The 72089-nt window shown below is 39.0% G+C and overlaps 2 protein-coding genes and 1 non-coding gene across 5 annotated transcripts; 1 reads left to right on the top strand and 2 right to left on the bottom strand.

The window, feature by feature from the left end:
* Nucleotides 1-14586: 14586 nt before the first annotated feature.
* MED16 (mediator complex subunit 16) lies at nt 14587-30854 on the bottom strand. 2 transcript variants are annotated; one of them, XM_075205996.1, is made up of 15 exons: nt 30757-30854; nt 30362-30541; nt 25184-25291; nt 24885-25054; nt 24281-24712; nt 23256-23361; nt 22970-23125; nt 22566-22774; nt 21422-21628; nt 21102-21312; nt 20863-20996; nt 20535-20727; nt 19578-19791; nt 19374-19457; nt 14587-15530 (listed from the first exon to the last, which is right to left on the bottom strand). In XM_075205996.1, the coding sequence occupies exons 2-15, from the start codon at nt 30495-30497 to the stop codon at nt 15404-15406; spliced, it is 2487 nt and encodes an 828-aa protein (XP_075062097.1). In that variant the 5' UTR covers nt 30498-30541; nt 30757-30854; the 3' UTR covers nt 14587-15403. The 2 variants fall into 2 exon arrangements, with proteins under 2 accessions (XP_075062097.1, XP_075062101.1); XM_075206000.1 differs by lacking the exon at nt 30757-30854 and having other exon boundaries at nt 30362-30732.
* A 207-nt stretch (nt 30855-31061) lies between these two features.
* On the top strand, nt 31062-31164 carry LOC142137208 (U6 spliceosomal RNA). The gene has a single exon (XR_012687852.1). It is a non-coding gene; the product is annotated as a U6 spliceosomal RNA (small nuclear RNA).
* A 13435-nt stretch (nt 31165-44599) lies between these two features.
* On the bottom strand, nt 44600-71597 carry R3HDM4 (R3H domain containing 4). Of its 2 annotated transcripts, XM_075205985.1 has the most exons (8): nt 71420-71597; nt 61249-61403; nt 60679-60797; nt 55660-55777; nt 53526-53611; nt 49360-49445; nt 48607-48662; nt 44600-47495 (listed from the first exon to the last, which is right to left on the bottom strand). In XM_075205985.1, the coding sequence occupies exons 1-8, from the start codon at nt 71473-71475 to the stop codon at nt 47392-47394; spliced, it is 780 nt and encodes a 259-aa protein (XP_075062086.1). In that variant the 5' UTR covers nt 71476-71597; the 3' UTR covers nt 44600-47391. The 2 variants fall into 2 exon arrangements, with proteins under 2 accessions (XP_075062086.1, XP_075062093.1); XM_075205992.1 differs by lacking the exon at nt 48607-48662.
* Nucleotides 71598-72089: the final 492 nt, after the last annotated feature.

Here is a 72089-nt window from a genome sequence, read left to right as displayed (position 1 = left end):
TACAGAGGATTAAAGGGCATACAAAAAGGAGGATGAGCACAATGTCATGGATAGACAGTCATGGCCAAAAGTTTTGAGAATGACACAAGTATTGGTTTTCACAAAGTTTGCTGCTTCAGTGTTTTTAGACCTTTTTGTCAGAAATTGCTTTGGTATACTGAAGTAAAATTACAATCATTTCATAAATGTCAAAGGTTTTTATTGATAATTACATTAAGTTTATGCAAAGAGTTAATATTTGCAGTGGAACAACATGCCTAAATAGTAGAGCAGAACAACATGCCTAAGTAACAGCTTAACCTCTGCATTGCTACACACTGATTGTTTGTAGCTGAACATGGTTATTGGCAATCATTTCTGACTGTGAAGTAACGGTCTCCTAGTATAGCTTTTTGAAGACATCTGCAATTCACCCCTAGCATGTTGTCAATCAATTTCTGGGCCACATACTGACTGATGGCTGCCCATTCTTGCCTAATCAATGCTTGGAGTTTGTCACAATTTGTGGTTTTTTGTTTGTCCATCCGCCTCTTGAGGATTGACCACAAGTTCTCAATGGGATTAAGGTCTGGGGAGTTTCCTGGCCATGGACGCAAAATTTCGATGTTTTAATCTTCAAGCCACTTAGTTATCACTTTTGCCTTATGGCAAGGTGCTCCATCATGCTGGAACCGTCCAAACTGTTCTTGGATGGTTGGGAGAAGTTGCTCTTGGAGGATGTTTTGGTACCATTATTTATTCATGGTTAATGCAAAACTGTGAGTGAGCCCATGTTCTCAGGATGCTTTACTGTTGGCATGACACAGGACTGATGGCAGAGCTCACCTTTCCTTCTCTGGACAAGTGTTTTTCTAGATGCCCTAAAAAATCTGAAAGGAGACTCATCTAAGAAAATGACTTTACCCCAGTCCTCAGAAGTCCAATCCCTGTACCTTTTGCAGAATATCAGTCTGTCCCTGATGTTTTTCCTAGAATGAAGTGTCTTCTTTGCTGGCTTTCAGGCCATCCTCCAAAGTCTTCACCTCACTGTGCGTGCAGCTGCACTCACACCTGCCTACTGCCATTCCCAAGCTAGCTCTGCACTGGTGGTGCCCTGATCCCACAGCTGAATCGACTTTAGGAGACGTCCTGGCACTTGCTGTATGTTCTTGGGTGCCCTGAAGCCTTCTTCACAACTATTAAACCTCTCTTCTTGAAGTTCTTGAAGATCCGATAAATGGTTGATTTAGGTGCAATCTTACTAGCAGCAATATCCTTGCCTGTGAAGCCCTTTTTGTGCAAAGCAATGTTGACTGCACGTTTCCTTGCAGATAAATATGGTGAACCGAGGAAGAACACTCATTTCAAGCACCACCCTTCTTTTAAAGCTTCCAGTCTATTATTCTAACTCAATCAGAGTGATCTCCAGCCTTGTGCTCATTAACACCCTCACCTGCAGTGGAAATGTTGTTTTTGAGATAAAAGTTCAGTGTCATGGCAAAGAGGGACTTTAATAAAATTAATTGTAACTCATCTGATCACTCTTCATGACATTCTGGAGTATATGCAAATTGCCATCATAAAAACTGGCAGCAGACTTTGTGAAAAATAATATTTGTGTCACTCAAAACTTTTGCCCATGACTGTATACTGCATCTAAGGGATCAAATTTATATCTCTACTTCTACTGAAGAACTGATGGTGATAACTTTCAGGCGTCATTGCCAGTAAGAGAGCAGTCTGTGAAGAATAGTAAGACAGCCACAAGTATAGCATATTAATACTTTCAAGTGTTATTGAAATAGTTGAACAAAACAAGTCAATATAAAAGGACCAGTGAATAAAACCAGAAATAATTATGTGCATAGTATCGAATTCATATGCCATTCCTCCTACAACTCAAGACCAGTTATAAGAAGGGATGGATACAGCAACTTTTAATGTGGGCCACATTAACCCTCAATATTCATACAAAACATTTTACCGATCCTAATAGGAAGTATATTTTTGGCATGGAGCAGAGTTGGAGGGGATGGGGTCTCTTAAAATGTTCCACTTGTGCCCAGAAATGTCTAGTTAAGCCCTTTATTTTATCAATGTTAAAGTCTGTATTTACTCGAGAAACAGGCCACACCATCATAATTCTCAATAGACAACACAAACATTGGAGAGAATACATAATTATTAGTGTGATTTGGAGCTGCATTGTAATAAATACTGCTATAAAAATGTAGTAACTGAGCAGTGGTACATATTACATCAATCTTTCAAAACAATCCTTTTTTTTTCCCAAGCTCACTGAGCCAGTTATTTTTATTTAGGCCTACCAATTGTTCCACATAAGCACAGAGCTGCATACATTTTTTTTTAAAATAAAGATATTCTTTCTGCACATAATTATTCATGTTGCAAGATGTCCTATTTATAAGTCTCTAGCGATGCACAGGCTGCCATCAAGTGAACAATTTGTGCTACTACATTATTTTTTTTAAGAATTTCCATTTCATTTTAAAAAAAAAGCTGAATGCTAAATCAGACAAGTGCACGTGATCAGGACAGCTTGTATTTACTGCTACTGAATCATTAGCCATCTCTGCTGTGCTTCCATCTGAGATCAATACTTGGAAAATAAAAGAGTAAACAAACGTCTAGTCATGGCTTAATTTTGAGATGTAATGCCCTCCCAGTATATGTCTTAAGGTCTTGAGTTCTACTTCTTTTTTTATTTAAAAAGCACTGCTTCTAGTAGGTGGAAAGTACCTGCGTCAAACAAAGCAAAACACATAGGTTGGTAAAAAATGTTATTCGTGGTTGTCATTCTTTTGTAAAAATATATAAGATACTAGCCCACTGACTTTATATGTGCTCTGATATACACCTTAAAATATGCACTTAGGTAATCATTAAGTGTAAGGTTTACAACTACCCTCTCACCTAAATGTACAATAGCAGGTATAATAGACTACATGTCATCAGTCTACAGAAGATAGTTTGTCAGCTGCAAACTTGTGAAGTATAGGACCATTTAATCATTTAATTTTATTATCTACCTAGAAAAAAAAAATAAAAAAAATAATAATATATATATATATATATATATATATATATATATATATATATATATAATTACACAGGTTGATTCAAAAGTCGCAGTAAACCCTTGTATTTCAAAAACTCTACAGGAAATTGGGAAACCTGAATACTCCAGTAAGGTATGGGTGACGTGGTCCATCTTTTACGGTATGTACCAAACATGGGCGCCATCTTGAAATCGGCCCAATTCCTGTATAGTTTTTGAAATAAAAGGGTGTACTGCGACTTTTGAATCACTATATATATATATATATATATATATATATATATATATATATATATATATTATATATTTATACACACACACACACACACATAAAAGTCTACTTTTCAGTTTCTGGAAGTGTGCTGGAGACAATAGGTCACAAGGTTTGTAACTCAATTGGCCTTATTGTCTGTGAGCCTGTGGTAGGCAATAGCACCACTGGGGCAGGGATGGATGTGGTGTAGTATGTGACCTGTCTTTTAATGTCATTTATCAAGATCAATGCAGAATAGAATCCCCCTGACTATGGATTTCAGTCCCTGTCACAGTGCTGGACTCTGTACATGGGCATCTTGTGCTGTAATCCCCACCTCATATTTAAGGACTCAACACAATGTCCCTGCCTAACTGGTTTCCTTGGTTAACTCTCCAGAGAATGGTTTCTCAACCACTGTCCTCATGGAGGCAAATGGTTAGGGAAATCCTCAAAACATGACCAGTTGGGGATTCTTGAGAAACCTTGTTCTAGTGTATCTAGCAGTAGTAGAATAAAGGAGTGGCAAGAAAGCAGTCCTTTGCATAAGCCGCTTTCCCCTATTACTGCAAACCCTGCGTTTGACCACATGATTTCTTCCTCTGAAGATAGAAAGTGATTATGCTATAGAGTGTATTTAATAAACTAAACAAGTCAGCTAGGAGTTTATAGTTAACAGACCAATGGGTAAATTTTGCAAACAGCAATCTACATCTTGTGCTGGGCTCTTCATGCAGCAAAATCACAATGAGCCCAATGGCCAGGCTATAAAAAGCAAAAAAAAAAAAAAAAACGCAGAATCCTCAATCAAATGTGGTGTCACTCACCGGACCGTGAGTGCCTCTTCCCGGACATTTAGGAACCGTGGCCGTCCACCATCCTGAGGGTCTGCGCATGCGCAGCCCTTTTCTATACTTCAGTGTATACCCCTTTAACTTAATTGGCAGATCAGGCAACCTCCCTATATTAAGCACCTGTGGTCACTACCACGGGGCCTGATCTTGGAGTCTCATTCCTCATGAGTCTCTGAAGGTGTTCCTGTATTACTTGTGTATTCAGTGCTGCTGATTCCTGTGGTTTCCAAACCACTTCTACTACTGTGGTTCCATACCACTTCTACCATCAACTGTATCATCATGACTGTTTGCTGATTCCTATCCGCTGCCTCCGTGCACTACAGTCTTCTACACCACTTCAACGTTATTTTATATCAAAGTGACTGTTTGCTCATTGCTATCCGCTGCCTCCGTGCACTCCAGCTTTTACCTCACTCACCTGCTTCTCATCAAGTCTGTTTGCTGATTTCTATCCGCTGCTTCCGTGCACTACAGTCTCCTGCTTGCTACTCGCCTGTGTTCAACATCGTGACTGCCAGCTGACTACTATCCGCTGCCTCTGTGCACTACAGTCTCCTGCTTGCAACTCGCCTGTGTTCAACATCGTGACTGCCAGCTGATTACTATCCGCTGCCTCCGTGCACTACACTCTCATCTCATCTTTGCTGTGACTTCCTCGAGACTGCCGCTTTTCATTACCATCTGCTACACTTCGTGATCTACAGCTCCTGCCCTGCGCTGCACTCCTGTTTCTCATCGCTGTTGGTTCCTGTGGTTGCTACTGGTTACCTCCGTGTGCCGCTGAGTCCTGCCGCTGTGGTCAGCGCTATCGTCCATCTCCTGCTGATCCACTCTCCACGCCTTCACGTGTTCCACTGGCCTCTACCCTCCTGTCAGCATTGGATTTGTATCTCTTCTACTACCCTCTGCTGGATCATCTCCATTCTCCTGGGTTTCCTATGAGTCCGGTTCCACGTGTTGCTGACTCCTGTGGATTCGTGTCCCTGTCGGTCTACTCACCTGTGCGCTGCACCTGCTAGACCGCTGTTTCTCCTATCCAGGGACTTCCTATCCAGTCGGCCTCCAGCCGCTCAGGTACCGCTGCAATCCCATCTGACTGCTACTGCTGAACCACGGTATGCATACTTTTCATTGACTGTGCTGTGTATTGCATATCTTGCTGGACTGTGTTTGGTTCTCTCTGGAGTCTGCTACCCGCTGAGTCTCTTGCCATCATTGACTGTGTTATCATTGTGCTGGACTACTTCAAGAGACTTTCTAGATTGCAGACCTGATCAGTCATTTACATATATATATACCTATATTGTGCATATTACTGTGGATCGTGTATAAGGTGCCTGTGTATATCCTGTGTTGCAGTCTTCCCCCGTGCACCTCCTCTCATATATATGCAGTGGTACAACTTGCTGATGTCAGACCACTGATCCCTGTTTCCGGTATCACCTGTTCCATTATCCTCTCACATAGCAGTGGTACAACTTGCTACCGCAGACCACTGACTACCTGGATACCTCCACTTGGATTCCATTCCTTCACTCAGACAGCGGTACAACTTGCTACCCGCAGACCGCTGACTCTCATCACCTCCTTGTTCCTGTTGGACATTCCTCCTCACTATAGCAGTGGTACAACTTGCTATCGCAGACCACTGACTACCTTCACGTGTCCTTGTCCATACAGTTCCTTGTGTATCATTACCTCATTATTACCAGTGTTGCTAGTCATAGACTTTCCTGAGCATCTCATCGGCCATCATTTCATGTTCCGTGATCACCCAGCTACCAGAGTACCCTATTACCATCTACATTGCTCTGGTAAGCCTACCATCTGGTGATTCCTGGGTAAAGACTCCTAGTGCCCGTGACAGTAAGATCAGGCGATGACAGACCCAGATTCGGAACCAACAGCTATAGAGATGCTGCGGTATCTGGTTACCCGCATGGAACAACAAGATGTTCGTCAACAACAGTTGCTGCAATGTTATCAGACTTTAGTCGCCCAAGTAACTTCTGTGCCAAATGTAGCAGCCACTGGTGATCCTTCCGTGTCGTCATCTTCTTCCCCTGTGCCATCCCGGGTGTCTACTGCTTCCACGCTACACCTGCCTACTCCGTCAAAATATGATGGAGACCCCAAAACCTGTAGGGGTTTTCTTACTCAATGCTCAGTTCATTTTGAGCTCCAACCTCAAAATTTTTCTACCCATCGTTCCAGAGTGGCCTATCTTATTTCATTGTTTTCAGGACAAGCCCTGGCTTGGGCTTCCCCTCTGTGGGAAAGAAACGATCCATTGTTACAGGATAGTGCCGAGTTTATTTCCACGTTCCGAAGTGTGTTCGATGAACCAGGTCGTGTGACCTCCGCTGCATCTAGCATTCTCCGTCTTCGCCAAGGATCTCGCACTGTGGCTCAGTACGTCATTCGATTTAGGATCTTAGCCTCTGAACTTCAGTGGAACACTGAAGCACTAGTTGCCGCCTTCTGGCAGGGGCTTTCCGATAAAATTAAAAACGCACTGACTTCACAAGAACTACCCTCCTCTTTAGAAGATTTGATCTCTCTTTGCCATCGGGTAGACCTGAGGTTTCGTGAAAGAGAACCTGAGAAAATAACTTTGGTTAAAACACCTCTTCTCTCAAATCCTCAATTTCACCCAGCTTCATCTCCGGGGATACCCATGGAGATAGGTCGCTCCAAATTAACTTTAGAGGAGAGGGACCGAAGAATAAAGAATAGACTTTGTATCTATTGTGCCGATTCTACGCATATGCTCAATTCTTGTCCCAGGAGATGCCGGGCTCTAACCAATACTGGGGAGATAAGGTTAGGGTTCCTGGAGTCCTCTCCATCTTCCATGAAATCTAAAGTCTGCGCCTTTGACGTTACGATTTCCTGTGCTACCAAAACCTTTGAGTCACAGGCATTGATTGATTCCGGAGCAGCAGGAAATTTTATTTCCAAATCATTAGTAAATCAATGGTCTCTACCAGTGATTACCTTAAAAACACCCATTACTGTGACGGCTATAGATGGATCACGTCTCATCAACGGTCTCATCACCCAGAGTACGTCTCCAGTAACCCTTCAGATTGGTGCCCTGCATCATGAAGAAATATCGTTTTTGATCCTTCCTGTTACGACAAGTCCGATTGTCTTAGGCCTTCCATGGCTTCAGTGTCACTCTCCCCAGATTGACTGGCGCACTCCTCGAGTTACATCTTGGGGAACTGAATGTCATCATCGTTGTCTCTCCCAAGTGGTTTCATTCAAAAGACAGCATTCGTCTATTCCACCAGGTCCTCCTCCACAAGATCCTTCATCTACGGATCTGTGTGATAAAGTTCAGTCTGAACGCCTTCCTCCTCATCGGGCGTTCATGACGTCATCGGACGTTGAAGATGGATCTCAGGAGTCATCTTCAAAAAGTCAAGTGCTGGTGGTTCACGGTCACCATCCGTCTTTTCCAGAATTTCCTGCCCTCCCTCCCACCCAAGTTCCTGCTGTGGAGACTGCTTGTCAGACCTTCAAAAATATCTGGTCTCAGGTCAAAACCTGTTTAAAGAAGACATCTAACAAATATAAGTCTTTCGCAGATAAGAAGAGGCGGGCTATTCCACCACTAAAAATTGGAGATCGTGTCTGGTTATCTACTAAAAACATTCGTTTGAAGGTTCCATCTATGAAATTCGCCCCTCGTTTTATTGGTCCATATAGGATCATTCAAGTTATCAATCCAGTATGTGTGAAACTCCTTCTTCCTAAGAGTCTTCGGATTTCTAATGCCTTTCATGTATCTTTGCTCAAACCTCTTATTATCAACCGTTTTTCAACTCCTCCCTCAGCTCCGCAGCCAGTTCAAGTCCATCAGGAGGAGGATTTTGAGATTACCGAGGTACTAGATGCAAAAATTTCGCGAGGAGTCCTCCACTTCCTCGTTCATTGGAAGGGCTTTGGTCCTGAGGAGCGCTCTTGGATCAAAGCTGAAGATCTTAATGCTCCTGCCCTTTTGAAGAAGTTTTACTCCAAAAATCCGGACAAGCCCGGTTCCAGGCGTTCTGTGCCCACCTTTAAAAGGGGGGGTACTGTCACTCACCGGACCGTGAGTGCCTCTTCCCGGACATTTAGGAACCGTGGCCGTCCACCATCCTGAGGGTCTGCGCATGCGCAGCCCTTTTCTATACTTCAGTGTATACCCCTTTAACTTAATTGGCAGATCAGGCAACCTCCCTATATTAAGCACCTGTGGTCACTACCACGGGGCCTGATCTTGGAGTCTCATTCCTCATGAGTCTCTGAAGGTGTTCCTGTATTACTTGTGTATTCAGTGCTGCTGATTCCTGTGGTTTCCAAACCACTTCTACTACTGTGGTTCCATACCACTTCTACCATCAACTGTATCATCATGACTGTTTGCTGATTCCTATCCGCTGCCTCCGTGCACTACAGTCTTCTACACCACTTCAACGTTATTTTATATCAAAGTGACTGTTTGCTCATTGCTATCCGCTGCCTCCGTGCACTCCAGCTTTTACCTCACTCACCTGCTTCTCATCAAGTCTGTTTGCTGATTTCTATCCGCTGCTTCCGTGCACTACAGTCTCCTGCTTGCTACTCGCCTGTGTTCAACATCGTGACTGCCAGCTGACTACTATCCGCTGCCTCTGTGCACTACAGTCTCCTGCTTGCAACTCGCCTGTGTTCAACATCGTGACTGCCAGCTGATTACTATCCGCTGCCTCCGTGCACTACACTCTCATCTCATCTTTGCTGTGACTTCCTCGAGACTGCCGCTTTTCATTACCATCTGCTACACTTCGTGATCTACAGCTCCTGCCCTGCGCTGCACTCCTGTTTCTCATCGCTGTTGGTTCCTGTGGTTGCTACTGGTTACCTCCGTGTGCCGCTGAGTCCTGCCGCTGTGGTCAGCGCTATCGTCCATCTCCTGCTGATCCACTCTCCACGCCTTCACGTGTTCCACTGGCCTCTACCCTCCTGTCAGCATTGGATTTGTATCTCTTCTACTACCCTCTGCTGGATCATCTCCATTCTCCTGGGTTTCCTATGAGTCCGGTTCCACGTGTTGCTGACTCCTGTGGATTCGTGTCCCTGTCGGTCTACTCACCTGTGCGCTGCACCTGCTAGACCGCTGTTTCTCCTATCCAGGGACTTCCTATCCAGTCGGCCTCCAGCCGCTCAGGTACCGCTGCAATCCCATCTGACTGCTACTGCTGAACCACGGTATGCATACTTTTCATTGACTGTGCTGTGTATTGCATATCTTGCTGGACTGTGTTTGGTTCTCTCTGGAGTCTGCTACCCGCTGAGTCTCTTGCCATCATTGACTGTGTTATCATTGTGCTGGACTACTTCAAGAGACTTTCTAGATTGCAGACCTGATCAGTCATTTACATATATATATACCTATATTGTGCATATTACTGTGGATCGTGTATAAGGTGCCTGTGTATATCCTGTGTTGCAGTCTTCCCCCGTGCACCTCCTCTCATATATATGCAGTGGTACAACTTGCTGATGTCAGACCACTGATCCCTGTTTCCGGTATCACCTGTTCCATTATCCTCTCACATAGCAGTGGTACAACTTGCTACCGCAGACCACTGACTACCTGGATACCTCCACTTGGATTCCATTCCTTCACTCAGACAGCGGTACAACTTGCTACCCGCAGACCGCTGACTCTCATCACCTCCTTGTTCCTGTTGGACATTCCTCCTCACTATAGCAGTGGTACAACTTGCTATCGCAGACCACTGACTACCTTCACGTGTCCTTGTCCATACAGTTCCTTGTGTATCATTACCTCATTATTACCAGTGTTGCTAGTCATAGACTTTCCTGAGCATCTCATCGGCCATCATTTCATGTTCCGTGATCACCCAGCTACCAGAGTACCCTATTACCATCTACATTGCTCTGGTAAGCCTACCATCTGGTGATTCCTGGGTAAAGACTCCTAGTGCCCGTGACATGTGGTCTTATTACCGCATTTATGCCCTTTATCGAAGAGTTGAACAATTCTTTCATGGTTGAGTACAAGAATGGTAACACTTAATGACATTGTTCTAGTTCAATCTGCGAGTTTAACCCAGGCCATCAAGTGCCCAGCAGACACCACATTAAACAAAGACACGTTTGTCTACATTTCAACCACACAGCCACCTTTGGCAGACTGCTGACCACAGGGAACATACCAAGTGATGAATTCTACAGCAGTAACAAATAGGTACAAAGACATTTTGATACAATAACATTTGAAAGAGAATAATGGGGACCACTGTGGGGCTAATATATATATATTTATTATGTCATTTACATAATTTGCATCTTAGCTACAACGTAATCTATTGTCTCAGTTCTGCTATCATTGATAAGCTGCATTCTCTATTTACATACTAAGCAGGAATTTGACGCTACTCGCACCGAAGTACTGCAAGAAATGTTTGAACAGCATAACACCAAGCTAACAATTGGTAGATGTAATTTATGAACAGGTGTCTCAACACTTATTAGCACATCTAATTGTGCATGGATTTGTGTTTGTACTCAAACGAACAGAGCCCCAAGCCATACCTAGACAAATATTTACTTAGAAATGAAATAGAAGGTAAAATATTGTGCAATCACTCAAGCATCCTTACACGTAAATACCTGCTAGTCAAACAGATCTGTAGTGAAATCATGGTGTAACACTAAATACAGTTAATAGGAAAATATTTCCAAACTCCTTTCCTCTTCCTTCACTTCCTTAAGTAATTCAGCTGACGTTGTATACAAGTGTGGGTTTAAGCAAGGGTTGTAACTCTTCAAGATAGTTCATTAAAAACTCAGTTTGCTTACTCTCTTTGTCTACTAATAACCTTCCAACCATGATAACAGAATACATTTGTTTGGAAATCCATAAATTAGTTAATAAATGACTTCTGGTAAGCTTTTCAGCATTATAAAATCACAGAATTACAGACCTGCACTTGGCCAAATGCAGAACTGAAAATCGAGCAACAGGATCCCTTTCCAAGATAGTCATGCAACTTGGGTAGAAAATTCTAGGCATGCTCATTGCAATATAGAACACATAAAGGTTTTTTTTTCCCTATGGGAGACTAACTAGTCACTTAAAAATGTGCAAAACCTTAACTGTGCATTCTTATTAGGTCTCTTCCAACCATTTTTATTATAATGAATTACACCCTAGTTAATACACTTGCACACCTTGATATGAGCATACTCAGCACACTTGTGTGTGCACTAGACATGTAGGCTGACCCCATGTTTTGGATGTGGTTTTGGTTCTAAATATTCTGTGTTTTAGCTACAGGTTTTGCCCCAATATCATGAAAGGTTTTGGATCTTGATGTAATTAAAAATTGTGAAAAATAAGGTAGATTATGTGATTTGTATCTGGTTTTTACTCCTATATTACTATTTATAGCATTAATAGTCATTTACAGTCTATTTTCCAATGATCTCTTCACAACCGTCCAAATTTTCACCAATTTTGGCCAAAGTATTGCTGCTGACTCTCTTCAATGTGCACACATGCTGCCTAACAGTTACCTATGTGGTGTATCATCTTTTTTTCTTTAAAAGTGAAAATGCAAATGATGTGAACGTCTTTTATAAGGATGATGACAACATTGTCATTTGTCACCATTGAGGAAGATGACCAGTGACCACTGTTATCCAAATGCCCATGATTCATTTTTTTTATTCAAAAATCCCTCACACACACTTAATATAGATGTGAATTTGTTAAGGATCACTCAGTGACATTATAACCCCTCCAAAAAACTACTATATTCTAACCTTTTTTGTATTCTTCAATACTTGCGACGTTGTTAAGGATCACTCAGTAACAAGTATTGAAAAATACAAAAACATTTACAATAGAGTAGTTTTTGGAGAGGTTCTGTAGCTGACCCTCACCCAGTTTTCTTCCCATTTAAAACAGATATCACTGAACCAGACAAGATTACTTTCAGTAGAAAAAAAAAAATTAATTTGAAAAGAAATTAATCTAATTGTCATAGAGAAAAAGCACACTGTTTTTCTCCACTAAATATACTAGTTAGTTCAGAATGATGTCTAACTCAGTATATATACTAGTACTATATATAATATGCATTAATAACAACCACTAGCCACTACCCCGTCTAAAGTCTATGACCGATTGACATTAAAACCAATTGATCAGCAAACTGCTTTACAATTATCACAACTATTCTATTGTTTTCTGTCCCTCTTTCACCCTAACACTGAATACTGTAGTTTAACTTTAAAAAGCTATTTTCAGAACAGAGCACTGCAGCTAACATCCTCCCCCTATGCGCTGTCTATTCTAAAATAACATGAGAAAATATTTTCCTTGAAACTATGTTTTGAGATCCCAAATCGGCGCGCGAAACCGAGCTAAATCTCGGATGTGCCAGATTATTCTGTTCATCCTCTAGTTTACACTTCTGTATTTTGAATTGCTTGTTTCTTAAAATACAGCATATGCGACCGTAAATCTAGTGTATAGATTATTCTGGAGCAAAGATGTGACAATTATCACTATCTACAAAACGTACACCCTGTTATTTAGATGCAAAATGTATGTTTTGTAGCTTACATATTTCAAAATCTGTGTAATTCAAAAGAAGTCTCATCTCATTAAAGCCCCAGATCCACTTCTCAGAGCACAAGGAGCTGCAAGATACCTGCAACTTTAAATACAGATTCAAGTTTTGCAGACAAGCCAATGCATCTATTGTACACCAAGATGCATCTTTATGTCGAGCAAATGCACTTATGTGCAACTCTTAACTAGGCACTAAATCATTTCTGTAGTGTATGTCAACATTGATGCCTACAGACTGCTGCTGTTTGATGGTGAACTCTATACATATGATTTTATTCACATGTTCATACACAAACTTGAGTTTCCTATATCCTGGAATGTAATCAAAATTTTCATCAGTATGAAGCAATGAAATAAGGTGCCCAAGACTACTGATAATTTTGATAAGATTACAGTTGGTGGCAGGGAAATATAGCAAGACCCAGTCATAGCACAAACAGAGCAAGGACAATGGACAATTTGAAAGCTTGGGATTGGATTCAAAGATGGTTGAATGGATAAGATCTTGGTTGCAGGACAGAAAACAGAGAGTTGTAGTAAATGGAATGCATTCACAGGAGGGAAAGGTTACCAGTGGAGTACCCCAAGGATCTTACTTGGATCAGTGGTTTTTAATATCATTATTGGAGACATTGCAAATGGTATTGAGGGGACAGTATGCCTTTCTGCTGACACAAAGATATGCAACTGGGTAGACACACCAGGAGGGGTTACACAAATGATTGATGATCTAGGTAGACTAGAGGAATGGTCAACTACAGTTTAATACCAAAAAATGTAAAATCATGCACTTGGGTCTCAAAAACCCAAAGGCTAAATTTAGTATTAAGGGCACGATAAGGGAAACTACAGAGGAGGAAAAGGATCTACGAGTCACTATTTTAGGTGACTTAAAAGGCAGGGAAGCAATGTAACATAGCAATGAGGAAGGCAAGTCAGATGCTTGGTTGAATAGGGAGCGTAATCAGTAGCAGAAAGTAATAATGCCATTGTATATGTCATTGGTACGACCTCATCTAGCATACTGTGTTCAGATCCGGAGGCCATATCTCCAGAAGGATATAAACACATTAGAGACTGTACAAAGAAGGGCAACTAAAATGGTGCATGGCCTACAACACAAAACTTACCTGGAAAAACTAAAAGATCATAATATGTATAATTTGTAGCAGAGAAGGAAAAGAGGGGACAGGATAGAAACTTTCAAATATATCAAAAGTTTGAACAAGGTACAGGAGGGAAACATTCTTCAAAGGAAGAGAAGTTTTAGAACACAAGGACATGTACTGAAACTGGAGGGAAGTAGGTTCAGAGGATATTTGAGGAAAAAGTACTTCACAAAAAGGGTAGTAGATAAGTGGAATAGCCTGTCATCAGAGGTGATAGAGGCTAATACAGTAGAGCAGTTTAAACTTGCTTTGGATAGCCATAAGAATATCCTTATAAAGGATCAAATAAGGTTTGAGGTTACCATAGGTTAATAAAACAATGGGCAGACTAGATGGGCCAAGCGTTTTTTATCTGACTTCAAATTCTATATTTCTATGGCTAAAAGATAACTCCCATCTATTAATACAGAAGTCTTTGTTGTACATATTCAGAGAAGTACAATACTTGCAATTTCAGAGCTTTCACAGCCTATACCATATATACACCAAGGTCAATTTAGAGTGTTTATGCCATCTAATCTCTCTCCCCAGAGCAGTGAAACTGAATAGAAAGGCTATAAAATGACAAGTTTGCAAAAAGAGGCCTTTGTTTACATAACATTGCAACTCTCGTCTGTTAAAATATTTAATTTAGGTTTGTTTAGTTACATATTAATACAAGCAGGTTCTAGACATTTAACATTATTTTCAGGACACAGCAAAATCAGAAGATAGCACCAGGAGTTGACCAAACCAACTATTAGAATTATAGTAAAAGCACACTGGTGTATTTGTAAATATAGGAATACTTCATTCCTATTGTGGCCATCACATAGACCATTGTAACTCTGTGTCATACCGGAGAGATTAGTAATGCATTTAAATGAGAACCGCCCAGTGCCATAGAAATTATTCCGTCTGCGCAGGTGCTGAACACATTTCTTCCAATTTGTCGCTCTAGGTAAAAAGCAAAGAGCAGCTCTGAGGCAGCAGAAATGATCTGTGACCTTGTCCATTTAACAATAAAGAGTTTATAGTACGTTTTCAACACAAGTGGAAACAGCTTCTACATTTGTTTCCTAATCTACTCTTGTCTTGCGTGTTTTTCCAACATACTTCTATGATTAAACTTGCCTGTCTTCCTCCTTTCTAGCATTGTCTTTTACTTCCAATGGTCACCCATAATTAATAGAGTAGAATTTTATTCTTGGTAAGAAGAGCATATTTACAACTGGTGCTTTATACAAGGATATCGCATTCTTGGGTGTATAGTGTGACACAAGGATGGACAGAGATGAAGTTTTTGAATAAACAGTTATTCAAATTTCCATTAATTGTTCAGGTCATTGACAGTAAAAAGGATGGGAGTAGGCACAGGCTCATACTCAGGTTCTTTAAACCTTCCAGCCAGCACAGATGTTCACATGTGAGGAAACAGCAGGAGAATGGTCAGGAGTAGGTATGGGGCATCTTTCTCCACAGTCCCCCACACAGACAGGTTTTGATCCACCTCTGTTCCCACTGTTTCACTGCAGTTGCCTTATTTGGGGACTTCAGCATTGTTACACAGCCACACCTGGGGAACAGAAATAAATGATGTTTTAAAATATTGAGTATTCAATCATAAGAATATCATATACAGACCTGTACAGGTCCTTCTAGAGTGAAAGCTGTTTTTGAACTACTGGCTTATGAATTCACCATAATCCTAAACGCAAGTGCTGCATATAAAAGGTAATCATGGTCCGTTTCCAACCCCTTGGCACTGCTTCACCATCCCTGTTCTTCCTTTTGTATTGTTTTATTTTTGGCTAGCTTCAGGCTTTAAAGATTTAGTATCATGCATAGGCTTTACAAAGATTGTCACTGTCATAATAGATGGATGTTTCCTACTGATCAGTTCTTCAGTATTCCCACCACAATGGTGAGCAGTCAAATGATTCAGTTGATAGCTTTGCCATCAAATACTTTACCACCAAAAAAATGCCACATGAAAAGATGATGCTACTTCATCTCTGCTCATGTTATGACCCAAAGAGCCAGGTTTTGTGATGACCTGTTAAGTTTTTATGAAAACCGTCCAGAAAAGACTATTTTATCACTGTCCCTGTGTATGAATCAACCAATCCACAATATATTTATGGAAAACAACTCTGCTAAGCTACCAGCCTGCTGGGTTACTTAGATAAACAACTGATTTATAACATAGCAGGGTCGCTCCTTGGTCCCACCTGAAGGGTTAATGACCAACGCAGAACTCCAACCGTATAAGTAATTTGAAATGTATTTAATAAAATGTGCTAAAACTTGCCCTGGTAGTGTACTTCCACCCCATCACTGAGCACAATGTATAAAAGTCTTTAAAGGTCAGGATAATTTAAATACCAGATTTGTGAACTTGAACTGGCTAAAAAGAACAGGGAGCTGACATACTTCCGGTGTGTACAAAAATTGCATGAACAGTGCATCACAGCCCCATGTGAAGTTTATACATTGCTGTACTCCATCTGAGATTCTTCTGTTTGTAACATCTGTGCGTATCTTCACTACCTCCAAGTGATGTGCAACAACTCTTTTAAAAGCTATTCAACAATAAACACTAGTGTTCCTATAAGATCATGCATGACACCTATTACCTGCTGAATTCCCCTGAACTCCCATTTCCCAGCAGTTCTGTGTTGAAACCTACACTTCCTTAACTGCTACCCGGCAGTCGTGATCCAGAGTAAGTGATCATTGGAAACCTGCCATGGTAATGAGCAAAGAGGTGCTGCAGCAGCTATACAAAACAACAAGGAGTAAGCAGCTCCAGGTGTTGGTGAAGGAGCATGGTGGCGGCAGCAACTGCATAGCTGGCACTCAGTTGGTGAGTGGTCTGGTGGGCAAATAACGGCAGGCTAATGATGGGAAGAGGAATCTCCAATATGACCCGGTAAAACTACTTTCCCCACAGACAGGATGGCAGAGTAAGCCCACCCTGTCACAGGAGATAGCAAGACAGCACAGTGGACATATTTAGTTAAGTATAAACATTCAAGTTATTTCATAGATACTATTCAGCTCAGTAATACACAGTCTTTTATAAAAAAATATTAACGTCAAATAATGCCTTTATTTGGTCTCCATACAAAACAAAGATAAAACAGTGTTTCTTATTTTGCCTCCCAAACAGCTGTTACTCTAAACTTTATTTGGGTGGGGAAATAAACAAAATGAAAGGCAAACTTGGCATACCAAATCTGCACTTCTAATATAAAGCCACAATGCTGGTCTGACTTTTAGATTCGATCTCTAACAGCAAATATTAGCTCTGGGTTTCACATCGAGATTTATTAACTGTAGTTTTGAAATGTATGCTCTCACATTTCTACAAAACAATAAAGAAGAGAGGGTAGCTAAGCAGATCACTTGTCCCAGAATATACTGTATGTTATTTCATACAATGGCCATTACACATTTTATCTCATTTCTATAAACCATTCTATTAGAATTTGTCAACAATTTACCTCCTACCAAAAAAAACTTATTTCAGAGGCTTAATGGAAGAAAGTTACTAGTTAAAGGTAAACCTATTACATCACTTAGAAAGCACAAGAAAATGGGTACAAAATTGTGTCTTGGTGGTAAAGATGTCCATTGATTTTTAGTAATAAAAAAGCCCTGTGCAATAGGAAAAGTATTTTATTCCTAATAGTAATAATGCAAGTAGCAAAACTTTTACTAATAATCAATCTAACTAACTATTAGGACATAATGCAATTTGGGGCTTATCAGCTATTTTCGGCACATCGAAAATACCTATGGAACCTGTGACAAATCAGAAGTTCTAAGTATACCAATGCGTCACAATTTATAATCCATAAGTACTCAGGCGATTCCCTTGTTTGACCAGGTTCTATAATGCCCAAGATTCACACATCTATTGATCAACACAAACAATAGCCCACAAACCAGTGTTAGTCACTAAATCCCCACAGTTGTGTTGTCAAACCCATTATAATGTATTACAAATATATACAAACTATCCATTTATCCTCTAAGTTATCAGAGACACAAACATAAAAGGACAAAATTGTTTACCTTATAGAGACAACTCAAAGATCGTATATACTGTATATCTAATCCTTACATCATTACAGGCAAGATATTGCTAAACCAAATCTCAGAAGGGAGTACAGTTTAAATCCCAGTAACGTGTTACTTCAATATGTTAATCCTGTGTGTATATACATATGTAACTACAAGGAATCTTTAGTGTGTGTACCTATGTGTATGTGCGTGTATATGTATGAAGATGAGAGGCAGGTGTTTCCTGTAGTGCAGTGGCAGAGAGACTGAATAGAGATGGGATTATATAACCCAGGCCCTTTTCTCCCAGCTTGCATCTGTACCTAGGTGGGGGTGGTGATCTTCACTGCCTCCCACAACTGCACATTGCCAGGAGTGATTCATCACTCCTGGCTTGTGCCGACATGTCCCTCTATGTATGAGCTGGCATCCAGCGCATGCCCAAGACATAGGCGGCAATGTGCACATTGCTGGCGCACTAGCACTAGCAGCAGCCTGCAACAAGCGGCCATTATGGGAATCCCTCCCATGACCTAACTTCGGCCTCCCTCGGTGACATCATCGTGGGGTGGCATACACAGACGCTGCAGCTCTATGTCCAGAGCTCCTTCACGCTTGATCTAACCAACCATTGCTGATACTGCTTAGATGCGGTGAGTTCTACGATTTACATTTGTTTTTAATGAGCATTCCAAACAAACAAAAAAAATATATAAAATATTGATGCCACAGGGACAAACTCTCTTACTATCAAATACAAGGAATATGCTTCCTTGCTGACTCAATGAGTGTATACCTTGTAAAATATCAGAACCATTTTGCATACAGTAAAGTAAGTACAGCTTAGGCAATTTGACAGAAAATATGTATTTAAATAGAATTGCATAGCCTATCACACAAAAAGAAAGAAGTGTTCTGAATTTTTCTGGATATGGCATAGACAGTGGATAGCATTCATGACTGTGATAGCGCCATCTAATTGTCAGTTTCTGAAATTTTCATTGTCATTTATTGGGGTTGATGGTCCCCAGTCTACAAGTAGGCAGCAATCACTTGGGAGTGTAGAATTTTTAAATTCACATGATATTGCAAAGCATTGTTGTTAGGACCTATCAAATCTATGTGAATTATTATATTTGACTGCATCGTTAATTATGTTTTCCCTTTATTTTTCCTGAACTCATTTTCTTTTTCTTTTGTAAATGTCAAAATTGATGGAAACTTTACTGATCTAGAAATATGAAAGCATTTGCATTTGGCAAGATATCCTAATAAGGTAGAATTGCTAGAAATCTTACCTACTAATTTTCAGTTACCATGGTGTACCAACACATAGCAAACTGCTACTCACCGTGTGCAAGACTTGCAGGGTTCAGTGGGAAAAGTTCCCAAATGCAGTCTTCTCAGATGATCAATTTTTGGTTGGGTGGGTGACCTGGGAAAAATTAAAACAGGTACAGCCAAACACAAAAACCTCTTAGTGTGCCTCTTGGTACGAAGTGTGCATGTGTACACAGACATTTAAAATTATTTGGTGTACAGAGTCTGAAATTACCTTGTATAAGCTTCGTACTGCACAGAAGCATGGCTGGGCGCACCAGGGGGTTTACCAAATTGCAGACGAAGAGGCAGCTTGCTCTGGAGTCGACTGATCAGTCCATTCCCAAGGGGCAACCAGTCCATGTTTGGGATGAGAAGCTGGCTAGGAAGCAGGCAGCACTCGTCTATCAATGCCTCATCTGGCTCACAGGGATGATTCTCATCACGGCCTATACAGCAAGTATATTATTATTATTTTTTATTTGTAAGGCAAGACAAAGTGTCTGCAGCACCGTACAGGAACAAACAGCAGGACAGTACAAGGTAAACATTACGGTACAATAAACAAGCAGCACTATTGCTCAGGTAGCTCAGCGCACAGCTAATAAGAAAGGGTGAGGGAAAGTCAGCACAGCAGGAAACCTGTGTCCAAGAGTGTCGGCGCAGCTAACAGGTTAAGAGCCATTGACTAGGTGCATTGAAAAGCAGGGGTGGAGTCAGTAGGCTCAAAAAGGAGGTGGGCAGAGTAGCTGTGGAGCAAAGTGAAGAAAACAGGAGGAGAGGGGACCCTGTTCAGAGGGGTTTACAATCTAAGGAAAGGGCAGACAGACAGAGAACACAAGGAAAGTGAGATGGGGGCTGGGTCAAAGGGAGCGAGAAGGAGGGAGGGGTAGAGAGGTAGAGAAAGTCGACAGGTGGGTAGTTGGGCAGATGACTTAAAGGCTTTCAAGAAAAGGTGGGTTTTTAATGCCCATTTGAAACAGCTTAGATTGGTGGAAGTTCTGGACGTTCACAAAGGAGATTGTTCCAATTTATATTACATACAGTAAACTTAAATTCATTCCATAATAAATGAAAATTCACCGTATACAACAATAGAACAGTTACTTAGAAGCTACAAGAGGTAAAACTATTCATCAAACTAAAAGCAGGGCAAGACTGCAATTATATCTGTCTAGCAATGGATCCTTACAGCACATCCAGAGGCGAGTGAGCAGACGGAAAAGTAGGGACATGCTGTCCTGTGTATCTGAAGTGGCTGTGTACACTGGAAGGCAGCTCGGTTTCAAAAGACCCCAAATTCGAATCATCACCATCATTTCCCGCAGAGTACCCAGTGAGGCCCCATCACGCAAAAAACTGTGACCTGGTCGAAAGGAAGAGCCCTGTTGAAAAGATTAGTGGATTAGGTATCAGGAACTTGTTAGAACAAGAGTGTAGAGTGTGGAAGGGTTAATCTGGACTGAATCAGTATGAAAGAAGCAGACGGTGAAAAGATTTCTTGATGACAATAGATTTACCTGATTAGGGAGACTTGCCAGCAGATACAGTACAAAGTCACCAATCCACTGAATCAGCTGCTGTAGTGACTGAAGAGTTGGCATGTCTAGAACAAACTCCTCTGTCTTCAAGTTAATCATAACTTTGTCTATATCTAAATACATAGAGATTGGATTACTTCTACCCCCCCATACAATATACATTACAGTCAAAATACACTACACCAATAAATTAACTCAGGATTTGCATAGCTCCTTACCAGTATCAGGGAACTTATTGCAAATCTCAGTAAGCCGGTCTCCTGGACTTTTGTCAGGGGTGTTGAGAATGTGGGGGCGTAGCAGGGACTTTAGTGTGCAGCTGATGGAGATGAGGAACAGTTTGGCATGGTAGTCACAGACCCGGGTAACTGTGCTAGGGGACAGTTTACAAAGTGATGCCTTCATGGCTAGGATGCGGGTAGAAAGAACCTGGAGGGCATAATAAAGGGTTTATTTTGCTTATATGTTCTTCCTTAAGAGTAAGTTCCTCATAAGCTACACACCTCTTCACTATGCGTTAACCTAGGACAGGCCTCACCTGCTGTAGTGCTGCATTCTGCTTTGTGTACTCCTCGTGTAGCTTCTCTACTAAATTGTGTACCATGTTTGGCTGTACATGCAGCAGGATATCCCACCAGTCATACCCTGTCACCATGCAGTACTCCAGCAGGAAGAGAAGATGACGAAGTGAAGTCGTCATATCGAGGGCATGCCCCATTGATGGTGAGACTCGAAGCATGCTGAGCTGTAAAGACAGGGATCAAAGTTATGAATATCAATCTTTTCTGAAACACACTACTAATTTTATATATATTTTTATTGTATATTTATTTTCTGCACAATTTCAATTAAACATCGTCGTAGAGAAAGGACAGGCTGGATGAATTACATGATTCAGACAGGTTATGAAATGAAAAGGGAGGATGTGTTTAGGGCTTCCCATGCTAATTTCATAATCATACACATAGATAAGGACAGAGCTAGGGACCAGGCCCAATCACTTGCATGGTTTGAAAAGTACTGTCTGCTAAACGTAACTGCGGGAAGCCAAGCACCACCTCGCCTAATGTGTTGACTACTGAAAGTCAGACACCTGACACCCAAGCAGCGTCCCAAAAAAATGGGTGTCAAGGGCCTTTTCATCAGAAACAGATAACAGAAGTAACAAAGGTAAAGGTATAATTGGCAATTTGGTAAATTGTCCAACCAATCACTACATAATTTATTTCCTATTTATACTAGATTTTAAATATAATACAGCTTTTTTTATTTGCTGCTTCTGCCATCATGCCACTTCCTCCTGCTCCACATGTGCTGGAATGGGAGTGGACAGACCAAGTTCAAAGAGGTCTGAAGAAACCTTGGATCTTGTACTTAAATATTCTCAGGGCCCGATTCAATTGGGTGCATTATTTGGGAGAATAACGTGGCCTGCGCACTATTACCATTGCTACGGTAATAGTGCGCAGTATTACCGTTGGTACAGTAATTTTAACGCCGATTTTTGATCACAGCCCTGTGAGCCGCCAGCAAAAATCTGCATTAAAATGACTACAGTAACAGTAATACTGTGCGAGCCATTTTATTCCTAGAATAACGACGCCCAATTGAATTCTCCCCTCTGAGTACTCATAAACAGAGCATTAAAAAAAGTGCTTTTATTTATTTTATTTCTCCCTGACCTTGCCTTGAGTGTCCAATCCAACTAATGCCAGCGAAGTCCAGGACATCTGCAAAGCCTTGAAGTGAACACATGGAGTAGGTGAGCGTTGACGTTTCAAACTGGGCTCCTCAGAGGGCCGCATGGAGGAGCCAAATAAGACAGCCATTGTTTGCAGAGATAATCTGTGTACAATATGCACATTACCATCATGGAATGCCAGAGCAAGACCTGCAAAATGTGAGCGAAGTCAGGTTATTATAGAACATTCTATTCTGAATCATACAATCACACATGCAACCTATAGGCTGCTGCCATTTCAATCCTCCTCAAAACTAGATATATATATATATATATATCTATATATCTAAAACTATAAAATAAAACAATTTGAAGAATGGTGAAAACTAGCAAGAAATAGCGTACCTAGACCAGGGCAGAACTTAGTATCATTTGCAACTTTGATGTCTGTGTTGGTGAGAGAAATTGGCAGTTTGGGCAGTGCCACTGCAGACACACGCTCCAGTTCGTTGGTAGCCGACAAGATACGCCACTTCAGTATCATTGGCTGCTTATCACTTACTGTAAGAGAGAGGTGAGCAGAGTGAAGTTTAGTTACAGAAGACAAAGGAATAGTTTAGGCAGCATAGCACACAATGCAGAAATGCATATAATACTAACACTACAGCAGGTTAATGGTGCTAGTACGTACCTCCAGGGGATAGCTGTTGGAAGATGTTATTAAGGGGAAGCCCCTCCTTCCGCAGGGACCAACATTCTGCCACACTTGAACTCTGATTAGAGGCACAAAGGAGCACCTAACCAAAACAGAAGGGTTTTACCACTGTACTCTCTATTAAACTTAACTGCACATGGCACAAGAACATGTTGAGAACACACAGGGTTAACCCCCCCCCCCCCCCCCATATACAACAAATTTGGTACAGAAGTTCTAGTTTTTCTATTTACTCAGGTGCACCTGTCTGAAACATGCAGGTGAGGCAACCATTTTTCGAGTAGATCCTGGATTTGTCACTTGGGCACAAAAACTGTATTGCATTCCTATAAATATTCCTGAAAATGACTGCATTTATTGTGCATTGGTCAGACGTTACTAGCTCGCTCTCTCCACTTTTTGGACAGCCTAACCTTAATGTCAGGAAAATTCAAAGGCAAGAATAGACAGTCATTCAACTTTTATGAATTTATTTTTCATTTTAAAGAAAGATAAAAAAAAAAAAAAAAAAAAAAAAAAAAGTCTACTACTGCAGCTTTGGAAAAAGAAAAAATAGTGACTATATAATAATAACTCTTATTTAAGGTTTTAAAGATGATAATTTGGCTATATACATGGATGATCAACTATCAACCATATATAGCATGAAATCTATAGCTAGCATGCACAAGAAGAAAATAGTACTTCACATTTTAACACTATGAACAGTGACAAACTCAGTAATAAAATCTAACAGACAAATCTTTAAACTCTAGTAATGTTTTTGGAAAAGTCAGCAATTCATTACTCCTTATTCTTGGCACTGTAGAAACGCATGTCCTGCGCTAGATGCCCTTTTACTGTTAAATTTTAAAACAAATTTTCACCAATGCTCTAAGATATGAAATAAAGAAAAGTTGATCCTGGGATGGTCCTGACAATAATAAAGTCAATGGATTATGGTATAGTGTAGCTCCCACTACACTATACCATACAATCGCACACCCAGCCTTCCCCATTACCTGCTCAGACATGTCTCGGGCAAGGAACTTGAGGTGTGTCACAGCAGGAAACTTGTCCTTACGTGCAGGATCTGTGGTGCAACGCATGAAGAGTGAAGGTAATATCTCTGTGTCAATTTTGCATTTTTCATTCACAACAGACACACAAACTTTATAGAACTGAACTGGTGATGTGCTGCTCCCATCACAGGTGGCCACAACAATGTTCCCTCCGCCTGTAAAAGCAATGTCAGCCAGTGCCACCCGACAACGTAGTCGACACAGACTTTCTGTAGCTGTCAGCACTTGTCCATTGGGCTTCAACAAAGATACAGTCACCAGTCCGCTGACGGTAACAGCAATCCAACCTTCCATAGGCTTTCCCCCAAACAAGGTGAGTGAAGGAGAGAACTTTACACGAGAGAACTTTTCCCCAAAACTAGAAACGCCAGACTGCATGGTAACAGAGAAAAAGAAAATAAAGTATGTGTAATCATATGGGCAGAGAAGTAGAAACAAGACAACAAGATAATGAAAAATAGGTCGAAAGTAGATATTTAGGGTATTACAAAGAGAATTAATTCAGGGGGACGAAAAAGCTATAATAATCAAGTTTGCTGCTCACCTTCTCCACGTGGAGTGCCAACTTTACTCCGTTGTGAAGCCACGAAAGAGCCACGATGGGGTCACCATCCACTTCACTTCCCACTAAGCTTTGCCAGCTGTTTGCTAGGTGGTCTGTCATACCCCAACACTTGATCCGGCCATCTGCATCAGCTGAGAGCAGGTGGGATCCTAAGACACAGATAAAATAAAACTGATAGAAAAAGATCTTCAATTGATTTCCCTTCAAATGTATATACATCACTTCCTATAACTCCACAATCACTAGGCTCAAATACCCAACTACTTGATATCACATACCAGACTGGTCCCACTCCAAGCTGGTGATGACTTCCTGGTGGCCAGAATTGATGGAATAGATATCCCAAGGATGCTCAGTGTCCAGGATGTGGATCATGTGGGTAAGATCTTCAAGAAAAAGTAGTAACAGCCGACACATGGAAATGTTATATATCAAATTAAAAATCATACCTACTGATGCAACAGGTCTTAATTATGCTTTGCTCACAAAAAAGCAACCAACAAAAATGGAATAACACCTACAGTTCCTGAGGTTTGATTGCAACAAAGCTGCCCATATGAAGAGATTTATGACATCTAACTAATGTTGCTTATATTCCTTTATTTTAGATTGGACATTTCAGATATATTATACTGTAGAGTGGTCACTTGGCACAAATGAACATAAATGTACAGACTACATTACACAGAAAATATATGGTTATGCTGCTTTTCAGTGCAAAGCAGAGTAAGTAACTTATGTTGTGTGTGAGCAGAACGACCAATCAGAAGCTGCAATCATGAAAACGAGACTTCTGTTTGGTCCTCTCACTTACACCTTTTCTCCATCTCTATTTTAAAATGGATTATTACAGGACCAATAGAGAACCTGGAAAATTGGCTGCACATGGGGCACCTGCTAAGGGAATCACCAAGTTATTAAAATCTATATGTTAGGTGGTAGTGCAGTTTTAAGTTCAAAATACAGTCAGGTCCATAAATATTGGGACATCGACACGATTCTCATATTTTGGGCTCTATATACCACCACAATTGATTTGAAATGAAACAAACAAGATGTGCTTTAACTGCAGACTGTCTGCTTTAATTTGAGGGTATTTACATCCAAATCAGGTGAACGGTGTAGGAATTACAATGGTTTCTATATGTGCCTCCCATTTTTTAAGAGACCAAAAGTAATGGGACAAACTAAACAATCCTACATCAAACTTTCACTTTTTAATACTTTGTTGCAAATCCTTTGCAGTCAATTACAGCCTGAAGTCTGGAACGCATAGACATCACCAGACGCTGGGTTTCATCCCTGGTGATGCTCTGCCAGGCCTCTACGGCAAATGTCTTCAGTTCCTGCTTGTTCTTGGGGCATTTTTCCTTCAGTTTTATCTTCATCAAGTGAAATGCATGCTCAATCGGATTCAGGTCAGGTGATTGACTTGGTTATTGCATAACATTCCACTTGTTAGCCTTAAAAAAAACCTCTTTGGTTGCTTTTGCAGTATGCTTCGGGTCATTGTCCAGCTGCACTGTGAAGCGCCGTCCAATGAGTTCTGAAGCATTTGACTCAATATGAGCAGATAATATTGCCCGAAACACTTCAGAATTCATCCTGCTGCATTTGTCAGCAGTCACATCATCAATAAATACAAGGGAACCAGTTCCATTGGCAGCCATACATGCTCACGCCATGACACTACCACCACCATGCTTCACTGATGAGGTGGTATGTTTTGGATCATGAGCAGTTCCTTTCCTTCTCCATACTCTTCTCTTCCCATCACTCTGGTACAAGTTGATCTTTGTCTCATCTGTCCATAGGATGTTGTTCAACAACTGTAATGGCTTTTTTAGATGTTGTTTGCCAAACTCTAATCTGGTCTTTCTGTTTTTGCGGCTCACAAATGGTTTACATCTTGTGGTGAACCCTCTATATTCACTCTCGTGAAGTCTTTTCTTGATTGTTGACTTTGACACATATACACCTACCTCCTGAAGAGTGTTCTTGATTTGACCAACTGTTGTGAAGGTGTTTTTCTTCACCAGGGAAAAAAATCTTCTGTCATCCACCACAGTTGTTTTCCGTGGTCTTCCGGGTCTTTTGGTGTTGCTCAGCTCTCCGGTGCGTTCTTTCTTTTTAAGAATGTTCCAAACAGTTGATTTGGCCACACCTAATGTTTTTGCTATCTCTCTGATGGGTTTGTTTTGATTTTTCAGCCTAATGATGGCTTGCTTCACTGATAGTGACAGCTCTTTGGATCTCATATTGAGAGTCGACAGCAACAGATTCCAATTGCAAATGTCACACCTAGAATCAACATTTTACCTGCTTAATTGATGATGAAATAACGAGGGAATAGCCCGCACATGTCCATGAAATAGCTTTGGAGTCGATTGTCCCATTACTTTTGGCTCCTTAAAAAGTGAGAGGCACATATAGAAACCGTTGTAATTCCTACACCGTTCACGTGATTTGGATGTAAATACCCTCAAATTAAAGCTGAAAGTCTACAGTTAAAGCACATCTTGCTTGTTTCATTTCAAATCCACTGTGGTGGTGTATAGAGCCCAAAATATGAGAATTGTGTCGATGTCCCAATATTTATGGATCATACTGTACATCAGGGTTTTTTGCCTGCCATCATTCCAGGGTTTTTAAATTATCTTTCAAACCAATTTCCTGGATTCATAACTGTTACCTCTATTCCCATCAGTTGAACTCATCTATTTATTTATGTGCTGGCTAAAACTTTATCTATACAGAATTGTGGGACATTCTGTACAGACGGAGGAAGCTGAAAGTGAAGGCTATAAAAAAAGTATTAATCTCCTTTTGCAGTTTTAACATTTTATTTCCCGACGTTGTGGAAGCAATATGGATTTATTTCAGAGTTTTTAATAGTAAATTACACCAAATACTGTGATATAAAATGAAAAACAACTCTAAAGATGTTTCTTAAATAATTGCAAATAAAAAACAGACAATCATTGATTACATATGTGTTCACTCCTTATATATTAATATAATATACACCTAAATAGACCCTGGTTTAATCAGTTGCAAGGAACAAGATAAACTCATACAGACAGACCATAATCCCATTGAAAATTGTTGTTTACCAATGGTCTTCATCCAACATGATGGAACTTGAGAAATATTTCAAACAATGGGCTACAATTGCAGTGTCCAGATGTACAAATCTGGTACTTATACAGCAGACTCACAGCAGAATGTGAGGTGTTTATACCAAGTATTAAAAAGAGGACAAACAAATATGGAATTATTGTCTGTTTTCTTTTCTTTTTAATTAAGAAAAGAAACTTGTTCTCACACATTACATTTTGTGTTGTGTTGTATTGTGTTGATCAGTAGTAACATGTGCTAAATAAATCCATTGTGTGCAGGTTGTACCGTAAGGAGACGAAATGCAAAAAATACCAAATGGTATAATTTAGCCACTGTGAATTGTCTTCATAGACATTACTTTATTTCTTCCATATTCTACAAGAAATGCCACCAGTTTATCCTCCAGATTATAAACAGGAAGTAAAAGTGGTGCCATTTTTATAGCATATGAAATTAATTTATTCCATTTTAAGGAGAGTTTACCTCCATTTTCCGGCTTTCCCCAAGTTTAAAGAATTCCCATGTAACTAGTAAGCACTAATATGGCATATCTACCACACTTCTCATTTTCAAACATACTAGTTTAGGGTTTCCCAAACCCAGTCCTCAGGGCTGCCCAACAGTGCAGGTTTTCCATATCTCCTTGCTGGAGCACAGGTGTACTCATTACTGACTGACACATTGTAACAGATCCACAGGTGGTCCTAATTATGTCACATGTGATCCAGAAAACCTGCACTGTTAGGGAGCCCTGAGGACTGGGTTTGGGAAACACTGAACTAGTTGCATGAGAGTTAAACAACGGCAGAAGGGTGTACACTCACTAAGTAATGTGCATCAGACACCTAAAAATACCTATTCAATGGCTCATTCATGTTTCCATTTCTAATGAAACTACTGGTGTAAACCAAACAATTTAAATGTGTCTAACTTATACCTGATGGCTTAAAGATAACAAGTTTCGTAAAGCTTAAAGTGATGTGCAGTACCAAGAGCCCTGCTTCTGGTATGTTCTTCTTGACCCTCTGATCCTAGGCTGCAAACATGCACTTTGTGTTTCAAGTTCACAAGTTACTATAACTAAAACTACTATTGGTACTAAAACACCCCACAAAGCACTAAAATTAGCCACAATATTGAGGGTGTATTACATTGTAAATGTATTAGGTAATCATTGTAGGAGAGAGTGAAGCTTTCAATCAGATTACACAACCAACACAAAACAGGAATATTTTCAAAAGATATAAGGAAGAATGGGTGACTGGGTCCAAAAAGACAGATAGGACTACGGATGCCACCATTTCTGGGGAAAAAAAAAACAAACTACCTTCATATCTCAGATATGTTACTAACCTATTAACAACATTTGCACAGAATCTTATTTTTACCGGCTAAGTGGCAACCCTAGCTGAATGTCACAGACATTACTTTTTTCGCTCCAGTGTCAAGCAATTCCAACTCTAAGACAGTAATAGTCTAAACCAGAAAAAAGTAGAGGGTAGCATGCAGAGGATTTCTTCACTGAAATCCCAGGCATAGAAGGAAGCTGAATTAATGTTTTATTGGTACTTCAATTTCTTATTCAAATAAAAAATAAATGTTATCTTTCAATGATTAAATAACGTGCATCACTGATTTTACAGTAGAGATAAACATAACATGGGTCTCTTTTATAAAAGCAACTTGTATTTAGCCTGGTTTAATGAGGTATTGGGCAACAAATCAGAAGGCAATGGAGCCATTCCCGACCTCCCATTTGAATAAGCAAATGTAGTTTTCAAGCATTAAACCATTGTCAGCCAGTAATTTCATAGTGAAAATTAACAGAGCGGGGTCATTTACATAAAACCTGCTTGCATTGATCTTAGCCCAACATGGTCAATATGTGGCAAAGTGGGCACGAGCCATGTTACCTATTTGAATAAGTGGATATTGTTTCAGAGCTTAAATTAGTTTGAGCCAACAATTTTCAGTGGAAATCCACAGTGGGCTACCTATGGACAAAAAAACACTTGTATTTAGCTTGGTTACATAAAGTTTTGGGCACCAGAACAGGTGACACAATGTGCACACAAATCATTTTAACCAATTTCAATAATTTTTCATTTACATGCCCAAATTAGTTTAACCCTTAAAACCTAGTTACTTATTCAATTTGGAATAAATTGGCCACTGCCCACTTTGCGATCTGATTTGTTGCATCACCCCCCACCCCCAAATGTGAAATAAGTGCTCCAAAGTGGATTAACCATTGGAAACGTTTTTGAATCAGAAGCTAGAGGACTTGACTGTGTTGGCAGGTGGCGTTTACACACAGATATAGGAGTTTGAGTTACCTTTCTCCTCCTCATTGCGCTGGTCTGTGGTGAAGGCGATCAGATTGCGACAAGACCAGGCACATACCAGTGGGATGGAAGGGCAGTGACTGGTCCGGGGTCTTCGGTCCCACTCACAAATGTATGCCACATCCATGGCGACTACCCTTGTAGGGCACTAGCACTGTGTAGGGTAGAGAACTGGAACAAAGAGTGGGACACCGGTATAAGCAGGGGTACAGATTATCATGTAGTAGTCACGGGTAAAGGAAGAGGGAACAGATACAACAGAAACGGAGGTCTCACAGAGATGAAGTATTAAGCAACACGAGAAACTGACAGTTCAGTGAATGCCAAACAGAGGCCATGCATGAAATAGAAACAATAGAACGATCCGACAAAATAATTAAACATACCAATGGTTCTCAGTACTTTGAGCCTCATGCGCCGCCGTATTGTCGCTCTTCGATGACCTCATCTATAAATTTGCATGCTCGTCGCTCCCAGTTTCCCATGCTGCAGATAATACACTCATACGAAGTCAAATTAGAGCTTCGGATCAAATATATGCTGCGTGCAACACATAATGTATTGTTTCAGGATATTGCAGTGTTTATATTAGATATTTTTCTAGCATTAAAATACTTTGTGCGGTCACTTCAAACTTAATAGATTAATTATTTGGCAGTATAAGTATCAATGTAACCTGCAAATTGTTTGTGCTGACTTAAGCAGCATAAAAGAAAGTGGAGCGATACAGAGAAGATTGCGTGTGTTTCCTGCGGAAGGATGACACGCAAATTCATGTATCGCTGTACTTTCTTGTTAATTGACATCATCAGGCCCACTACCCATGTTATGTGCATGTCACTGCTGAGCCACACAGCTGTTCAGGAAATGTGGGTTGAACTTGTTAGGATTTACCTTATTATTGCTGACCTCTTATCTTGATAGCTAAAGTCTTTTTATCTATTAATAATACATTAATGCATTGGATATTTTTCATTACTAACATTAAATAGAACATTTCTTTTTCCATATTACAGAACATTGGTGTAGCACATTCTTTTGGTTGCAACAAATTATTATTATTATTAATTTTTATTTATAAGGCGCCACTCAGTGTCCGTAGCGCCGTACATGGACAAACAAGTACAATACAAGGTGGGACGGCACGCTACAGTAAATAAGCACAGTAACTCAGTAAGCTCAAAGCACAGCAAGAGAGAGGGGGAGGGAAGACCGGCAGGCGCCGGAGCTGCAAATATTTTCTGTTGGAGAAATCGTGCAATATTTAGTAATTTTTCCTGCTTCAGCCTCTAGTAGGGCACCAGGACTAATTTAATTTCCTAATTAATTTCTTTTTAAAATGTTCGAGGTATTTTATTTATATTGCACTACTCCAGGACCTGGGGGGTATATTTACTAAACTGGGGGTTTGAAAAAAATGGAGATGTTGCCTATAGCAACCAATCAGATTCTAGCTAAAATTTTACTCCAAAAACATACTAGTAAGTTAATTGGCTGCTGTCAAATTGACCGTAGTCTCTCTGTCTGTCTGCGTGTGTGTATGTGTAAGTGTGTTAGGGAATTTAGACTGTAAGCTCCAATGGGGCAGGGACTGATGTGAGTACGTTCTCTGTACAGCGCTGCAAAATTTGTGGCGCTATATAAATTGCTGTTGATGCTGATTTTGTTGAATGTACTAAACAAATGATAACTAGAATCTGATTGGGTGCTATGGGCAACATCTCCACTTTTTCAAACCCCCAGTTTAGTAAATATACCCCCTGGAATAAGATTTTTTGTGTTGGACAGCAACAAGCCTTTTGGAATATTTTAGTCTTGTTATGGTTGGTTTCAATCCTTATTGGAGTAAAAGCTTGCAAGAATGGATCATTTACAGATGAAGATAAACGGGGTTTTAGTTTTTTTAATAAATATATGTCGTTTGAAAGAGGTGTGTGGTTTATTTTAGTAATGTGGTTTGAACGAGGGTTGTGTGCTTTATTTAAATTTTACATTGTTGCACTACATGGCTTAGCGAGCCTTTGGTGTTAAGGCATGCTGTCACTTATGGCTCTTCAAGTGCCAGTATTCCCTGACTCCCTAGGGAATCCAGCCCCGTGCTGAACAGCCTGTGGTTCGTTTGCCATTATGGCAGGGGGACCCCCTGCTACGTGTATCCCTGTTATAGTTCCAACAACCCCGGCTGGTTGGTCTAGTGCTGGTTTTCGTCAAAACAAAATTGTATGTTTTAAGCATTATAGAGCCGATGGGAACGTTAGACTAGCCCCATAGCTGGAGCAAGAGATACGTACAAAAAAGGAGTTTACTCCCATGGCCATAGAGCTTGCTACGGCCATGGCTGTGCGTGCTCGAGTTTGGAATGCCCACACCGGACATTGACTACGGCCACACACCCCTTCCCCACTCCGATCACTCCCACATAATGTAAGTTGTAGTAACTGTCTCTTGCGCTCGTCAGCGCACGGAACAGGCATCTAGTTGTTATGGGCATGCACAAAGTGATTTAAAAGTTTGATAAGCTCAAAATCAGCTGATCTCTGGAGGGTATTCAATTATGAGCGGCGTGCCACCGAAACGTCCGCAAAGGCACTCTGCGTTGCCGCGACATTGCAGATATCTCTCCCCCCTCCCCCCCCCATAGGGTGCAAGGATAAATCCACAATGTTGCGGTACCGTATTAACTAGAGATGAGCGCACTCGGATTTATGAAATCCGAGCCCACCCGAACGTTGCCGATCCGAGTCGGATCCGGGTATTGGCGCCAAATTCAAATCTGAAACTGAGGCTCTGACTCATAATCCCGTTGTCGGATCTCGCGATACTCGGATCCTATAAATTCCCCGCTAGTCGCCGCCATCTTCACTCGGGCATTGATCAGGGTAGAGGGAGAGTGTGTTAGGTGGTCCTCTGTCCTGCTATATCTCGTGCTGTTCAGTTAAGTTCTGTGCTGTGCTGTGCTGTGCTCAGTCCAGTGGTGCTGTGTCCTGTGCTCTGTCCTTCTGAGGTCAGTGGTGCTGATGGGTCCTGTGCTGTGTCCTGTTCAGTCCAGTGGTGCTGTGTCCTGTGCTCTGTGCTTCTAAGGGCATAGTTATTTCCCCAATATTCCAAAGTGTTTAAAAAAATAAAAAAAAGTTATTTAAAAAAAATACAAAAAACTAATTACATTTTTTTTTAATTACAACAAAATTTGCACAACCAATCCTGCAGTATAAGCCCATTGGTACTGCAATATTACCAAGTTCACACATTCAGCAGTAAAAATCCAGTGGTTCTGCAATATTACAAAGTTCACACATTCTGCAGTATCAGTCCAGTGGTGCTGTGTCCTGTGCTCTGTCCTGCTGAGTTCAGTAGTGCTGCTGGGTCCTGCGCTGTGTTCTGTTCAGTCCAGTGGTGCTGTGTCCTGTGCTCTGTGCTTCTAAGGGCATAGTTATTTCCCCATTATTCCCAAGTTTTTAAAAAATAAAAAAAAAGTTATAAAAAAAATTAAAATAAAAAATTTAAAAAAAAAATAATTATAACCAAATTTGCAAAGCCAATCCAGCAGTATATAAGCCCATTGGTACTGCAATATTACCAAGTTCACACATTCAGCAGTAAAAGTCCAGTGGTACTGCTATTACACAGTTCCCTGATTCAGCAGTGTATAAGTCCAGTGGTACTGCTATTACAAAGTTCACTGATTCAGCAGTGTATAAGTCCAGTGGTACTGCTATTACAAAGTTCACTGATTCAGCAGTGTATAAGTCCAGTGGTACTGCTATTACAAAGTTCACTGATTCAGCAGTATAAGTCCAGTGGTACTGCTATTACAAAGTTCACTGATTCAGCAGTATAAGTCCAGTGCTACTCTCCTGTGCCGCATATAATTTTTAAAGGCTTTGCCGAGTGTGTGTGGCTTAGGGGTACGCTCTCTTGTGCTACATATAATGGAAAACCAAAATTTGGAGAATAAAGTAGGGAAAGATCAAGACCCACTTCCTCCTAATGCTGAAGCTGCTGCCACTAGTCATGACATAGACGATGAAATGCCATCAACGTCGTCTGGCAAGCCCGATGCCCAATCTCCTAGTACAGGGCATGTAAAATCCAAAAAGCCCAAGTTCTCAAAAAATAGCAAAAAGAGAAACTTAAAATCATCTGAGGAGAAACGTAAAGTTGGCAATATGCCATTTACGACACGTAGTGGCAAGGAACGTCTTAGGCCCTGGCCCGTGTTCATGACTAGTGGTCCAGCTTCACCCAAGGATCTAAGCCCTCCTCCCCCCCCCTACAAAAAATTTAAGAGAGTTATGCTGTCGGCAACAACAACAAAACAGCAAAGAACTCTGCCTTCTAAACAGATGACATCACAAATCCCCAAGGCGAGTCCAAGGGTGTTGTTGGTTGTGAACCCTGAGCTTCCCATCACTGTACGGGAAGAGGTGACTCCATCCAGCATTTGCAGCACGCCCTCTGCATATGCTGGAAGGATCACCCACAGTCCAGTTACAGATTTGGCTAATGAAGGTGTGAATGTTGTACACTGGGAGGAGGATATTGATGTAGCTGGCGCTGAGGAGGATGTTGATGATTATGATGCAGACAGATACCAAATTGCCTTTCTCAATTTCTATTTATATTCTAGATTATATAACGGCTGAAAAGTTTTCTGTTTTACGCCTAGTGGAGAGGGGATCTGATGCAGACAGATACCAAACTGCCTTTGTCCATTTCTTTGTATATTTGAATTTCTAGTTCTACAGTCTATGCAGGCTGCTTTATTTATATTCAACCACAAGTGTAGGGGGGGGGGGCATAGATAGCCACCAAAGTAACGTGGTCCATTTAATTTCACTTTCTAGCTCCACAGTCTGTGCAGCCTGCTTTTTTTATCTTCAAAGTATTTATATTTACAAGCCTTGCAATCTAAATTAACTAGAGGTAGTGACGTGGTAGAACTCCAAAAGGCAGTTTGGAAGCCCCTGTACAAACTGGCTCTATTTTTTAACTGAGTTGTCCCCCCTCCAGTGTGTACTCGGAAAGAGTTTTTAGTGCAGCGGGGAACCTGGTCAGTGAGCGGCGAAGGAGGTTACTTCCTCACAACGTTGAAAAAATGATGTTTATAAAAATGAATAATCAATTCCTCAATGAAGTACAGCACTGCCCTCCAGACAGTACAGAAGGACTGTGGTTGTGGAGTCCAGCGGGGACGAATTGATAATGTGTGAGGAGGAGGAAGTACACACTGTAGGGGGAGAGGAATCAGAGGTTGAGGATGAGGACGACATCTTTCCTCAGTAGAGCCTGTTTAGTTTGTACAGGGAGAGATGAATTGTTTTATTGGTGTGGGGGCCCAAACAAACCAATCATTTCAGCCACAGTTGTTTGGTAGGCCCTGTCGCTGAAATGATTGGTTTCTTAAAGTGTGCATGTCCTATTTCAACAACATAAGGGTGGGTGAGAGGGCCCAAGGACAATTCCATCTTGCAACTATTTTTTTGCCATTATGTGACCATTCAACAGTCGTTTGCCATGTTCAAAAAGTAAAAGAAAATGCCAACAAATTCAATAAATTAAATCAAAAGTTAAATGCCCTGTCATTATTTAAAACAAGAGGTTTTGACGTGCTAGAATTAGTGTAGTGTTAAGATGTTATAAACACTACACTTGGAAATTGGAGGAGGTATTGTGGCCCCGGTATCAAATTGGGTACCGGGGCCACCCCACTACGCAGTCCAGATACTTGTTTGGTGGAATTCAGACCAGTTGAGGGTGTATTTATTTTATTGTGGCCCCGGTATCAAATTGGGTACCGGGGCCACCCCACTACGCAGTCCAGATACTTGTTTGGTGGAATTCAGACCAGTTGAGGGTGTATTTATTTTATTGTGGCCCCGGTATCAAATTGGGTACCGGGGCCACCCCACTACGCAGTCCAGATACTTGTTTGGTGGAATTCAGACCAGTTGAGGGTTTTATTATTATATTGTGGGGACCACTCTATACCACACTACCACTTTATACCACTCTTAATACTTTAATTCAATTTAATACTTTAATTCTATTACTAATTCCCATAAAGAGGAACTGCCGCTTCTATTTAATACTTTAATTCTATTAGTAGTTACCATAAAGAGGAACAAAATAAACCAATTTTACCAAAAGTATAATATGACTTACAAACACTACACTTGAAAGATGGTGCCTTTAAATGAAAAAGTCAGTCTTCATTGCACGACTATGTGCAACAGGGACAGTTTTTTGGTTTACAAAGTCAACCAATAACACTTCGACCCTGTCTGTCTTTAACATACTTGATGGGATCTCAATGACGAATGGTCTGTACCATGTTTGGAGGAGGTATTGTGGCCCCGGTACCAAATTGGGTACCGGGCCACTCCACTATGCAGTCCAGATAGAGGTGTATCAGATATTAAACAACGTTGACTGTTGCTGCAAAAATTTTAAATAATATTGTGGGCAACACTACACTACGCAGTCCATAAACTTTTTGGGTTGGATTCAGACCTGTGTAGGGTTTTTTAATAATATTGTGGTGACCCACTCCTCTACGCAGTCCAGGTACATTATTCGGTGCGATTCATACCAGTTGATGGTTTTCTTATTATATATATTGTGGTGACCCACTCCTCTACGCAGTCCAGGTACATTATTGGTGCGAATCATACAAGTTCAGGGTTTTTAATTTATATTGTGGTGACCCACTCCTCTACGCAGTCCAGGTACATTATTCGGTGCGATTCATACCAGTTGATGGTTTTCTTATTATATATATTGTGGTGACCCACTCCTCTACGCAGTCCAGGTACATTATTGGTGCGATTCATACCAGTTGATGGTTTTCTTATTATATATATTGTGGTAACCCACTCCTCTACGCAGTCCAGGTACATTATTGGTGCGAATCATACAAGTTCAGGGTTTTTAATTTATATTGTGGTGACCCACTCCTCTACGCAGTCCAGGTACATTATTGGTGCGAATCATACAAGTTCAGGGTTTTTAATTTATATTGTGGTGACCCACTCCTCTACGCAGTCCAGGTACATTATTCGGTGCGATTCATACCAGTTGATGGTTTTCTTATTATATATATTGTGGTGACCCACTCTTCTACGCAGTCCAGGTACATTATTCGGTGCGATTCATACCAGTTGATGGTTTTCTTATTATATATATTGTGGTGACCCACTCCTCTATGCAGTCCAGGTACATTATTGGTGCGAATCATACAAGTTCAGGGTTTTCTTATTATATTGTGGGGACCACTCCACTACGCAGTCCAGAAAGATACCTCGTTGCAACATTTTGGACTAATAACTATATTGTGAGGTGTTCAGAATACACGGTAAATTAGTGGAAATGCTTGTTATTGAATGTTATTGAGGTCAATAATAGCGTAGGAGTGAAAATAAGCCCAAAAACTTGATTTTTTAACTTTTTATGCTTTTTTCAAAAAAAATCCGAATCCAAAACCTTAAATCCGAACAAAAACCTTTCGGCAGGTGTTTTGCGAAACAAATCCGAACCCAAAACATCGAGAAAATCCGGATCCAAAACACAAAACACGAGACCTCAAAAGTCGCCGGTGCACATCCCTAGTATTAACAGAAAAAGTGCGCAGCTGTGATGCTCCAAACATTGCGGCTCATTGCATACCTCCCCCCTTTGAGTTCTACTTCCGTTTTACCATTCTACTGAATGACTTTCTGCACTGTATTCGTACATTTGCATTTCACAAAATGTATGGTCTCTGATTACATTTGAAACAATGACGGTCAATTCAGTCTGCTGTGTACCGTGTTTGCGGGTAGGACTGGGGACATTTGAGGCTATGTTTCTTTTGCGAAATGTGAACAATTTTGTGACCAAATGTTAATTGAGGTGAATATTTTATGGAACAGTTTTACAAATTTGGCTCATCCTTAGTCCCTGCAATGTTGATTGATGTGGGAGATATCACTGCAGTTAACTAGATATTCAAATCAAAATTAAATGTCACCACACTAAAATTTTTCTGCAACATGAGATAATGCTAACTATTTTGTACAGATGTACAATATTGAGGTATAATAATTTGAAGATCTCTAAACCAATTGAAGAGCCATGTCTTAATGCATTGTGCAAGAAGATGTTGGAAACCTACTTAATATGGAGTTTATTATGCTATTGTTAAGGTTATATTATACAGGTTAGTATGATTTAGTGTTTCCAGGAAAATAAATAGCAATGCGATTGGAAAGATGAATATATTCATTCTTTTTTTTTCTCATGTGACATTGTTTAACAATTGTAAAGTGTTATTTTGTGAATTAAGCAGCAATAAAACTTAAGCATGTAAAATACACAGGAAAGGAGGAACCTCTTTGTAGTTCTACCATAATTGTCACCAGGGTCGTTGAGCGAGTTGTGCGAGAGGAGCTGACGCCCAGTGCACCTTTATGAAGGGGGAGGGGCGAAGGGAATTAATATTTTAGATTAATTTAGTCAAAATTGAGGGTTTGAGGGGGGCGTCACATTTCCGTCATGCTCCTGGCACCACCATTTCTAGTTACTATTATTATTATTTATATAGTCACATTGTTTTGTTTTTTTGCACAGTGCTGTACAGAGGATATTTACAACCACATCAGTCCCTATCCCCATTGGATCTTACAATCTAAATTTCCCACCACACACAATAAAGTACAGTTTGCCAATTAAACTACCAATTACCAGAGCACCTGAAGAAATCCCAGGCAAACATGGGTAAAACACACAAACACCACACAGATAGGGCCTAGAATAGAATTGAATTGAACTCATGGCCCTAGCGCTGTGAACATATGGGTGGCAATTGTTGCTACCAGAGTGTTATATTAATGTATTCCCTGGTAGTCAATATGATTATACAACCCCAGAACATGCTAATTCAACACAAGGTTTTCCTATTTAGTGACAGCAAAGATATCAGTGTTTCTATCAGTCTTGGAAGCATAGTGAAATATAGTAGCATGTGCTGTTAATATCACAAGCTGAGGTCTGGACATTGCTAATGGTCTTACTAGGTTGTTGAGCTGCCCATATGAGGGGTGTGCTATGGTAAATTATTGTATATTAGATTGATGGCACAAGAATATATAAGGTAGATGGTATGATAGATTAGGGTTAATATGAGCTGTTTGGGGATATTCTAAAATAGATATTGAGAAAAGAGCAGCACAAAATAATAAAACGATTATTATCTTTTATCTATAAGGCGCCATAAGGGGGTCAGCAGCATTGTATATAAGGATCGACAGTAATAAAGAAAAAGTGTGTCCTTAAATATAGAACTTTGTTACTTCTAAGGGAACTAAACTAGTTGCCATGGAAACAGCATTATACCTATTAGTAAGGGAACAAATTGTGTTTATACTCAGATTTGTGTTTGTTTTCCTTATTTTGTTCTTGAAAGGCTGTTATTGTAACAGTTTTATTTTTTGTTAATGTAATGTGTTATATTAAAATATATTTGTATGTATGCAATTATCACAGCAAAGAGCTGATTAATTAGAGGAAGAGTGTTCCAATTCGAAAACACTTAGAATATATAAATACTGAATCATTTTGCTGACAGAACATGCTTTGAAAAAGTCTTAATACAGACAAACCACATCAGCAGCTTTAGGAGTCAATTTACACAGTGTGTGAAGTAATCCAGTTAGGTGAACTACAGCATCTTGGAGATGGAGAACTTTCTTGTATTAGTAGTAGTCATGTATTAGTGTTGATGCAGAATCACTTCTACCCCAGGGGAAAATTCTGTCAACCTGCAATTTTGCCTTTTTCTGCAATTCTCTCGGGCAAGTTTGAACCCATTGATGTATGAACGTGCAAATCGATAGGAAAGTGATCTAACCAAAATTGATATGCTACAAATCGCCATCCTTACAATTGGTCACTCTAAGAATACAAGTCACCATATGTATGAAGCTGCTACTCTGCAAACTCGTGTGAGTTTGCAATCTTTGCAGCCAGAATCAACGCATTGCTTTGGATAGGCGAGATTAGCATACACATCAGCTTTCCACTGCTGGCCAATGTTAACACATAACACCAGGCACAATAAAAGTTTTAATTATGAGGATAATCATGGATTCTTCTTGAGAAGGGCAAAAATGATTTAATTATCTTAAAGGGTCGAATAATTTTATAAAAAAATTAGTGGGACAAATTTTATTAAAGGATTATACGGAACACACATTTTTTTTTTTTTTTTTTTTTTTATTATAGTGCCATACTATTCCATTACCAGTGGGGCAATATTTTTTTTCTGATGTGGAAACACTTAATATCTCCAGATGGGAACACCACTTAAAGTACATACTTGTGGCACTAAAGTGACAGCATGCTCTTGTGCCCACAGCATGCTTTTTTTTTTTGTCTGTTGAATCTTCGGCAAGTTTGACTGAGTTTGCACATAAAATCACTGGTGATCTCAAGCGATTTTGAAATCACTGAAAAATAAATAAATCGCACTTCGATACATTTACCCTGGGAGTAGTTGGTTTGCTCTATAAACATTTATTAATCATTTAATTTGATTAATATAATTCACTATCCAAACTCTTTGTCCCAGTACTGATATATGTAAGATTAGGGGTTGGTTTTACCTGCGAGTTATAGTGCACTATTATGAACGGATAGCCAGAAGAATTCATTGGTATTTAAGCGTATCTTGAAATATTATCACTCAACCATTATATTTGCTCCTTCTAGATCTAGCAACAATAATTGTATGGTTGCTATTGATATTAGTGGTATGTTGATATATATTTTTATTAGTTAAATAAATAACTTCTGCATCTTTGTTAGAAGTTTTTCTGTCATATTGATTGTTTGTTAGTAATATACGATATATATATATATATATAAAGAGTTGTCCTTCTGTTCTTGTTTTGTGTGCGTGTTTAGAGATTTAGGGGTATATTTACTAAACTGCGGGTTTGAAAAAGTGGAGATGTTGCCTATAGCAATCAATCAGATTCTAGCTGTCATTTTGTAGAATGCACTAAATAAATGAAAGCTAGATTCTGATTGGTTGCTATAGGTAACAATCTCCACTTTTCCAAACCCGCAGTTTAGTAAATCTAGGCCTTGGAGTTTTCTTCCATAGCACAAGATAGCAGTACCTTATTTTGTGTTTTATTTTTTCTTTAACAAACTATAGAAAAAAAAAAGTTTTGAAATACAGACAAGAACTCACAAAAAAAATCTTAACAAAAATGTGTTCATTAGCAAAGATTATCTTTATATGTAAATGAATAACAATATAAATATAGTCCTACATTTACATATAAAGCCATTCTTCTGCTTATAGTCACTAAATATTTTGTATTTAAGTGGAGTGATATTAAGCACTGTATTTTATGCATTTTTAATGGGAAACTCATTCTGTCATATTTATGTGTGTGTGATGGCTGTTGAAGCATAGATATACACAAATTGTACTGTGTTCTCTGCACTTTTAGTAGGAACATGGCTCAGTCATCTGTATTTATGTGAAAGCATACATATAATTCAACATTTGAAATTCCATAATCAGGACAGGGGGCGTGGAAACACCACTGGGGGCGAGCCTAGGATGTCCCTTAGCAACCTCCCCTCCAAACACCCATACAATCCAGTATGTAGAGCAGCTGTGAATGTAAAATATCTCCAACTTTCCCAATTGCAGGACAAACATGTCTATGTGTGGAACAAAGCCCTTAAATCAGGAAAGTTGGGTCTCTGGTATGCATATACATACCAGGTACTGTAAACTGCAATAAAGAAACTCACTCAGACCTCCTTTCTCTATGGAAACCCCAGCAATAACATGAGGTACAAGGGGGGAAACATTGCTTCCAATGCACAGGAACTGGACAACATATTCAAGCCAACACAATGAAGCCATCTGGAAGTGGAAAATCCCTTTAAAGGACTTCAACAAAGTTCTGTTTAGACTATAAATAGGCCATGTGGGATGAAGCTGAGAGACTTATAATGTTGCACATATTACACACACACACACACACACACACACGCACACACTTCAGGACTAAAGAAATTGGAGGATATTCACACCAGTTCTGTCCCTGCGAAACTCTGTTCTGAAGTAATGTAAAGCTGGTCCTCTTATCGAGAAGCTATTTGCACACCCTAACATATGCATTACCATTTCAGCGACTGCAAGCAAATTACAAAGATGGCTAAAACATTAAAATTACTGTTCTGTGAATAAAATGAATCACTTTTCCCAAACCTACTACGTGGTTGTCCATTATTAAAAAGTAATTCAAAAGAGCAATGGCACCTTGCTACTAATATGATTTCAAGTGTGCCTGTCTCCTACACTGCAAGCAATGGTGGGAGCCAGTTTTTGGACTGAACAACTATTCATGAGAACAAGGTTTATCAAATCAACAAGAACCAGTGACATTACAGAGGTATCTTAGTGAGGTCAGTATCTTCTAGTAACTTGATAAGCTGCCTTTTAAAAATGCTCCATGTGAGGGAGGGAGATTCCCCAGCAAAGTTGAGGTAGCATATGTATCATTTACTCAATAAAATGTTTACATTTATAGCTTAAAATCGAATTTGCGTGTAGTTTTCTTTGGACCGATACTTCCAGGACTTACAGTATGTCCTCACTTACAGTGGCACAAAGTCATAATATCCTAATGCTGCGCTTTTCCCAAGAGGTAATCTATAGTGCTAAATTCTATTACAGTTTCCACTGTGTACAGGCAATGGGTGCACTTTAATGTGAGGATCAGGCAAAAGCAGCACAGGAAGACAATGATAGAGCAATAATCACAGGCAAAATTATGTGCAATGTAACTGTACATAAAAGTTTGCTATAAGTAAACACATTCATTGTCATAGACGACTCTACATTTGTAACTATCAAGTGCTATCCAGGCATAGTAATGTTGTTGTAAACAAGCTTAGCTAGGGCTTATCTTGATCTGGGAAGAACAGCAATGTTGTTCTGGCACTTCTTTTGGTCCATAGTCTTTAATGTTTAAAAATCATTTTAATGTACTCCCAGCATATCTCAAGATTTTGAGTTCTATTTTTTTTTCTTATTTACAAAACTAAGTACTGAGCTTACAGGTACAAATTTACAGTCAAGCTCATACAAAGGTGTGTGCGTGTGGATTAATCAGTTTGCATGTTTTGCTCATCAATTACTGAACGTAAGCATTGGTCCCATGTAATACTTACAAAATAGGACACGAGAATGCAGCTCAAGCAGAACTTTGAACAGCCCTATTGATCCATATAGGGATCAGAATCCATTTTTACACGGCCATTTAAAGCAACACAGAAAGAGAGCCCCATGGAGCATAGGTACAATTCACAGTGTTGGATATTTTTTCATTTTATTATTATAGATATATTTGTATATTTTGCATTGTTCTTTCTCCGTTAAGAACCGTAATGATTGCCGTTTCTGAAAAGCACATTGTCTCATAATCTAAACATTTCACTTGCACCTGGATGGAGTTAATTGGGTGATATGCTGTCTCCCTTATTCTAGTAATTGGTGTAATGTCCTTCATCTTATTGAGCATAATGACATAGATCAAGAAGTATGTTTTTATATACATGTATAAGATATGGCTCTACTGTCACCTACGGCTAAATCTGTAGCAGTTTTTATATATTCATGACATACAAATAGGGTGGAGTTATTGTAACAGAAGCCTATGTTTATTGTAGAAATGGCAGAACAACGCTGACCACATAAACTCTGCAATTGCTTGTTCTCACCAATTGGTTAAATAGACTCTATATTTTGTAGTCTCCCTGTAAGTTAAAATGATGTAATCCTCTGTAATTAGGAAGATTAAGGTGCTAGAACAATATTTTTCCTTATCTAAACTTTGTCAGAAAGTCAATACCTACATAGACGTATCTCAAATCAGTTATTTGGATTCCAATTGATAGAAAATGCTTGTTTGCCTGATTAGACACTAGGGGGTAAATGTATCAATATGTGGGTTCTTCAACACCCGCGTGTTCAGCCTCTTCCGCGATTAAATTTCAAGCGGCGCTGCATTGTAAAGGGTTAACTTCCCTTTACAATGCAGCGCCGCTTGAAATTTAATCACGGAAGAGGCTGAACACGCGGGTGTTGAAGAACCCACATATTGATACATTTACCCCTAGGTATACATGCATTACCATAAATAACAAATACAGGGCACAAAAACTCCATAATGTAAGGTATCTGTTTATTACAGAAAGAGGTGACATTATACACGTTCTCACTCCACAAATTGTACCCTCACATACAAACAAATTAGCACCTGCTGGCTGCATGCCATCTTTATTTCTGAGCCAAAGAACATCATAAACCCTCATGCACAGGAACAAATAATCCCAATGTCATGGAGGGATCCAAACAATCTAATAGCATAGTGAAGAAAGAATTAAGGACTCAATCCTTATATCTGCATAATTGTAACCCTGTAAATGAGACACCATAATCTTATATAGCATAAGAAGTATGATCTAAGCTACCACAATGTGGTAAGGTTGAAGGGCATACTCAGCATGCCCCAGTCCACTTCTTACAGAACAGCGCCAATTCTTCCATGTACTCAAGTAGCAAGACATTAGTTTGCAATTAAAGAACCATAATAACTTGAGGGTATTGAACAGTGGTCAACTCCTTCTCACTTAAACATGTCCTCCCATACAGCACATAGGGTCAGGAAGCGAGCTGCAGGGCAACAGGGTGAAGGATCCTGGCAGAGTGTACGGACGTGTACCCTGAAAATGCATAACCACTCTAAAACACAGCTCCACTCATTATAGGCAACTACATGATATCACTAATCCTGTATGCCCCAGCCACATTTAATCTTTTGACTTTTATACATTTTTTTGCCTGCCTGTGCAGCCAGCTATACAAATACATATGTACAATTATACATACAACACTTGTGGTTTGGCTCACCTGCCATGTATCACTCTGCAAAACATATTATTGATCAGCTGTGAGCTGCCAGATGTAATAGAACTGATGGGAAATGTACAATCTCTGCCAGGATAACTGGCATAGAACAGATTGATTCAGAGAAAGACAAAAAGTTGTGATGTGGAGGCACTCAATGTGGTCCACACTAGTGTCTTAAAATAAATCAAACTTTATTTTTGTGTATTAATACAGTCCAAATTTCACAGTCCTTAGTGAAATATGAGGGTTAAAATAAATAGAAAGTGATAAACAAAAGTGAAGAAATAAGGAGTTAAAAGGTTGATGTTACAACCGTAGGAGTCCTCATCACGTAGTCAGTATATTAGGTCTATTGGAATACCTTTCTTCTTTAATATCGCTAATAAAGCTTGTCTCTCACTTTGATCATGAATAAAGCTATCATTCTTCAGTCTCGTGTTTCATGTAGGAAAGTCTCTTCTCAAAAGGAGTGTAACTTATCTACCGTCTTTATCTTCATTTTACGCTCTCCTATTAGGCATTCCTATTTGCTCCACACACTCTTTCATCCTTCTTGGCCATTCTATAGTACTGGTACTTCAACCACGAAATGTCATTCAATATGTAGTTTTCAATTCAAACACTGAAAAAGAGGCAAGAACACCAAAGGTTCCCCTTCACTCATGGGTAAGCCTCTAATGTTTTATATGAATGCAGTCTTTACACAACGTATATTCAATAGTGCAGGATTACTATTCTAAGCAGCTCTGCTATAAGATCACATCATCTGCAATAGCTTGTGCATTAAACAAGTATATTGCCCGACTTAAAAACTCCTAGTTCTGGCTTGCATCTAATCGTGGAACTGACATCTATATACAGAGCAATAAATTAAAGTTAAAGTGTCAACAATACTAAATGAATAAGGAAGAGTTAATAGAGATAAATCGTTACTAAAAATGTATACACTTAGATTTATTGTCCCAGAATAGTCAGGAATTACAAGTTAAATCATAAGTTATAGTAGCCAACCACCTTTTTAATACACAAATTATGTGATTTTATAGCAGGGCTGCTTGGAATAGTAAGGTCACACTAACTCAAAATATTGGAGGCTTACCAATTACATATTGCAATAATAATAATTCATCTCACACCAATATCTGTACACATGTAGCCAGTAACTTAGTGGCAACTCAAAGGTGTAAACTGAGACATTTCTAAATCATCACAGTGTAATAACAATGAGCATATCTTACAGAGACTGCATTCAGGCAAAATGTATAATTTGATTAGATGCATTAGTTACAGAATCCCAAATTCTGCTATAGAGTGCCTGAATAAAAACTTTTGAGATTCTTATCTCTAGTCAATGCTGGAAATGAAAAATACATATCGAGTAACATATCACCGTTGATGTACTAGTAATATAGAACGAATGGGGCATAGCCTATAAGGATGAATGAGCTTGTGGAACAAATAGGAATGCCTAATTGCAGAATAAAATGAAGTTAAGACATCCTCCTATTGAGAACTTTCCTACACAATGAAATACAAAACTGAAGAATGATAGATATATGATATAATGACACAATGTTGAGGACCTCTACGGTTGTAACATCAACATTTTAACCACTTATTTCCTCACTTTTGTTAATCACTTTCTATATATTATAAACCGCATATATTCCGTTAAAGGCTGTGATGTTGGGACTGTGTTAATTACTAGAAATAAAGTTTAATTTATGTTAACATACTAGTGTTGCTCACAATGAGTATCTCCATTGTTCTGGGAGAGCACACTCAATAGGAAAACTTAGATGCTCACAGACATACGATATCCTGTGCAGATGACAAAAAAAACCCCAAAACACTTTGTTGTAAATATAACAGATTAACCATAGTGCTGACGTATGCATAAACATAATTATGCTTAAAGCATTCAGGGTCAAGGCAAACAGTTCACAGCAGATCGATAACACAAAGTGCAGAGCTACAGAGAACAAGGATGTTGGCAGATAGAGAGTTAACATGTTGGATAAACCCTTGCATTAAGTCTCATGAAGGGTTAGAATCTCATCTGGAGGTAAGAGGATAGGAGCAATTCTGGAGGGCAGAAGTCACTGTTCCTGTTCACCACACGCATCTGACGTTTGCCATGGAGGTTGGAACCTAAACCAAAGGAAAAATGAAAATAGAATAGAAAGCAGGATGGTATCACTAGTTGGCTAGTAAGAAGGTGTACATATTTTCTGATGACACGAAGCTATGTTGGATTATTAACACAGTACATCATAGTAACTTACTATACAAAGAGTTAAGACAAAATACAGATAAAATCTAATGTAACTAAATAAAGGGTCATGCACCCTGGCTGTCATAATACCTATGCTACGGACACATTAAATGGAATACAAGTGGGGAACACACATGGAAAAGGATAAATAAGCATAATACAGACATAGTATTACCATAGCATAATTTACTAGTCAGACAACATACTGAATATGGGGTACAGTTTTGGGCACCTCCACATAGGAGGGTTCACTAATAAAGGGAATGGTAGTATTATGAAGAACTAGGTTTGTTTACTTTAAAAAAGGTGCCTTAGCGGGGACCTAAATATTATGAATAAATATCAGAGGTCAATACAAACATTTATATCATATATTTTTTTTTTTTTAACAAAAAGGACCCTACAGAGGCCATTAGTTGTTACTTTCAGGGTGGTTTATGCTGGGGGACTGCTTACCACATGAAGGGGTGATGCCAAACTCACAGAATTTAACAAATGAATTAGATGCCTTGCTTACAAAAAAGATGGTATATGTATCTATAGTTAGTTGAGGACATTACAGGGAGATTGAGACAGGGAACTCATCAGATTGCTATTTTTGGTGTCAATAAGGATAAAAATTTACAACTGTCCCACGCTGGGGTTATACTTTGTCTGGATCAACACAATTAATTACATTTTTGGGTTTAGTACTGTAACTAAAGAAATGCTGCATAATCAAATAGACATATGCAAATACCAGGACTAGACAGGTAGGTGGCACTGTGTGCTAAGATCTGTCAATGTTAGAAAATGGAGAACGGGCTGGCAGCTAGACTTTTTACACCCCTAGTGTATACATATATGCTACATGTACTGAAAGAGACACGTCAGATTTGATTAAAAAAATATATAAATAGTAATAATAAAATAAATATCCCTTCTAATTCTTCTCCACCACATACTATCCCCCATTCCCCGTCCCAAAACAAATCCCAGAATTCTTACTGGCGGAGGCCAGATCCATGTACTGGCACACAGCGTGCAGCAGGAGTCGCTGGTAACTGCGAGAGAACCAGATGAGAAACAATAAGTCTGAATTGTACAGCAGCACTGCCATATGCAGTGTGTTTAATATGTTTATATAAGACATCAAAAATTTATTTAAAAAAAGCTCAGATTTCAAAGTCAACATTTATATTGTCTATACATGAAGGATGTGCAAAAAAAACATTTCTCTTCATACTAGATTTTATTTTCTCTTTTATAGCTTTATTTTTTCGATTGCATTTACTCTTCTGCAACTCCTGAAATTAAGCCAATTATTTTTTGCACTCTGCAATAATGACTTTGTTTCTTTGTGTCTTCTTAGTTCAAGTAATATTATATGTGATAGAATCAACGGTCTAGAATTGTTCCGAATCCATCACATTTTAGAATTTATTGTAATGTTTCCTCTTGCAAAGGTTTACATTATTGGTAGAATGTTATTAATACTATCATAGCTACTTCAAGCTGTACTAAAACCAGGGAATGTTAGTTCTACATACTGCATACACACAAATTATGTATACATATATGTGGAAGCACACAGAGTGTAATTGCAAAGTGCAAGTTACATAACACAACACATAGCAGGTAATGCTAGGCAGTCTGTTAGACATGATGTTTTTCTGAAAGCAATTAGTGTTTTCATTTCCATGTGGGACAGAGAGGATTAAATGTTATGGACATAAAAATGGGCAGAAACAGATGCAGTACCTGTTTTCCATCATTGCAATGTACACAGACTCAGGACTGACTGAGAAAAATGACAGCATCTCCTCTTCCAAGCACTCCAGGGTACCCTGTTACAGAAAGACATTTAACAGTACTATCCTATTAATAGCTCCACTAACCATTTAAATTAATACAGCATTGGTGTGTGTGTGTATATACACACACACACACACTTTGGCAGACTATTCTGCAACATATATTATCAATATTCTTTATTTATTAAGGGTAAACATATTCTGCAGCACTGTACAATTAGGGATAAAAATGTAAACATATTCATAATAATATAATGATGAAAGAAGAGGCCAGCAGGCCCTGAACAGAATAACTTACAACCTAAAGGACAGTTTGTGTGTTAGATTAGCAGGTCTAATTGGTCTCCCTCCTATTTGCATTAAAGACAAGAATAAGATGATGTAATGAGTTCAACTGTGGTTACTGTTGCCATCTCTGGCTGCTAGACCAACTGAGCCCAATTGTTATTATCGCAACTAGGGGGCGTTGGCAAAGGAGCCTCCACCTCCTCCATTGCACAATTTATATCAATTGTTCCTCTACAATATCTTAATACATACGCTAGTTAATCCATATCTCACATCACTCCACCATGCACACACTCAATTCACCACACTTTTCTCCAAGCTCCTCATCTCTCTCCAGCAGGTGATTTCTCATTCCCTCATTATTTCCCCTTCACCAATCTAAAACCTGTTTTCTGCAACCACTAGCCTACATAATTGAAAGCATACATTACACTGTCACAAATCATCCTTACATGTCCTCTTTCTCACCCAGCTCCTTCTCATGGCTGTTGGTGACAACTCACCCAATCCTGGGCCTTGTGCAATTCCCACTATATGCTCACACCCCTTCCCCAAAACATTACATTCACTTCCAATCCCTCTACTATCCTCCTTCCCATTTTCCTGTGAACTTCGTAATGTGAAATCTGGTTGTACTCATGTAGCAATGATTTATTAAATGTCAAAATTATTCTACATCCTTGCCATTAAATAAACTTGGCATGCCTTTTTCAGACATTACATTCCCTACAGTCACATTCCTAAACCACAGAAACAAAGAGGTGGAGTAGGCACTCTAATGTCTATACTGCACCTACCAAATCATACCCCCCCTGAACTCCCCATACTTCTCTTCCTTTGAAGTCCACACTAACAGTCTATTCTATCTTCTCGAACTTCATATTGCTATCTTTTATTGTCCCCCAGGGCCAGTTTCCTGATTCATTGAAAACATTACAGACAGGCTTAATTATATCCTATCCTTTGACCTGCCTACTCTCATACTAGGTCATTTCAACACTACCAATGTCTCCGCTTCCACAAAAATGCTTTAACTTAATTCCTTCTTTGGACTTCATCTCCCACAACTGTGATGGACACTCCCTTGTCTTGTCCCACTTCTGTTCAATGTTTAGGTTCTCCAACTTGGCTTTCCCACTCTCCGCCCACAACCTCCTTTCCTTCAGCCTCACTTTATCTCATACACCCCACACCTAAATCGTCTCTACACAATCCATTTCTCATTTTCACTAAAATAACAGCTCTTTCCACTTACTGTCCTGATCAGGTTGCTTCTTTCTACAACAAAACACTCGCTTTAGTTTTAGATAATGCAGCTCCAACTACTTTATTAGTCTCCGATGATCAAAAACTCAACCGTGCCACACCAAACAGACCACCCATCATCTCCTATCATCAATCTACCCTCTTTTCATTCTCTCATGTAACCAAGAATTCTATTCCTATAAATAATCCCTCAGTCTCTCTCCAATTACAGCCCTATTTCTTTTCTCCCCTCTGCCTTCAAACTTCTTGAGCGACTTATGTATAACTACCCATCTCATTTTATCTCCTCTCACTCCCTCCACACTGTTGATCACCTTCTACTGCACACTCTTCACTACTTTTCGCCTTTATGAGAGAGTTTTTTCCTGGTCCACTTCCTACCTATCAAACCACATTTTTAGTGTCTACCTTTGACACATCCTCTCCTCCACTCCCACTATCTGTTGGGGCCCTACAAGGCTCTGTTCTCTGTCATCTGCTTTTCTCACTGTACACCTCTTTTCTTGGAGAGGTAATTTGCTCATTCGGCCTCCAGTATCACCTTTGCTTTGACAACACCCAAATATACCTCTCTTTCCCTGCACACTTCTGTACTACTATCTTGTATAACCAACTGTCTCTGTGCCTTCTCAATATGGATGTCTCATCATCATCTAAAGCTAAACAGGTCCAAAATAGAGTGCATCTTCTCTCCTACCAGGGTCATCTCCCGGTAAAATCTCCCCCACCATCAATTACATCACAATTTAATTGGAGTCATCATTGACTGCATCTTCTGCTTTATTCCTCACATCCAGTTTCTCTCCCAGTCCGGACAACTCCACCTTAGAAACATTGTCAGAATAAGTATTTTCTTACCAAAGACTCTACCAAAACTCTTATCCATTTTTCCTTATCTTCCACCTTGACTAGAGCAACATTCTCCTATTGGGCATTTCCCTCACCCATCTATCTCTGCATCAATCCAACTTAAATGCTGCAACAAGAATCATCTTTGTCTCTTGCTACTCCTCATCAACCTCTCCACTCTGCTAATCCTTACAATGGCTCCAATTCAAATTACTCACCCTTAACTACAAAGCCATCATCAACACCACCACCACCCACCAATACATCTCTAAATACTCTCCCTGTTAGATCTACTTCTGACCCGTGTCTCACCTCTGGTAACCACATCTCACTCCTGGCTACAAGCCTTGTCTTGTGCAGCTAACTATTTATGAATTTCCCTACTAGGCTCCACCAGACTACCCACAGACTTCAAAATCTTTAAACACTCTCTGAAAAAAACCTCTCTTTATTAGGGCTTACTTAACCGCCCCTTTACTACACACTAATGCACCCTCACAACTGTCCCAAACTCCACATACAGCTTTGTCCTCTTCCAGTTAGAAGATCTCACAAGCAGAGCCTGCCCTACCCTTTACCTTCATGTCTGCATTATTTTCTGTAACAATTTTATGCAAATCCTGTTTTCCCCACCGTCAAGTGCTGCGAAGCACTGCGGTACCTTACAAGTGAACAATAAGCAGGCGCGGGGGGCACACGCCGCATCACATGACACGCGGCATCACATTTTTATTACTTCCGGGGGGGCGGCCGGCCCTAACAGCCGTGATTGTGAGCGGCCCAGGGGGCAGATGCCCCCCTGCCCAGCCCGCCCCTGACAATAAGAATCATGTTTTTTAAAGAAACAACCCAACCCATTTAAAAATAATAATAAACAAAGCCTATTGTTTATTATTACTATTTCCAGAACCTACACAGCTACAAAAGTACTCAATTATCCTATGTGATGTTGAATACTTGTGTCAAAAAAGTATTATAAGAGGCATACCTTTATTGGCTAACCAAAATAATTTTTTATATTTGCTAGCTTTCAGAGCACAGAGGCTCCTTCATCAAGCAAGTTTACAAATGAATGACTGAGAAAAGGGCACACAAACATCAATTATCTTGAAAGCTTAACCATTTTAAACAGAGTTCATATCACATACTCTGCAAGCTCCTGGAAGGTTAAGGGTCACAAATTTTAACTAACGATAAACACACTTCAGTGCACACTGCGCTAAATGCTGACTCACAAATAATGAATTTAATCTTTCTTAAACAGACTGGGGACACTGACTGAGGATTTGTTCCACAAAGGAATGTAACTTAACAGAGCCAGCTAACCCACACAGATATTTTAATATATATGTAAGAAGGAAGGGGGGGGGGTAAAATATGAAAAGCCATGATAAGCAGGAGTACAACAAACACAAGGAAATCAATTATGTTACAGTTAGGGTCAGAGCAGAAGGGGGGTGGGGGACAGAAGTTAACTGTGGTAAAGATCATTCAGAGATCTAAACAATAATGAAACATTGTGCAATGTAATACAGTGATATCCTAGCACACATTAGCAATACATCCTGAAGTGAATCCACCTAGCCATATATGACTAGCAGTTGAGGTCATGCATATGGAATGCTAGCCCCTTTTCAATCAGAGTGGAAGGCTTCCATTGCTATAATTATAATATGTAGAAAGTGAGGAAATAAAGAAATCGTGCTTAACCATTGGAATTTGGCGTCTTTTGAGAGTGCAACGCAGGCTACGGCTGATCCTCTGGTAACACTCCTCAGGGGTGTAAGCGGGATGCTCTAAAAGTTAGAAAGATTAAAGAGAAGTTTAATATAATAAGAGTAAAAAAAAAAGCCATACACAATAACACTATGCCCACCTATTATGGAAACAAATATATATATATATATATATATATATATATATATATATATATATATATATATATATATATATATATACACACACACATATACATATACATACATACATACACACACACACACACACACACACACACACAGAGGATGAATAGTTAAGAAATTAGATATAAAAAAAAAAAAAAAATTAACATCAACAATAGTGATCCAGTTTTTGTCTGGTAAACCTTTGTCATTGCAAATACTAAATAATGGAGTTCAGTAGTGGGACTTGGAGTATGCCTCAGAGTGTCATAATGGTTCATGCAGTGAATGAGAAGGTGTGCACCTGCAATTTAGCATTAACATGAATTAGCTTACCACTCACTGCCATTTTCAGTAAGGTAGTAGGGTTAGATGGGTTGTGAAGGAGGTTATGGACTGCAATGTAAGTGCACCAAGCAAAGCTTAAAAAATGTCTAATGTTACTGGTATTCACAGAAGCCTACCCTTCAAATACATTTTTTAATGAATTAACTCAATAACATTTATTGATGTGGTAGTGTTTACTTCACAGAACAACGTAAATAACTCTGTGGTCATTAAAACCATTTTTAGGAAGAGACATTTGTGAATTTCACTCATTCTTTCATTGGGCAGTCCTGGCTGGTTGTAAGACCCTGTTACTTGCATTTCAGGCAGAATTTTTCCTTTTTGCTTACATTAAGTATAGATCTGACTTATTAATTATAGAGGTCCATAAGGTCCATACGCATAAGGTTTCTTCTTAGCTGGACCATGTTAAAAGGAGAGATGCTCTCATTGTTGCCTGTGAACCATTAAATACTTTATCTCATAGACATCTGCTGTTGAAAGCATTTGCACAAGCTTCTGCCCAGCAAAACCATCGGAGCACTGTAACCATAACCACAATATTGGATTTAATGCCGAATAGTGGGGTTTTACCTGTCTGTGACATTCAAGAAATTGTGATGCGCCTTGAATTCTGTTTAAACAGACATCGCTAAACCTAAATAGAAGTTAGCCTGTCCAAAATAGCTACTAATAACATTCACATTACTGAATATAATTTGAGATAAAGTTATAAAAGGGGAAAGAATTTAATTTATACAGATTTGGGTGTGTTTAAGACATTGTTTAATGTCATAAAATGGCTGATAAAAGAATAGCAAGCATTTAGCTACAGAGCAAATGTAAATAGAATGCTAAACATCTCAAATTCCTCCAAGCGTTTTACATATGTGCATATATGTAAAAGTTATGAGCATCATCTTTGCCATTAGGTGACTTGTATTTAAGTTTAGTGGTTCTTTAATTCTGTCCTAAAAAATAGGCCTGACTAAATCTACTAGTAAATTGAAGCAGGGACTGATGTGAATGAGTTCTCTGTACAGCGCTGCGGAATTAGTGGCGCTATATAAATAGCTGATGATGATAACTTACAAAATATTCCTAACGACTATATACCGCACTGAGTAAATCCACTAGCCCCTCAATACTTCACTTTTATCCATATATTTGATATGTGAATCTCATATAGATCCAGGATATTAAGAGGGAAGGTGCACTCCCACATATACAACATTTATGTCATCCAAAGAAGAAAAGAAAATGTGTTACTGGGCACTTACTGGATAATTTAAAATTTACTGTGAAGTTTATTGATCTACATTAAAAACCTATGATATATAGTAGAATATTAACTTCATCATAAAATCAAGTTTATTAGTGAAATAATAAAGTCAAACTGTTAAGAAAACAGAAAAACTGAAAATTGGCCCCCGATAAAGGGACATTTTCTTAAGGGTACAGGGGAAAAAAAGAAAAGAAAAGAAAAAGAAGCTCAAAGAAGGAACTAATAAAGTGGTACAACACAGTAAAATCTCATGTGGCAGTTATGGAGACACAGGAATAGAAGGTGTCTACCAGAAGTATTGCACTATCAGGCAACTGATGCACACAGGTACCTGTCCTCTTATCTTTGCCTTTGCTAACCCTCTCTCTGGGCCTCCTCACTTCATGCTCCAGATAAAGGAGCACTTTCTCCTGCTCTTCTCCAGAACGATTCATAAAATCATTCCATATCTGTGGAAAAAAAAAAGAACATTATCTAAAGATCAAAATCACTTTGTGGTTTGAACAGCTCTGTAAGATGGTTGGAAAATAGCATCAAAGGATAAGTGCCTGTGGTACAATGCAGAAAGTGAAGGCTTCAGAATAATGTGCTGAGTGTTTCCTCTGGAACACTCAGGAAGAGAGGACACACAGTAATTATTGCTGCAGCTTACACAATTGTTTCATATAAATCAGACAGTTTGAAAACCATTTAAGAAACCATCACAAAGGTGAATTCAAGTCCTCAAGTGCTACCAAATGGATTATAAGTATGCGCTGAAGAAGCTAAAGCACACATTAAGTGAGGAATAGATGCACCAGGGAAAAACTCTAATGCTTTAAAAAAAAAAAAAAATAATAATCTAAAAGGCCTTTACCTAAATCTAAATACATTCAAATAAAGTAAAGTCTTAGTTACAAATACAACTAGCTGGTTCATTTACATAATTCATCAAGAATACAGGTGCCCACACATGCTGTGATTTGGACAGCCTAATAGGTGATATAAGACCAATTAAGTAGTAAATCACAGCAAGTACAGGACTTACATAACTGGGACTGACAGTAAAGGCAGTGACAACATCTAAACATGCATGAGCTAATAGTGCAGTCAGATTGGATGAATATGTATGGCCAAATATGACAGATCTGGCCACACAGTAATTGGAGCAAACCATTTATAACCTCCTTAAAAGACAATTTGTATTAGCATTTCTATACTTCTAAAGAGAAATGGACAATGATCAAGGAAGCTACAGTTACATGAAAATGCTGTGCTTGTAGGTTGGACATGACCATTTTTGTATTTGTACTTTTATAGTTATACATTATAGAACAGGTGTGCAGAATGTGTTATTCCCCAGTGATGTCATTAGTTCCTAGTGAATTCATAGGCTGCAGTCCCATAATTGGCTGCATCCATTATAAGTAGGTAATGGGTGCTCTTTAAATACTGCAGACTTTCTAGCACTTATAAAAATAGATTATCCTCGATGATATTACTCACACTAATGCACCCTCACAACTGTCCACTATCTCCACGCTGAACCCCGCTCGCTCGCCTTGTTTCAGCTGTGCCCTCTTCCACTTAGAATGTAAGCTCTAATGAGCATGGCCCTCCATACCCTTTGTTTTCATGTCTGCATTTATTCTGTCTACCTTCTATGTTCCTGTTTCATGTATGCAGTTTTTTTACTCTACTGTTCAGCGTTGTGGAGCACTGTGGTGCTTTACAAATCTATGGTGATATTATTATTAATAATAATAATAATAATAATAATAATAATTTGAAACCGCTAGTTTCACCCTTGACTTTAACGTTTGACATACTCTACAAAGCATTTGATATATGCATTGCCTACAAGCAAATGTACTGTCAGTACTGAACTTCTCGCTTAAGTAACAGTAGAAAAAAAAAAATGTAAAGAACAAAATCAAGGAAAGAAACATTTACATATACACAGTACAATAGTCAGTGGTCTGGTATACAGCTTTATGTTATACTAGTACTTTTCGCCACTATTCACCACTTGGTAATCAATTGTCACAAACAAACTCGTCTCTCCAATGGAGCAGCTATAGCGAATGAGCTATATAAATAGGCCACGGTGCATTTTGAGGTCTAGAATAATTCTTGCCGTCTGATTGAATTCAGTCAGTAATAGAGTTATTTTATAATAAAGCAGGCCTGGCCAACCAGTGGCTCTCCAGGTGTTGTAAAACTACAAGACCCAGCATGCTTTCCAGGTAGATAGCCAGCTGAAAGCCGGCAAGGTATGCTGGGACTTGTAGTTTCTCAACACCTGGGGAGCCACAGGTTGGCCAGGCCTGTAAGAGAGAGACACCAAGATAAAATGGAATTCACCTGAAGTTGATATTCTGGGTAAAGGTCTTTTTTAGTAACTTTGCAACAGTGAAGAAAACCTTGAGTTCTACTGTTTATTTCGACCACATAAGTGCTCAGAATTGATCTCATGATGAGAAATGGGAGACATGGGGGAAACAAAGTGCATACCTTTACATCATCGTCTTTATATTTTACCAAATAGTGTTAAAAAGCATCTAAAATTAGGGCTGACTTCAGATGCAATAGGCAAATGTCGGAGTAAATTTGATTTGCAACTTCTGAGACAGTATGTCATGATTTGGTTTTGAAACTTTTCTAGAGGAAATCCCAATTAGGCTAATTAAATGTTTCATTTCTGAGAGACCAACACTTAAATACACAGCAGGGTGTAGTTAGCTGTATCCTATCTTGTTAAAATGATAGATGAAAAATATGAATAATGTAAGGATGCAAGTGATCTAGAAATTACAGATTGATGTGAAATTTGTAAGTTAAATTGAGTTAAATGCAAGATTAGAGAATATGTTATATCCTGATGGTAAATATTCAATGTAAAATATCAAATGTTGCTGTGTCAGCTAGAACAGGAGCTGAGTTACCTCCTGCCAAGTTAGGGCTGCAAAACTGTATATGAAGAGCTTTGATTTACCATGTAATGTATCATTCCATCTGAAGTTCTGAATCATGATTACCAGTACCACTAACTGGTGTGCAAGAGTGCTTGTCAGCACTCTTGTCATTCTCCTGTTGAAGTATTTATTGATGAAAGACGAAACATGTTGAGACTGCTGCTATTTATTGATACTACTGTATTGGCCGATACCTTGGATGTGCTGTGGATATTACAACAAACGTATCCTTCAGGGGATCTCAGATAAGCCTATGTTTTTACCTTTTCTTGTGAGCGCAATTATTTATGTGTTTATTAAAATTTTGTTGACTGAGAAATACTACACTATATGGCTCGTATTCTCTTGATATGAGGTACTAATGAATGTCAACTGGCTCAAGTGTCACTAAGGAAATCAAACAGATAAGCTTAATATTTTGTATATCTGGTATGCCTAAGAACTATCGTTTGGTATTTGTGGTGGTGCATGGTTTCAGGCCCTTTATAATTATAAATGATAATACACTATTGCTGTTTTTCCACATTTCTTTTGACATATATATGAATAACCTCGATAATAAGTTGTGATGATCAAAATGATCCTATACGCCTTTTAAGAAGAAACTGATCACATAAGATTAGCTGCTGATCTGACAACTATAGGAGAGGTTTGTAAACATATGGCTGGCTCACTTTTCAGGTTTGACAGGCTTTTTAATTCTCTGTTATATGATTTGCTATAATACGATTAGGTTAAGTTAGACAGTATAATGGTATTTATCCTATATGATTGTTATTCCATTCTAGTACACACAGGATGATATACAGTTAAACAATGTGTATACTATGTGAATATATACATATAGTTATGCGTTTCTGTTTATTAATCTTTATTATTTTCTGATTAGTTTGCATATGTTGGCTAATATGCATGTTTCATACACAGGTGTTTTCAATGGGGATGTGTTTCTAGATAATTGAGCATTAGTGGGTCTTTAAATGCTGGCATGTGTTCATTATACATATAGTAGCCCTTGATAAAGGTGCCGTAAGAGCACCGAAACGGCCGTTGGGTACTTTATGACATACCCTATCATGAGTTCTGTTCCATGAACACCAGTACAAGATGAGTATAATGTGAAACAATTATGGTGTTTATCTGTCTTTTTTTGACATGCTGCTGAATTGTTTTGATCTGATTTGCTGCCATGGATGATATAATGGAACAGCTTCGTTCTGGACTTTAAAAGTAATAATAGAACGTATTTTTATATGGAGTGCTGGTTTCCAGTCTTGTTTGACAGGAATTTATACACACACACACACACACATACATACAACCTTCTGGGATGCATCCGCCTTATAGTTAGTATGTGAAACCGCCGAGTACACATATACGGCAATGTACAAGCCACGCATGCACAGTGAGTCCTGTGCAGCACGTATGCGCAAAATGGCGGCGCCCATCACATCAAATAAACGAACAGGTAGACAGGCATTAACATCTCCCGATGAAGTCTTTTCAAGACGAAACGCGTCGAGGTAAAGGTAGTACAGGCTGATACTTTCTTTTGGCACCTGTACCCAGATTTACCAACTAGCAGAATTCTCCCGACATCTAACCCACTAGAGTGGAGATAAGGATTGTACTTGGATTACAGATAAGCCTTTGTTTTATATGTCTATTGTGAGTGTGTATTTTATCTGGTTAATTAATTTGGATTGTATATTAATATACTACACTATATGGAACCTTTTTATTTTCATTTCCTTGTCCTAAACCTGTTGATGGAGTCAACTGAACAAGGGACAGCATCAGCCGCACAAGCATTCATATAGATAAGCGCAAAATATTTTATCTTTTGGTACACATAATTAGAGCTGGATATATATTGGATTTATCTGTACTTGTCCGGCAATACTGCATTATTTTGGTTTTCTTTCTCTCCTCTATGAGTATACAAGACTGGAACGGAATTACATGTTAGAAATAACCCAGGACTCTTTTGTATTGATGACCACTCTGAATCATATACTTGGTATGTGTGTAATATATATATATATATATATATATATATATATTGTCATCGGCGTGCCAGACAGAAGTGGTCCACATGCCGCGTCTGGCACGTGAGCCGAGGGGTTACCGACCCCTGCTATAGAGGAACATATATGTTACTGTATCTAAGTGAGCTAAGTTTAGTTTAAATTAAAGGAACAAAGGGTGATAGGGATCACTAATCATTTTTAAACTGAGTGGTACCTTAATGTGAAATCTGTAGAACAGAGTAGCCAAGCTGCTTGGCCGCTTTAGATAATTGTCAGAGATTTAAAGGATAACAAAGAAATACAAAATTTGCCTAAATAACTTATAGCAAAAACAAAAAAAATTCCACGTGCCCACCAATATCTTACCTCGATGTAGCTCTCATTATTACAGGCTTCAGTAAATATGCTGGGAGAAGAACATAGGTAGGTCTCACCATCCTCAGACACACACTCATCCCTCTCCAGCAAACTCAGCAGATAGCGATCTACAAGAGGGGGAAAAAGAAAGTAAAAATCATGTCACATCGAGTGATCTCGTCCCTCTCTTACGTAGTTGATCCTAGAATGAGACAGATTGGGGTAGCACATTCAGGTAGCAGATCTGCCTGGTTTCTCTAGTAATGACAGTAACAATATCAATCTGTCTTTGTGGAATCTCTACCATTTATACACATTTGTAAGATTCATCTTCAAATCCCCATATATTTATTGCTTCTTTTAACTTTTTGCATAGATGAAAGTAGTGTATATTAATGTTACCTCTTCTGCTTAGACTACATTTTATAAAACAACTACCCCCAAACTTCCCTGACGTTGCTGCAGGTCAGTATCTATACTTTTAGGTCATATGGAGGCATTATACTGGCACCACTGCTAGACAGCAGCTGGAGGAAGGAGACTCCACAAGGGAGTAACCCCTTCCCTGTCTTTTCTCACTGTTTTCCAGCCTGCGTAGACTCTTGCGTCCTTTGGCTCGTGGAGTCAGGTCAGAATTGCGGATAGCACGATTTATATAGTACTGCTTGCGTTTAGTGGTAGAAGTCTTCTTAGATGGAGAGCTTGGTAAAGGGGATAGGCAATCCTCAATTAACCTGAGAAAAAAAAACAGAGAGAATTAGCTAGAACCAAACCTCATTGTTAAAAGATCTCCACAGAAATATTCAAAGAAACAATACAAAAAACCATCACTGTACATGTCTCTGCAATACTGGAAAATATTCTGAAATGATGGTCTGTGAAGTACCAACTTTTCTTCTTTTAGAGAAGGTGAGAAATAAGTATGTCTCATATCTTAATTAGGTATGCACACAACACGGATGACAAGACATAGGTAAATTACATGTTTACAGAAAAGGTATTATTAGTATATTATCATCATCATCCATTTGAAAGTGGCCACAGTGCTCAAACGTGCAGGACAGTGGGGAAAGCAGGACATACAAGGTAGACAATGCAGACATGGAAACAAAGGGTAAGGAGGGCCCTACTCATGACAGAGCTAACACTCCAATTGGAAAAGGGCACAGCTGAAAAAAGAGGAGTTAGTGTGGCTCAGAGTGGAGATTGTGACAGTTGTAAGGGTGCACCGCTATAGGTAGTATAGGTGAGAGTAGAGTAAGGTCTAATAAAGAGATGGGTTTTCAGAGAGCGTTTAAAGATTTGAAGGCTGAGAGAAAGGCTGATTGGGTGTGGGAAGTGGCACTTGATGAAAGTCAAGTCTTTTAGGTGAAAGTGAGAGGTGGTTACCAGAGGAAAAGTATTTGGAGATGAGATTTGAGATGTATGAAGGGGTGTTGTTGTTTATGGCTTTGTAGGTAAGGGAGAGTCATTTGAATTGGATTCTGGAGGATATCAAAAGCCAGTGTCAGTATTTTCAAAGCGGTGAGGCAGGAGTGAAGTGGTGAGAGAGGAAGATCAGCCTTTCTGCAACTTTGAGATGAATTAAAATGGGGATAGATGGGTGCGGGGAAGGCCAGAGAGAACATGGTTGCGGTAGTCAAGGCAGCAGAGGATGACAGGTTCAATAAGAGTTTTGGTAGCATCTTGGCCAAGAAAAAAATATAGCAGAAGGAGGGATCAAGTGACACTAAGGGAGCAGATTTGATAGACTGAGGAAATTGAGACGTTATTGATAGCGAGTGAAATTTAAGTGGAGGTAGTGACTCTGGAAAGAGGAAAGATGATAAGTTGCTTTGGACAAGTTGAACAAGTTGGGACATCCATGAGGAGATAGCAGAGAGACAGTTAGAAAATATAGTCCTAAGGAGAGAGGAGAGGTACGTCTATGTGTTGTTAGCATAGAGGTATTACTGGTGGCTGAGGGCAGGGGGCTGAGAACAGAGCCTTCTGGGACCCCAATAGATTGTGGGAATGTGGATGTGTCAGAGGTAGAGACAATAAAGGAACAGTTCTCAAAGACCAAACTTAAGAGCGTGCAGGCTAAGAGGGCGACACTAATAACAAAAAAAAAAAATCAAGGAGAGACAGTGAATATGAACCAGATTTGTCCAATACTATAATGCTTTTAGTATTAAATGATAATAACAGAACTGGGGACGTTCACAGGGTTGAAAGACAGAGATCGTTAAAACTTGAGACTTTGTCCTCACATCAGCAGCACATTCATTAATACATCTGAAAGCTTCCAGCATAGCATACAATATACTTAGGGAATTCACATACAACTTCATTGTGTTTTACAAGTTTGTAGGTTTTTGGTTAGACGTCACTAACCAGGCCAGTCAGGATTTACCAAGACTGTTTAGGTCATCTATGAGATAATGTTGATGTGCTGGAGTTTTATTCCAACTATTTACCAGAATATTGTACACTCTTATTCAGCACAGCTTTGATTCTTTTTATTTGTAGAATTTATATGGTTATGTAACTTTATTTTTATTTTTAAATGTATTCAATCTGCATTGGTGTTCCATTTGTCATTAGGGGTGCAGTCAACTGTCTTATGCTGTACTGTTAATCTTTAATTTTATTGAGCATCAACACTTCTAAACACTGTAGGCAACATAGAAATTGACACAATATAAAGTGATCCCCTGTCAAAGTGTGTGTCTATAGTTTCTCATGTTTAAACTATTTTATGGCCTATCAGCGTAAAAGCGCGTTCTTAATAGGTCTTAAAAATGCATATCAAATCATCTTTATGGTGAAAACATTACCATCACAATGAATCAAATAAAAAGCTTTCTATATGCACTGACATAAAGCTGTGCTAATTTCACAGAGGTTATACACATTACTGGAGCTGCCTGTGATGTAGGGAGTGTGGGTGTCACGTAAGATACAGTGTTGAAATTAGAGAGTTCTGATATATTACACTAAGTTTCCATAGTCCCATTGAGAAGGATTGCACAATTATTCTTATTTTCTGAATTGTAATAGATTAACAAGCATTAATGTATAAAAGTTCTATGACAACACTTGACTGCAAGCTCTCCCGAGCAGGGCCTTCTCTACCCTCTGTCAGCCTCACATGAATGTGTTCCATTTTTATGGTTTACCCACTGTCCAGTGCTGCAGAGTTTGCACATAAACAACAATGATAATCATACACTATCCTGCAGAGAAGCTTTGACAGCACTAATTTTTTTTTTTTTTTTGCAATAACTTTTTATTAAGGAAAAATATTCAAAAGATACAAACACGTTTATAAAAGGCAATCAAATTAACTGTCATATAATATTGGAGTAAAGAGGAGTCAAGTAGAAATAGTTTTTAAGAAGTTCAGTAAAAAACAAGCTATAAATTCAACACTGAATCCGCTGGCTTTACAAAGACAGACACGTATGAGAATAAATGCACTAGTTAGCTAATTATTGAAAGCTTAATAAATGTAAACCGAACAAAATGAAACATTTGAAGGGAGAAAGGGTTAGGAGAGATGGGGAAGGTAGCAATATGGGGGGGGGGGGTGGTCACTTATAACAGGATATCAGTTTTCAATAACAACTAGATAAAGGACAAATGGAGAGAGCAGGAAACACAACACTGCTCACTCCATCCTGACACTCTGCATAAAGGGACTATCTGGATAAATCTGAATATTTTTCATTGTCTTGGAATTCCAGCCAAATAGATTCATGTGGCACAATAGTCACTGAACCTTTCAGAAAAGCAGAGAATCAAATCATCCATATATCTATAAAATTCAATGCAGGGGAAGCATTCTTTTTGAGTTGGAGGAGAGGAGGATCTCCAATGTACAGGAATCACTGCCTTTGCGGCACTATTTAGATGTTTTAACAGGGATTTTTATATATAGCTTTGTAAATTTCAAGAGTCAAAAAACTGGATCTTCTGGTACCTCCATATCCATAATTTCTTTTGAGGTAGAAATTACTCCATCCTAAAATGGTCTTAAAGATGGACATTCCCACCAAATGTGTAATGGCGTCCCACTAGCCCGATTACATCTCTAACAAGTGTTAGAGGGAACAGTTTAGCGAAGACATTGATGCCATCTGGAAAGGACCTTATACTGTGATTCAAGCACCGAAATGCTAAGTGAGCTAACTTGGGTAATCTGAAAGATATTATTCCAGTGTTTCTCTTGAACCCAGTCCCATGTAAGCTGCGGTAGAGAGGCAAAATGATTTTCAATCAGGAGTTTGTAAATCTTAGAAAGGAAATGCTAAGGTGATATGGATGTAACAGTCTTGAATAATGTAATTTCCCTACTAGCACGTTTGTGCATCTCCCCTGTATTTAAAAAGTGTTTAAGTTGTAATTAGTGCTAAAGTTCCAAACTGGGTAAGCTCCACTTGAATTATATATAGATGGAAGCGCTGGTATAGATATAAAATTTAATGAGTCAATTAAAAACAAACATACAAAAAGAATAAAAAGTACATATAGTTATACTTAAAAGCATACACAAGTGTTAACTGCCCATTTTAAGGATTAATAGGATTTTTTGAGGTCCCGTTTATACAGCTAAGACTTTTGACACCATTGTCCATATTGTCTGATGAAGCTAAAGGCTCTTTGAGGGGCACACTAAGGATTAAGGGTCCTTTTGCTTCTCTCCACCAAAGGAACTAAGGATCTGGATATTTGTATGAGCTCATGTGTTTAAAGCAAAATATCGGCAGGCTGTATATCTATACCGATATAGATATTTTATATAGTATATCAATCTGTGGTTAAGGCTGTATGCTTTTAAGTATAACTATATGTACTTATTCTTTTTGCATGTTTGTTTTTAAGTGACTCATCAAATTTATATCTACTATACCAGCACTTCCATCTATATATAATTATCTTGATGACATAAGGGGGCAATATCAGTAGATTGGCTGTTGGGAGCAGCAGCTATAGTTAGGTATATTGTAATTTAAGCCAATATTCTGAACTGTTTGCTATCACATAGCACCTTATCTAAGCTCCATTTGGCCTGGATATATTCAAAGGGATGAACACTAGATGGGCCTATCAGCTAGACAGCACAGATGACCCCCGCCTGAGACCATTTTTATAAAGACTTTATTTTTGCAAAGGTCAATGGTAAATATTAGACAATGATGTAGTGAGTAACATGAGGCATGTGAACAATCAGGTAATAAAACAATAAGCTTCTGTCATTGAAAGTGAAGAGTCTAGGCATTGAGCCAATTTTACCAAAAGCAGAGAAGAGAAGCCTTGAAAAAAATAAGTTAGATAGTAGAGAAAGGAGAGAAAGAGGCAGTGTGGTAGGCAACCAGAAAGAAAAAAACAAACAAACAAAAAAAACACAGCAGAGCAGAAGATCGATGCGAGCAGAAAGAGAAGAGGAGTGTGGGGAAAAGGGGAAGCTACAGGTGGAATGATGTTGAAGATTCATGTTAATAAAGGAATTTCAAATTGGGAGTATGAAGTCTACAGGGCCCACACTTTAACTGATCTGGATTGCGCTGAGACCATTTTTTAAACATCTCTTCCTGGATTCCAGGAGGAAAGGACTGGTTGGCAAACAGTGGGGTCAAGGGAGAAAATAAGTAAAGTAATACTAAAAAAAAAATGAATATATTTATGTACTTGCAGCTGAATTATTGACAAATTCACAATCCAAGGAACACTAGAATGATTTTTAAGAGACTACTCTCTAATTGCCACCCACTCCTTGTCCGCTCTTGCGCTTGTCCATAGAGCAGTCAAACAGATATTTTAAGAGAACTGCTCAGTAAAAAAAAAAAAAAAAAATCAAAAAAATCTACTGGCTAGTTACTTTATACCAGTGGTCAGGGAACAGGGGCAAATTACCCCAAATGGGGTAAAAATGAAATTACTGGGGGTAATGTTGCCGATTCACATGCTGTCAGTTGGATTGTAGACCCCTTTAAATGTGAAATTGCTGTTGTACCAGAAGAGCCTCAAGGGTTGGATGATGTACTTCTTGAACTTTGATGCAATAATGAAGCACATATTGCATTTGAAAACAAAGCAGATCTGTCATATTTTTGGATGTCTACAGCTGCAAAGGCATTCAAAATTGCACATGAGGAGGCAGTCAAAAAGTTGCTGCCTTTTTCAACAACCTACCTTTGCGAACAAGGATTTTCCACTCTAACGAACATAAAAACAAAGCAGAGAAATAGATTGGACGCTGAAGTCTGTATCCAAATTGCTCTGACATCAAAATGCCCCAATATTAATGCTCTCATATCAAAAATGAAGCACAATAATTTCTCCAAAACATGAAGTTTTGAAGTTGAAGCTTTCAAAGAAATTTTTAATAGATTCAATAAAATTTTGAATTCCAATAATTAATAATATATGATTTCCTTACTTTCAAATCGAGGGGGGTAAGTCTGGCGTATCTAAATATATTTGGGGGTAAAAGGTAAAAAAGTTCCCTGACCCCTGCTTTATACAATGATGAAAATCCCTCTTTAGCTCTCCTGTATTACCACTGCCTTTACTGTGTCATATCCTATCCTAAATCACTCACAAACTGGTTTTAGGGTATATAGCCATGCATGATACCCTAGTGACACATGGCACCATTACATGCTATAATATATGAAGAAAAGTAATAGAAGAGATATAAAACCATTAGCAATCAAAGAATGTGGAAAATTTTAATATCCTATCATAATTCAGAAACTTATTGTTACAGGTGGAAGGGAAGAGCAAGGAAGCAGACACCCCAAAGCTCTGTTAAACACAAAGGGGTAAATTTATCAAGCTGCGAGTATCCGGCGGGTTTGAAAAGTGGAGATGTTGCTTATAGCAACCAATCAGATTCTAGCTATCATTTTCTAGAATGTACTAAATAAATGATATCTAAAATCTGATTGGTTTCTATAGGCAAAATCTCCACTTTTCAAATCAGGCAGAAACTCGCAGCTAGACAAATTAACCCCCAAGTATATCATCTACAGCAAAGATCTGGTGCATGTGGAGAGCCTGCAGCAGTTCTAACATAAGTTAATTTAGAAAGAGGATGGGGAAATGGAGGATTGGACAGAGAAAATAAAAATATTTTAACTGAAGGACCTTTTTAATCTAATAAATACTCAGATTTCCGGCAAAACAGCAGCGCTTGTATCTTTTGTTGGGAACAGTTGACCAAAACAGATGCTTTACTTGCCAAGCGCAGATTAGGTACACTTACACAGGGGTGGAGAATGCACATTGTTTCTGATTTACTGGTAGGTGCAAAGCTTTTCCCTCCCTGAAAAAAAAGGGGCTTGAATTCTCACAAATCTCATCCTACAAAGAGGTTGCATTTTGCAATTTACAAGCGCACTTTTGTGGGAAAGCAAATTTCTAGACGCACCTCAACCAATGTAGTAAAAACAAACATTCACACGCACAAAAGATAAGATGTAATAAAGTCTGTACCAATGTCCCCTAACTCATTATTGGTTTACACATAAATGAGACTGAACCACGCAGTAAATGAAAGTGGTGATCCTAAAAGCGATAGTATGTTGGACTTTGTATTGACATTTTTATTTTTCCCACTATGTACACTTTCCGAACACCTGCCAACCAGTAAATGCAAGTTTATTTTATTGTGGTGTTGTCAACAAATTCAGTTTGTAAAACTGAAATGTCCAAATCACCAACATTAGAGGAAATAGTGCCCTAGATATTCAAATACGCCTTCCCTATTTACACTAATACACGCAATGTAAATTGGACCCGAGCAAAACTAATATAGCAGTTGCTATTAGAACCAATTCAGAATGAGTCTATTGGTGAGGCTTTTCACTGAAGGCCTGACTGAGATCTCAAAATCACAAGACTGCCTTTTAAAAATGCAGAAGCTGTTAGCGCTTCCATAAAAACAGCATGTAAAGTTGAATACAAAGAATAAAACAGCATTGCATGTGGCCCAAATAATGATCCACCAGGCTCTAATTGAATTCCAAGAACAATTGATGCAAGCAGGAGATTGTGGCAGCCATCATATTTACCAAGATGTTTATAAACAACAGAGTATGGTACAACAAAATGTGACATTTATACAACAATGTTATTGTGGAAAGCAGTTAAAGTGCCGTAGATCGATGGTGACAGCTGCCATCTTTCTGGGGAGAAGCCATATTTTAATGAAGAGGAATCCTCCGAGCACTAAAGGTAATACAAAGACAAATAACAAAAAGCATCTACCAGAACTCCATACATGAACCTAAATTATTCATCTGCACAGGAACATAAATTACCTCCTCTATTCCTTATCTGTGATCATCCACATTATTTCATGTTGTAGGTCAGAGTGATGGGCAACAGGCAGCCCTCTGAGCCTTCACCTGAAGACCCCAACTCCTTTTTGCTTTATCATCAGATTTGTTTGCTATTGACAGGCATCTCTTTCTTTGATTAAAATGTATTGTCTTAAATTATTAACTCCTCAATGTTATAGGTGGTGCTCTCCAAGGACTTACTAGGCATCAACTGAGAAAATGGTTCTGATGTGGAGATACTGTATGAGGTACACAATGAATGATAAAATATGTCAAAGCGCATCCTTATTTATTACAGCAATCTAATATGTAAATTATTTGGAAAATATCAGTAAAATATATAGTTAAATAGAAAGCGTCAAGAGTAAAGAAACAGTGAATTAAACAGCGTTATGGGTTCTCAATGATATGGAATTGGTGTATACTTATACTACAGGAATTGCTTGTTATAACTGTTCTGTGTATTGCAATTAAACAATTATTCACTTGGCAGTCGTCTTTTGTTATTTTTTTTCTATAGAACAAAAATAATGGCTCTGTAAGGGATACAATCTCTGAATAGATATCCTACTTTCCACAGATTATGTTGTAGTTATCCATCTTTTATAAAAGTCAGCTTTAATAAGATCTTCACCCCTATGGTATAGTACACAACTATGGTATGGCTGTACAATAAAAAATTATATAAAAAAAAAAAGGAGAAAACAGTCAAATGAATAATTCTTTAATTACAATATACAGAGTGACAATTATAACAAGCAAGATCTGTAGCATAAGAATACACTCTGCTATAATATAATGGGGAGCCACTAAGGTTGTTGTTTCAACCTTTTTTAAATTCACTAATAACTCAGAATAGAGGACTGCTAGAATTTTAAATATTTGTAACTTTAAAAATGCGCGCTTGGGGAACAAAGTTGCACTTAAGTCTACATAAAATCCCCCAACAAAATCTATATGCAAAAGGTAACAACTTGGTATAAACACATTAGGAATAGTGTTTCTATCTGACTTGTCTTCAAGTGCTTCAAATGGATAAAGTGACTGGGAATTTTGGGTATTCCAGTCATTGTTGAATACAGACTAGCTGGCTAAGCATTGGGAGAGGTAGATATGCAGCAGCCAATCTGCAATTTGCTTTGTACAATAAATTATTCACAACATAAGCAGATCAGCCTGTTGAGAAAAAACATTTTTATGTTAGAAATTGTGTGCAATATTATCTTAGCAACAGGTAGGACTTCATGGGCAGAATATATAGGCAAGAAGTGGGAGTGTGTGTGGGGAGAGTGTGTGGGTGAACATAAAGCAGCAGTGTATGGAAGAACATAAACCACATGACTGTGCAAAATGCATAATGTGTAGACATTTACAGTGACATTGAAAATTAAAGGGCGATTACATAAAAAGGATTTATTCATGGTTTAATAATTGTAAAGCTCTGAAACTAACATCAGACTATCTGTAAAAGAAGATAAAGAGCAAAGTAAAATTTATTCCATCTAAAGACTGCATTTCTATTTTACAAAAATGTATCTTTAACATTGTTATACTTTTTTTTCCCCACTTTACTTGACACCAACATATTTGACCAATATCTTGGTCACTTCATTGATCTCTACACATAACAGAATTTCAATGCACACAAGCATGAAAGGAAATAGATGGCAGACCTACAAACACAGCTCACTACACATCTTTCCCTCCATGGTTTGCCATCGGTTTGTAAGAACATCTGTATTTAAGTGTAGCACGGTCATCAATAATCCTTATGTAATAGGAATAATAGACATGGCTTTGGTGGAAGCAAACGCTAGAGTGTTGGAGCTCAAAGGATATAGTACTATTTTTCCAGTGCTGGCTGGTAAGTATTGCTTATATTATCCAACATTTCTATTGGAATTTAGACTGCCTACTCAACTAATCTGACTGGTCACACTAACCCAAACCTGTCTTTCCGCCCTTCCAGCAATCTACTTATATCTTATAAGTACTAGCTGAGACTCATGCATAAAATGGTAGATTCTAAGCTGAATACACACACCTCATTTCCCCTACCGTATATACAATCATAATATTTATCACCTAGACTTTGTAATCATACATTAAAGAGTCGTTATTCCTGGAAGCTTAAAATAACATTAAATATATAGACAACAAATATGGGATAAAGGTTATATTAAATCACTCAGTATGTGACAACTGGGCTACTGTACACTCAGTCCACAAGGGTGTGTACACCGGAAAGTGCAGACACAAGGGTCACTGACAAGCATCTGGCACAGCAAAGCAGTAGCTATATTAAGAGTCTCTATAGGTGACCACACACAAGATGACAGCTGGTAAGAATAGCCCGCCCCCTCTAGCTGTCACTCCTCTCCCTGACCACACGGTCAGCTCTCACTGTCGCCCCCGCTCACCGAGGGCTCTCGATCTCCCCCTCAACCCCGTGCTCGGTGCTCCAGTTATTCACCATTCCGGCGTTCAGCTGGCTCGGACACCTTGTACGGTCCCGACGGAAGTGACGTCAAACTGCGCTGACGTCAATCATGTTTATTGCTGGACTGTACGCCGTGTACGGTGTCTTTCGTTGTTGGGCGGAGAATGATCTCTGCGTATCTCTTTTTGGTGGCCTCCTGAGGAGGTGGAGCATGGCTAACTCATCTAGTGATGGAAGATCGGGCTCCGGGAGATGTCCCGGCTTATCAGTCTAGAGCAACTCCACAATCCAACTTATCTTCAAAGTTGCCAAAGCTGTGTAAATTTACTGAGAAGCTGTAAAAACATAAGTGAATATTTCCCGTTAGTAAGACAAAATAAAAGCCGATACACTAATGATTTGTACAATGTTTAGAGTTGTGAGCCCATTATTTACGATCACTTTGTTGTAGATGCAGCTACCATACGATTTTAGTATAATGTGTTATTGAAAATTATAGCTGTCAATACTTTTATAATATAGTACAGTGGATCCCAAACTTTCTCCATTTGAGGCAACCTTATGGTCTCCATAATTTTTTCAAGGCACCCCTAAGCCAAAATAATTAGCAAGTAGTCCCCTGCTTTGCTTACCGCTGGCTCTGGCCAGGG

The sequence above is a fragment of the Mixophyes fleayi genome, chromosome 1, assembly GCF_038048845.1.
Source record: "Mixophyes fleayi isolate aMixFle1 chromosome 1, aMixFle1.hap1, whole genome shotgun sequence".
Lineage (NCBI taxonomy): Eukaryota > Metazoa > Chordata > Amphibia > Anura > Limnodynastidae > Mixophyes > Mixophyes fleayi.
This window is presented reverse-complemented; position numbering and strand designations above follow the sequence as displayed.

Coding starts and splice junctions, on each gene's coding strand:
- MED16 (XM_075205996.1), bottom strand. CDS start 30,497: ATGGATGTGGCATACATTTGTGAGTGGGACCGAAGACCCCGGACCAGT. Junction 24,713..24,884: donor TGGCACTCCACGTGGAGAAG/GTGAGCAGCAAA, acceptor GTTACCATGCAG/TCTGGCGTTTCTAGTTTTGG. Junction 19,792..20,534: donor CACTCGCCTCTGGATGTGCT/GTAAGGATCCAT, acceptor CTTGCTGTATAG/GCCGTGATGAGAATCATCCC.
- R3HDM4 (XM_075205985.1), bottom strand. CDS start 71,475: ATGGTGAATAACTGGAGCACCGAGCACGGGGTTGAGGGGGAGATCGAG. Junction 60,798..61,248: donor TCTACGCAGGCTGGAAAACA/GTGAGAAAAGAC, acceptor CCCCTCTTGTAG/ATCGCTATCTGCTGAGTTTG. Junction 47,496..48,606: donor CATGGATCTGGCCTCCGCCA/GTAAGAATTCTG, acceptor CCTTTGGTTTAG/GTTCCAACCTCCATGGCAAA.